At 41.3% G+C, this 72,089-nt stretch overlaps 2 protein-coding genes and 1 long non-coding RNA gene across 3 annotated transcripts; 1 reads left to right on the top strand and 2 right to left on the bottom strand.

Moving 5' to 3' along the window:
- Window positions 1–22,455: 22,455 nt before the first annotated feature.
- On the bottom strand, window positions 22,456–33,554 carry cox7a2l (cytochrome c oxidase subunit 7A2 like). Its single transcript, XM_078557153.1, has 3 exons — window positions 32,743–33,554; window positions 26,741–26,878; window positions 22,456–23,069 (listed from the first exon to the last, which is right to left on the bottom strand). Exons 1-3 carry the CDS (start codon window positions 32,905–32,907, stop codon window positions 22,926–22,928), a joined length of 447 nt encoding a protein of 148 aa, XP_078413279.1. The 5' UTR covers window positions 32,908–33,554; the 3' UTR covers window positions 22,456–22,925.
- On the top strand, window positions 32,959–59,661 carry LOC144689770 (uncharacterized). The gene is made up of 3 exons (XR_013578704.1): window positions 32,959–33,090; window positions 37,803–37,875; window positions 59,647–59,661. It is a non-coding gene; the product is annotated as an uncharacterized LOC144689770 (long non-coding RNA).
- On the bottom strand, window positions 49,332–56,793 carry kcng3 (potassium voltage-gated channel, subfamily G, member 3). Its single transcript, XM_078557152.1, has 2 exons — window positions 55,799–56,793; window positions 49,332–52,509 (listed from the first exon to the last, which is right to left on the bottom strand). The coding sequence occupies exons 1-2, from the start codon at window positions 56,404–56,406 to the stop codon at window positions 51,864–51,866; spliced, it is 1,254 nt and encodes a 417-aa protein (XP_078413278.1). The 5' UTR covers window positions 56,407–56,793; the 3' UTR covers window positions 49,332–51,863.
- Window positions 59,662–72,089: the final 12,428 nt, after the last annotated feature.

Genomic DNA, 72,089 nt, shown 5'->3' on the forward strand with positions numbered 1-72,089 from the left:
CTGACTGTGTAAAATACTTATATCACTGTCTTCTCCCATAAACAACAAACTTTTGTCTTCATATATAAAAAATCATAGATTGAGGATTTGTTGGATTGACCTATTGGTTTGGAAAATGTTGGCAACAACAAAATTTACGTGTGGCAATGAAGATCCAGAAATTAGAGGAATTCATACTTACACTGAGAAGGAAACTCCATGTATCAGCATCAGTCAACAATACAAGGAGCAAAATAAAACTACGGTTACAAAGAGTGAGGATATAAAAATTAGCATAATTGAAATATGACAATATAAAACGTAAAGGCTCCTTCCTGCATCATATATATAGATTTTTTTAATACACTTGATTGGCATCATTTACATGTAAATCCTGTCTTCATTATTCATTATTTCCCTTTTATTTTTGCCAGTTTTCTTCCTGTTTTTTCTATCCCAAAGGCTCGCCAGCACCTCACCCAAATGAACAGTCCCACGTGTGAACGGAGAAAACAAGCAGGAATGGCTCTTTTATTATAAGACTCATGAAGCCAAGCCTGATCCTCTCAACCCATGCCCACGTGCATTCACCTCAAGCATGTGTCAAAGGACAGCGATCGAGAGTAGGAATTCTTGCTGATTTCACTCTCCTTAATTCAGAGTCACTGAGGCCAATTGTAATATTTCTACTGCCACTCTCAGTAGCTGATGCAGAGACTATTGCACCCTTTAAGAATATTTAGGGTATTGCCTTTGGTTTGGCTATTAATTACTGAAGGATTATTTTTCTTCAATGACAATAATGAAATATTGAAAATGAATTAGGAATATTGCCGTCGGCAGGGGCAAACTATACTGTTCATTTTGGAGTCACACCCTTGCTCCAAGTGCCCTTTTTAGAAAAATCAATACAAAGAACTCAGGTTAACTTAGGGAAATTGAGTGAAACCATTGACTGCCTATTGATAAATGGATGAATAACAAATCAACAGCAAATCACAAGAAAATACAGATGATCAATATAATTTGGTATATCTCTATTACCTGTCTAGAAAGATCCATATAAGCTATAAAAGCTTGTTTGTGGATTATATAAGCTATAATTGCGTGCAATTCTGGTCGGCACATTACCAGAAGGATATGGAGGCGTTGGGGAGGGTGCAGAGGAGGTTTACCAGGATGCTGCCTGGTCTGGAGGTTATTAGTTAAGAGGAGAGGTTGGAGAAACTCGGATTGTTCCCACTAGAGCGACGGAGATTGAGGGGCGACTTGATAGAAGTTTACAAAATTATGAGTGGCATGAACAGAGTAGATAGTCAGAAGCTTTTTCCCAGGGTGGAAGAGTCAATTATTAGGGGACATAGATTTAAGGTGAGAGGAGAAAACTATAGAGGAGATGTGCGGGGCAAGTTTTTTATGCAGAGGGTAGTGATTGTCTGGAATTCGCTGCCAGAGGAGGTGGTGGAAGCAGGTACGATAGTAGTGTTTAAGAGGCAGCTTGACAAATACATGAATAGGATGGGAATAGAGGGATACGGACCCCAGAAATGTTTTAGTTTGACAGGCAATATGATCAGCGCAGGAGGACCGAAGGGCCTGTTCCTGTGCTGTACTTTTCTTTGTTCTTTGTTCTTTGTTATAATCCACAAACATCCTCAAGAATTTAACTAAGCAGAACTCTTCTGTCAGTCCATGTTGACTATTTATTAAGCTCTAGCTGCAGAGGTATAACTCTAACATGTCTCCTTTGTACTATTTCCATTATGTTCCTTGCTTAAATGTTATACTGGTTGACCTGTAGTTCCTTGGGTCATATTTGACCTCTTTTGATATTGCTGTTATATTCGTTTCTGATCTCAAGGATCATCTCCAGTGCCCAATAAGTCTTTCATGACTATAGCCAAACAAATTTCTTCCCTTGTCTTTCACAGCCCTATGGTATAATTTAGGTGATGAAGCTCATATTACAGTCATATTGTTCAGGATAGTGCACGTATAATTATTCTAATGCCCAATGTACACTAACAATATTAGCTTGTTTCACAAATGAACAGAGCAATGAACTAAGAACAGCAATCACTTGTTGAACTAGTGTTCCAGTTTAACATGATCAAGTAAATGGGCTGAAACAGTGATTTAGGAGGATGTTATGAAAATAATTGTCTTTAATCCGATAGCCTCCAATGACATTTCCTATCCCTGATTTTTGTTGATTTGGGAAAGGCAAGCTCACCTCTCATTCTTTCACATTACAAGTTGCCCTTCAGATTGAAGAAAATGTTCTTTTGCGGTAATATTTCAATTAATGTGTAACTATTTGGTGTCATTTTTGCCTCCAGAGCATTTCAGCTTTCTGTACAATGGGATGGCTGAGACCTTGATGGTTTCCATGGCAACTCTATTGTAGTCAAGTTTTAGTGCTCTGTATATAAATCCTGTCACATGTGAGGATTTACTTCCCGAAGTAAACACATGCTCCTTTGTAAAAGATTTAACGTTGACTTATGTAATAACAAAGTGCCCTCACATTCAAAGTAACTTCCTACATGCCTAATGCAAAGCTAACACAGCATCATAAGACAATAATCTCTGGAACAGAAAACATACTGGAGCTTCAATGCAATCCATCAGAGTCAGCATGGTTTTATGAAGAGTGAATCGTGTTTGACTAATTGCTAGAGTTCTTGAAAGAAGTGGCAAGCAAAGTGGGTAATGGGGATCCTGTAGATGTAGTATATCTGGACTTTGATAAGGTGCCGCACAAAAGATTACTATACAAGATAAGATCACACGGAGTTAGGGGTAATATATTAGCTTGAATAGAGGATTGGCTAACCAACAGAAAGCAGAGAGTCGGGATAAATGGGTCTTTTTCTGGCTGGCAAGCTGTAACTAGTGGGATGTCACAGGGCTCGGTCCTTGGGCTCCAAATATTTAAAATCTATATTAATGACTTGGATTCAGGGATTGAAGGTACTGTAGCTAAATTTGCAGATGACACCCAAATAGGTGGGAAAGTAAGTTGCAATGAAGAAATAAGAAATTTACAAATGGATATGGACAGGTTAGGTAAATAGGCCAAAATTTGGCAGATGGAGTTTAACTTCAGGATGCTTTAGTGCAGGGGGATCTGGGTGTCCTTGTGCATGAATCGCTGAAAGCTAGTATGCAGGTACAGCAGGTAATAAGGAAGGCAAATGAAATTTTGGCATTTATTGCTAAAGGAATAGAGTATAAAAATAGGAAAGTGTTGTTGCAGCTATACAAGGCATTGGTGAGACCGCACCTGGAGTACTGTGCACAGTTTTGGTCCCCTTACTTGAGGAAGGATGTAGTTGCATTGGAGGCAGTTCAGAGGAGGTTCACTAGATTGATTCCAGAGATGCGGGGCTTGTCTTATGAGGAGAGATTGAGCACTTTAGGCCTATACTCACTAGAGTTTAGAAGGATGAGAGGAGACCTAATTGATGCTAAAGATGCTTAGATGATGATAAGATGCTAAAGGGGATAGACAAAGTAGACGTGGAGCGGATGTTTCCTCTTGTGGGGCATTCTAGAATGAGAGGCCATAGTTTTAGGCTAAGGGGTGGTAGATTTAAATCAGAGATGAGGAGGAATTACTTTTCTCAAAGGGTCGTGAATCTGTGGAATTCACTACCTCAGATTGCAGTGGATGCCGGGACACTGAATAAATTTGAGGAGGAGATAGACAGATTTTTAATTAGTAACGGGTTGAAAGGTTATGGGGAGAGGGCGGGAAATTGGAGTTGAGGCCGAAATCAGATCAGCCATGATCGTAATGAATGGCGGGGCAGGCTCGAGGGGCTGAATTGCCTACTCCTGCTCCTAGTTCTTCTGTTCAATCCTACCAAATATATCAAAATGTAACTAAGGAGAAATATATGTGCATCAAGTATCAAACGACTTTTTAAGAATATGGTCGTCAATTTTCAACGAATTTTCAAGTATTGTTTTGCTTTTCAGATGGAGAGGAAGGAAAAAAGGTTTTGATGATCAAGGTGAGCAATGCCAACACGTGGGAGCAAAATGCTTGTTCATTATTAGCATCCAATGCCAGCATCGAAAAATCAAAAGGGATGAAAAACTAATTGCCAGAAGCAAAGCAAAGCTCCCCTTATTATTTGCTCCAAATAACATGCCTCTCGAAAGAGCACTAGCTACTGCATAAATATTTCTTTTCCCTACCAGATTACTGTTTAATGAAAAAGCTCCAATTTAACTAGGAACTCAGTGCAACCCCTCAATGATTCTTGTTCAGAATTTGGGGTATGCAGAAGCTGCATTGGTTACAGAATTTATAATCCAGCCAATGTTAGTTTTCACTATGGGAGGCTCTTGATAAGTGAGAAGGGCAACAAGCTACTGGGATGTCAAATGCAAGTAAATTATTATTTAATTTTCAGTTGAAGACACTGATTTGCCAGCTGGTGGGGAACAGTTCCAGGGACATACTCCACCTTATAATGAGTTCAGATAAGCAGACCCTGATATTTATGGGAAGGGACAAAGGGAGACTGCTTGTGGGTGAGGGGGGGTGGGAAGGAGGGAGGGGGATCCAAGAAAGGCAGAGGTCTTGCTGAAATTCACCGCAGGACCACATAATTTTTTTTTAAATATTCCATTTCCTGCCTAGTAGCCAGTCAAAATGACAGGCTGTCTGGCTGCTGGTCAGGAAAGTCTGTGGTTAAAGGCTACAGCCGGAGACCATTAGGAACAGTTCTGGGCAATTGGCAAAGATGGCGGGGCATCAAGGGCAGAGGTCAGAAAAAATTGCACAGCATCGGTGGCAGGGAAATAGCAAAGGGCTAAAGGAGCAGAGCGTCAGAAAAGATCACGGGCCATGGTGGGAGGTGGAAGTCATACTAACAATCAGGAGTGAGGGAAAGATTGCAGGGCATAAGCTTTGACATCACAGGTTTGAAGCAAGGGGTCAGCTAATATCTCCAAGTGCTGTGAGTGGGGAATGGAGGTGGAGCAGAGCTTTAAAGAGCACTTACCTCCTTCAGCCATCTGTTCCCGCCTCCCTTTAGCTGCCAGATTTCCTTGAGCCCTGGGAAACTTGGCCTGCCAGCATTAAATTTAAATCAGACTTCCAATTGCACTGTGAGAGCCTGATATGATTATTATAATTAGCTGCCCCACCGTTTAAGAGTAGCAGACATCGCACGCAACCTGGTGGTGAAAAATGGCAACAGGTGCGACATATTGGAGAGAGTTGTATCATGTGAATTTTAATTTTTACCCTCCCTAAATGGGGCATTTATAAATTCACCCCCTCAACCCCTTCCCCCATTCTACTATATGTTAGCCTGCTTTGAGTGAGGGATATAACAATCTAACCCAATCCAAAATCTATATGAGCACACAGTTCTTCAGGCATCACAGGCTTGTAATCAGGGGCAAGAATGTATTTTCTCCGCTATTCCAGGGCTCTGAAACTAACTGTAGCTGCCCCAGATAATGAAACACATACAAAAATAGAACAGAAGATTTTGATGTCCGTTTAACTTAGTACCAGAGCACACAATCATTTTGCCACTGGGGGAAACTCTTATGACAGTTATTCACAATTATTATGATGTAGTGTGTAGCAAAAAAGAAACATAACATCTTCTAAACAATCTAAACAATCAACAATATTCTAAATAAAACAATCCACTACATTCTTAAAAAAAAGTCAATTTTCCCTATCTCCCAATGTTAACAAATCCTTTAAAAAATTTCAGGATCCAGATCCTGATCTGCATATTCACCAAAAACTATTAAATTCTTCCTTGGGCCATACCCTTTCTGTATATCAAGTTTCATTGAAATCTGTTCATTACTTTTTGAGACATATCGTTTACAAACCAACAGACTAACAAACAAGGGCAAAAACATTACCTTCACCCACCTTCAGTAATAACCTTTTCCAGTGAAAGAGGGGCTGCTAAACTGATTGGATCTGGGTTAAAATCATTAAAGTAAAAATTTTAATTTTGGCATGTAGTCCTTCAATCAAACAATAGTCAGATTTTCAAACATAGTCACTCCCTTTAGAGAGAAAATTGATTTGAAAATGGTGTTCACTCTTTGGTAGGTGACTTGTTCTGAACTTAATTTGTCATGAATCCTGAAGTTTACCAGACAATTATGTTTTCAAATGTCCCTTTAACTCAAAGTAAAACAGAAAGTTTTGAAAAAGGGGGTGAGTTCTGTTCGGAGAAGTGCCTATGTGACTGCAGGTGGGAGCTGAGAAGGGGGAGAAACATAAACAGAAACCCGTTGAGTTGTCATATGGCAAATTATAACAAATAAGAACATAAGAAATAGGAGCAGAAGACAATACTGCCCATTGAGCCTGCTCTGCCATTCTATATGATCATGGCTGATCTTTGGTTTCAACTCCACTTTCCTGCCTGTTCTCCATATCCCTTGATTTCTTAGGAAACCAAAAAATCTATCACAGTATTAAATATATTCAGATATGGCACTTCCACAACCTTCTGGGGCAGAGAATTCCAAAGATTCACAAACTTTGAGTGAAGACATTTCTTCTTATCTCAGTCCTAAATGATCAGCTCCTTATCCTGAAACTGTGCCCCTTCTTCTAGATTTTCCAGGCAGGGGAAACGGTGTTTCAGTATCTACCTTGTCAAGTCTTTTCATCATCTTAAATGTTTCAATGGGACGACCTCTCATTCTTCTGAACTCCAGAGAATATACACCAGTTGAGTTAACTGAGAGAAGACTTAGAGTTTGGTGAGAGGGGGAGTTCGGTGAAGGGGGGAAGGGGGTGTTTGGTTATTTTTTCTATCTTTCTCGCCCCATAGGAATTGGTTCTTGCTCTACTACAGGGAAAGGAGCTAGCTGTTTGGTGAGTATCTGTTAAGTGGGTAAGTTCTATTTTATTTCCAAGATTTAAAATAGTACACAAATTGGTGGTAAAGTTAATAAAATAAATAAGAAAGCAACATAAATAGGTGATAAATGTAATTAAGTAGTCATTTAAAACACATTAAGGATGGCAAGACAGGTGATGTGTCAAGGGCACATCATCCTGTGATCCAGGGCAAACGTGTCTGCAGTAAGTGTTCGCGGCTTGAGGAACTTTGGCTCAGAGTCATTGGGCTGGAGGCTGAGCTGCAGACTCTGCGAGACATAGGGGAGGGGGAAAGTTACCTGGGTGCTTTATACCAAGAGGCAGTCACACCACCTAGGATAGGGTCTTCCGATTTGGTCAGTGGTCAGGGATAGAAGGGTGTGACTGCGAGTGGCACAGGTAAGGTAGCGATCATGATGATTGAATTTTATATTCATTTTGAGGAAGACACAAGCGCATCCAGGACAAGTATTTTAAACTTAAATAAGGGTAATTATGAGGGCATGAAAGCAGAGCTAGCTAAAGTGAACTGGCAAATGAGGTTAAGGGATAGGTCAATAGAAGTTCAATGGCAGACATTTAAAGGGATATTTCAGAATACACAGAATATATACATTCCAATGAGAAAGAAAAATTCCAACGGGAGGGCCCACCATCCGTGGTTAGCTAAGAGTTAAAGATAGTATCGAACTTGAAGAAAAAGCATATCATTATGCAATGGCCGGTGGCAGGCCAGAAGATTGGAAAGAATGTAAAGAAGAGCAAAGAATGACAAAAAGATAAATAAAAAGGGAAAATTAGAGCATGAGAGAAAGTAATTTAAAGACACATGGTAAGAGCTCCTATAGATATTTAAATAAGAGTTAACAAAGTGAATGCTGGTCCTAATTAAACTGCATCTAGGGAATTGATAATGGAAAGGCGGGAGATGGCAGATGAATTAAACAGGTATTTTGCCTCTGTCTTCACGATAGAAGACACAAGTAACATCCCAGAAATGGCTGTAAATCAGGAAATGGAAGGGAGGGAGGAGCTTGAGAAAATTATAATCACCAGGGAAGTGGTATTGAGCAAATTGTTGAAACTGCGGGCTGACTAATCCCCAGGTCCGGATGGACTTCACCCTAAGGTCTTGAAAAAAGTGGCTAGTGAGATAGTTGATGCATTGGTTTTAACTTTCCAAAATTCCCTAGATTCGGTGAAGGTTCCATTAGCTTGGAAAATGGTAAATGTAACTCCTTTATTCAAAAAGAGAGACAGAAAGCAGGAAACTACAGGTCAGTTAACCTAACATCTGTCATAGGGAAAATGTTAGAAGCTATTACTAAAGGTGTTATAACAGGGCACTTAGAAAATTTAAAGGCAATCAGGCAGAGTCAATATGGTTTTGTAAAAAGGAAATCATGTTTAACCAATTTATTGGAGTTCTTTGAAGGAGTCACATGTGCTGTCAACAAGGGGGAACCGGTGGATGTACTGTCCTTAGATTTCCAGAAGGCATTTGATAAAATGCCACATCGAAGATTATTGTGGAAAATAAAAGCTCATGATGTAGGGGCTAATATAGTGGCATGGACAGAAGATTGGCTAGCTAACAGGAAGCAGAGAGTTGCCATAAATGTTTTTTTTCTGCTTGGCAGGATGTGGCGAGTGATGTGCCATAGGGATCAGTGCTGGGGCCTCAACTTTTTACAATTTATATAAATGACTTGGATGAAGGGACTGAAGGTAATATGGTGGCTAAATCTGCTGATGATACAAAGATAGGTAGGAAAATAAATTGTGAAGAGGACATAAGGAGGCTACAAAGGGACATAGATAGATTAAGTGAGTAGGCAAAGATCTGGCAAATGGAATATAATGTGGGCAAGTGTGAAATCGTTCATTTTGGTAGGAAGAATATAAAGGATTATTATCTAAACGGTGAGAGATTGCAGGGCTCTGAGATTTGCATGTAACTCTCATCATAGGACAACCCCCTCACCCCAGGGGCCTATCTAATGAACCTTCGTTGTACTCCCTCCAATGCAAGTATATCCTTCCTTAAATATGGAAACCAAAACTGCACAAGAGTATTTTTTTTAATTCATTCATGGGATATGGGCTTCGCTGGCTGGGCCAGCGTTTGTTGCCCATCCCTAGTTGCCCTTGAGAAGATGGTGGTGAGCTGCCTTCTTGAACCACTGCAGTCCATGTGGTGCAGGTACACTCATAGTGCTGTTGGGGGGGTGGGGGAGTTCCAGGGTTTTGACCCAGTGACAGTGAAGGAACGGCAATATATTTCCAAGTCAGGATGGTGAGTGACTTGGAGGGAAACTTCCAGGTGGTGGAAGTATTCCAGGTGTGGTCTCAACAAAATCCCATACAATTATAGCAATACATCTTTATTCTTGTATTCCAATCCCCTTGCAATAAACACCAAAGTGCCATTTGTTTTCCTAATTTCTTGCTGTACCTGTACGCTAACTTTTTGTGGTCCTGGTATGCCTAATCTCCATCCATACTGATTCGACTTCCTGAAGTTCTCAGTCAAGATCCTTTCGCATTAATGTCCTTATTTCAGCCTTTGCTATCAGGGCTACCCCTGCTCCTTTTCCATCCTGCTTCTCACAGAACAAAGGAAAAGTTGCTGCTGCAAAGCAGGGAGAAAAGAAATGGAACTCTTCCAATGAAAAGGTCTTCTCTGTTCTGTAAAAACTGATGGGGAGCAGAAGTAAAGCTCTATATGAGGAAAACAGTTTTACCAGAGCCAACTTAACTATTTAAAGGGGTCATATACAGAGATCTCTGGCATTCTGAATGATCCAGGAGAGGTGGAAGTTGTTGAGACGTGCCTTGCTGGTGATACTCATACTGTACCTGGAAAACCTAAGCACCATAGAACAATTGCCAAAGGACACTGGAAGTTTCAACCTAGTGTGGGCGGAAGAGGTGAACCTTAGCTGGAGAGCTAGAAATGACATTGAGACTGTCCCTTTAATGCTGCATATCTGCCCGTAGCATGGCATAGAGTACAAGAGTTTTGTAAGGCATATTCAGGTTGTTAGTCAGTTAATGCAAGACATCTTTTTCTTTAGTTTGATGTACAAGTTCCCTTTAAATTAATATTTGTTGACTTTAGTTTGTAACAGTAAAAGTCTTAAAAAGTGAAATCTTGTCCTTGGGTTATTTTTGTTGGTGTTGTGGTGATTCCTTTCTTTTAAAAAGATATTGCTCTCTTTGGGGGTTACAACAGGTTAAATAACTTTCATTCATAAAACACACCACAGCACAATTGCTCTGCACCATGAAACATATTTCGAGTTTTCTATCATACTTCCCAATCAAGTAAAATATTAAGTTCTGATGCAAGGTCATTGACCTGAAATGTTGACACTGTTTCCTCTCTCCACAGATGCTGATGATTATTTCCAGCATCTTCTGGTATTTCAACTTTTCAGCATCTACAGTATTTAGTTCAGTAAAATAGTGGAACAAAACTGTAGGAAGTGGAGAGTGCCAGGGGTATATTCTAACTTTAAGATAAAAGCAAAATACTGCGGATGCTGGAAATCTGAAACAAAAACAAAAATTGCTGGAAAAGCTCAGCAGGTCTGACAGCATCTGTGGAGAGGAAGACAGAGTTAACGTTTCGAGTCCGTATGATGAAGAGTCATACGGACTCAAACCGTTAACTCTGTCTTCCTCTCCACAGATGCTGTCAGACCTGCTGAGCTTTTCCAGCATTTTTATATTCTAACTTTAATTGGGCTAGTATTGGCATTTAATCTTATTCCTAGTTAGAGCACTATGACCGTCCTATTTCCCGGAGTTATAGAATCATATGACAGGCAATGAAATGGAAAATACTGAATAATAAATATGGGAGAAAGTGTTACTGCTACCCAATGCCTAAGCCACAAGCCCGCATTAGGAGTCAGGTCATCTTTCTACACTTTGTGCATCAGCAGATCATCTTTGCATCACTGCTGTTACAATATTAATTGATTTGCTTTTTCAAATAAAAATTCCATCAGCCTCCAGTCAAGCAAACCATAATTTAATTTTTTTCCAGCCTGAAATGACGCCACTAGCCTCCCTATATATGTTAAAAACTGAAAGGTCACTTACAATTACTCAACATTAATAATGTAACATCTCAACGCACTTCAAAGGTGAAGTCCAACAAGGAACAGCAGTAAAAGAAAAATCAAGGGGCGAATGAAAGTTTGCTGTGAGAAATAAGTTTTAAAAGAAGAGAGTAGCAAAGGGGAAGGGTTGAGGGACGGCATTCCAAAGTGTGCTTTATTTTGGTTGTAGATCTTTCAGCCTTTGCCTCACAGAAAGAAGTGAGGCAAAGGAATTACAAATGAAGACAGAGTAAGAAAAACAGAAAAACACTTCTGCTGCGATGTAAATAGGCACTGGAGCTAGGATGGGGGGGATGGAATCAAGGACGAAGCTCTAGGTTTAAAGATTGTAAGGATATACAAATCCTAAATCAACTAAATGTATTGCCTGTACATGTAAGGTCACAATTTTGGTACAATTATGTTGAAATAAATAGTCGTTTGGTAGTATAGAACTTGAATATTGTTGAAAAAAAAGAGACATGTCAAAGCATTTCGTCTTGCACTCGTCAGCACACTCACAAGAATACCAATATAAGGGGGAAAAACAACACTTTATACTGTATATGAAGAGAGTGCTAATTGATTAGCAAGTGGCATTGCCATGGAGAATGCACCACTGATGGTGACTGACAGTTAACTGCCAAGCATGGTTTGAAATTTAAAACAGGCAGTTTAACCCTGATTGGTTAAGGCATTGCCCTGAGGAGTAAGTCAGCAAATGGCTATCAGTTATTTTGTTTAGCTGAAACAGGTACAATGTGGGTACATTATTTCTGTCTGCAAAGGACAGGGCCCTGACTTATAATATATGTAGCTTCCAGTACATGCAAATGCGCCACATTGTGAATCTAACTGACAATCTTAATTTGGTTCTCAGAGTAATTCTTAGCACATTGAGGATTATTTAGCAAAAGTTGTCCAACTGCGGAATCACATCTAATTTTGGTCACTGTGTTTTGAGTTTTGCAAGCACGGGCTGGTTGGGTACAGTCTGTACCCTGCCCGTTGCGAACAGCGGCGGACATGCCATTTGATATGATCCACCAGTCTTTGAGGTGTACAACCTACATACCTAGCATTGTACTGGCATTGAAATTCATATGCCATGTTACTCATCTGTGTGAAAGGCAGAATGTCTTTTTGCCTTGACAGCAGCATCCTGTTAGTGGCAAATGCCACTCGTGTTGCTATTGCATAGTAGCAGTGTGAAACAGCAAGCTTCACCTGCTGCTCAAATTTTTGAGATACCTTGCCCTTCCAGGGAGATCTTAGGCAGTCTGGGCACTTTTCAGGGCCGAAAGTGACTTAGGCCGGTTTATGAATTTGTGTGATATACGTTTTGAAATGATCTGATCAGGGTAGCCATTACCTTGCAAAATGCCTTTGATGCACCTTATTTCAGCATCAAGCTTGCATGGTGAGCAAATAGCTCGGGCCCTAGACTCAGATGTTTACAGCACAGGAGGAGGCCATTCAGCCCATCTGGTCCGCACTGGTCAACAAAGATGTGACTACACTAATCCCATTTTCCAGCGCTTGGCCCATAGCCCTGGAGGCTATGGCAACGCAAGTGAATATCTAAATACTTCTTAAATGTTATGAGTGTTTCTGACTCAACCACCCTTTCGGGCAGCGAGTTCCAGACTCCCACCGCCCTCTGGGTGGAAAATGTTTTTCTCAACTCCCCTCTTAGCCTTCTACCTCTTACCTTAAATCTATGCCCCCTGGGTTATTGACCCCTCTACTTATGGGAAAAGTGCCTTCCTATCCACCCTATCTATACCCCTCATAATCTTATACATCCCTATCTGGTCCCCTCTCAATCTTCGCTGCTCCAAGGAAAACAACCCCAGCTTATCCAATCTTTCCTCAAAGCTCAGACGCTCCAGCCCAGGCAGCATCCTGGTAAATCTCCTCTACACCCTGTCCAGAGCAATCACATCCTTCCTATAATGTGGTGACCAGAACTGCACGCAATACTCCAGTTGTGGTCTAACCAGCGTTTTATACAGTTCCAGCATAACCTCCCTGCTCTTGTATTCTATGCCTCGGCTAATAAAGGCAAGTGTCCCATATGCCTTAACCACCTTATCTACCTGCCCTACTACCTTTGGGGATCTATGAATATGCACACCAAGGTCCCTCTGATCTTCAGTCATTTCCAGGGTCCTACCATTCATAGCCCTCCCCAAGTGGATTACCTCACACTTTTCCGGGTTGAATTCCATTTGCCACTGCTCTGTCCACCTGACCAGTCCATTGATATCCTCCTGCAATTTATGGCTATCCTCCTCACTATTTACCACCCTACCAATTTTCGTGTCATCCACAAACTCCTTGATCATACCCCCTACATTTAAGTGCAAATCATTTATGTACACCACAAACAGCAAGGGCCTCAGCACTGAGCCCTGTGGAACCCCACTGGAAACCGACTTCCAGTCACAGAAACATCCGTGTACCAACACCCTATGCTTCCTGTCTCTCGGCCAATTTTGGATCCAACGTGCCACTTTAATTTGGATCCCGTAGGCTCTTACTTTCTTGGCCAGTCTGCCATGAGGGACCATATCAAAAACCTTGCTAAAGTCCATGTAGACCACATCAAATGCATTATCCGCATCAACATTCCTGGTTACCTCAAAAAATTCAATCAAATTTGTCAAACACGACCTTCCCTTAACACATCCATGCTGATTATCCCTGATTAATCTATGCCTCTGCAAATGCAGATATATTCTGCCTCTCAGAATTATTTCTAGTAACTTCCCCACCACTGAGGTTAGACTGACTGGCCTGTAATTTCCTGGTCTATCCCTTCCTCCCTTTTTTAATAATGGGATAATGTTAGCAGCCCGCCAGTCCTCTGACACCTCACCTGTGGCCAGAGAGGATTTCAAAATTACTGCCAGGGCCCGATATCTCTTCCCTTGCCTCCCTCAACAGCCTGGAATACACCTCATCCGGGCCTGCGGATTTATCCACTTTTAAGGCCGCTAAACCTACTAGTACCTCCTCTCGCTCTATGTTAATTTCCTCTAATATTTCACAGTCCTCCACTCTGATGTCTATACCTGCGTCAGCCTTTTCCCATTGTGAAGACCGACGCAAAATATTCATTGAGGACTGTACCCACGCCTTCCGGGTCCACACACAGATTACCTCTATGGTCCCTAATTGGCCCTATTCTTTCCCTAGTTAGCCATACTCTTTCCCTAGTTAGCCATACTCTTTCCCTAGTTATTCTTTTGCTCTTTATATATTTTTTAAAATCCCTTTGGGTTTTCCTTTATTCTACCCACCGATGCTTTTTCATGCACTCTCTTAACTTTCCTAATTTCCTTTTTACATTGGAACCATAGAAAAGTTACAGCACAGAGGGAAGCCATTCAGCCCATCTTGTCCATGCCAGCCCAAGGACACTCAGGTGCCCATTCTAATCCCACCTTCCTGTGCCCGGCCCATAGCCCTGCAGCTTACAGCACTTTAGGTGCAGATCCAGGTACTTTTTAAAAAAGTTTGGAGTTTTTGCCTCTACCACCAACTTGGGCAGCGATTTCCAGACACCCACTACCCTCTGCATAAAAAAGTTCTTCCTCATGTCCCCCTTACACCTTCTGTATCTTGAATCTATGTCCCCTGGTTCTAGAATTCTCCACCAAGGGAAACAATTTTATCCTGTCCACTCTATCTATTCCCCTCATAATTTTGTACAGCTCAACCAAGTCACCTCCCAGCCTTCTTTATTCTAAGGAAAATAACCCCAACCTATCCAATCTCTCCTCATAGCCACACTTTTCTAACCCTGGCAACATTCTGGTAAACTTCCTCTGCACTCTCTCCAGAGCTATTACGTCCTTCCTGTAATGTGGTGACCAGAACTGCACAGAATACTCCAGTTGTGGCCTCACCAGTGTTTTATACAATTCCAACATTATATCCTTACTTTTATATTCTATAGCTCTGCCAGTGAAGGAGAGCATTCCATATGCCTTCTTTACAACCTTGTCTACTTGAACTACTGCCTTTAGGGACCTGTGTACTTGTACACCAAGATCTCTCACTTCATCTACCCCTCTTAGTATATTCCCATTTATTGTGTAATCCCTGTAACTGTTTGACCTCCCTAAATGTATGACCTCACACTTCTCTATGTTAAAATCCATCTGCCACATTACCGCCCACTCCACCAACCCATCTATATCGTTTTGGAGATTATGGCTATCCTCTACACTATCCACTACCCTGCCAATCTTTGTGTCGTCTGTAAATTTCCCAATTGTGCCCCCCACGTTCACGTCCAAATCATTAATATATAACACAAACAGCAAGGGTCCCAACACCGAGCCCTGTGGAACACCACTTGAGACAACTTTCCATTCGCAAGGGCATTCCTTGACCATTACCCTTTGTTTCCTGTTACAAAGCCAACCTTTTATCCAGTTTGCCACATTACCCTGAATCCCATGGGCTTTTACTTTCCTGACCAATCTGCCATGTGGGACCTTGTCAAATGCCTTGCTAAAATTCATGTACATAACATCTACTGCACTACCTTCAACCCTTCTTGTCACTTCCTCAAAGAATTCAATCAAATTTGTGAGGCAAGACCTTCCTTTAACAAATCTATGCTGATCATCCTTGACTAGTCCATGCCTTTCCACATGGCAGTTAATCCTATCTCTGAGGATTGATTCTACTAATTTGCTCACCACCGATGTAAGACTAACTGGCCTATAATTGTTTGGCATTTCCTTTGATCCCTTTTTAAACAATGGAACTCCGTTTGCATTTCTCCAGTCCTCCGGTACCTCCCCTGTATCTAGTGAAGATTGGAAAATCATCCTCAGAGCGTCTGCTATCTCCTCCCTGACTTCCTTCAGCAGCCTCGGAAAGGACCCATCTGGCCCTGGTGACTTATCAACCTTCAAGGATTTCAACCCTTCGAGTATTTCCTCTCTCTTTATGACTATCCCATCCAATATCTCGCAGTGTTCCTCCTGGACTACTATATCTACATCCTACCTTTCCTTTGTAAACACGGAGACAAAATATTCATTCAAAAACCCTTCCCACAGCCTCTGCATTTACACGCAAGTTTCCATCTTCATCTCTGATAGGTGCCACTTTTTCCTTAACTAACCTTTTAGCATTAATGTATTGGTAAAACATCTTTGGGTTATCTTTAACTTTACTTGCTAATCTTTTTTCATGCCCTCTCTTTGATTTCCTTATTTCCTTTTTTACTTTGTCCCTGCACTTCCTATTTCGTCTAGGCTATCTGCAGTGCTTAGTTCTTTGTGCCTATCGTACGCTTTCTTTTTCTGTTTGATCTTCCCCTGTATTCCTCTAGACACCAGGGGGGTCTAAATTTGGCAGTACCACTCTTATTTTTGTAGGGGACATGTCTACTTTGTACAATCAGGATCTCGCTTTTTGGTGCTTCCCACTGTTTTATCCTCCAGTAGTGCTGTCCAGTCCACCTCAGCCAAGTCCCTTCCCATTTCTGCAAACTTTGCCTTCCCCCAGTTCAAGACTTTTACTCCTGCCTTATCTCTGTCCTTGTCCATGGTAATGCTAAATCTAACTGAATTGTGATCACTGTCCCCGATGTGGTCGACAACTGTCACTTCACCCACTTGCCCTTCTTCATTCCCCAAGACTAGGTCTAGAAATGCATCTCCTCTCGTTGGGTTTGTCACTAATTGGTTGAAAAAATTTTCCTGGACACACTGCATGAAATTTTCTCCCTCAGTGCCCCTTGTATTGCTTGAATCCCAGTTGATTTAGGATAGTTGAAATCTCCTACTATTGTTGCCCTCTTGTTCTTACAAGCAGAAATTTGCCTACATATTTGTTCTTCTATCTCCCTTTCACTATTTGGGGGTCTGTAGTATAATACCAGTAGTGTGACTGCCACTTTTTTATTTCTAAGCTCAATCCATAAAGCCTCCTTTGTTGGCCCATTTAGTATATCAATCCTTCTCACAACTGGAATTGATTCTTTAAACATTAGTGCTACCCCCCTCCTTTTTTATCTCCTACTCTATTGTGTCTGAAGACTCTATTACCAGGGATATTAAGCTGCCAGTTTGTCCCTCCTTTAGCCAGGTCTCCGTTATAGCATTGACATCCTGCTGCCATGTGTCTACCTTGTTTGTAACACTCCTTGCATTGAACTATAAACAGTTTAACCCCGTCAATTTCCCTTGCTGGACACTTTGTAAAATTTGCTTCTCCTGTAACTCCATGTCTATCACAACATCCCTAGCTAATGTTCTACCTCAATTTTTATGATCTGAATCTGACCTATGATCCTACTCCTGGAATCCCATCCCCCGCCACACTAGTTTAAATACTCCCCAACAGAACTAGCAAAAGCCCCCGCAAGGACACCGGTCCCAGCTCTGCCTGGGTGCAGCCCGTCCGGTTTGTACAGGTCCCACCTTCCCCAGAACCGGTCCCAGTGCCTAAAGAATCTGAATCCCTCCCGGCTACACCATCTCTCCAGCCACGTGTTCATTTGATCTATCCTCTTATTCCTGCTCTCGTTAGCACGTGGAACTGGGAGTAATCCTGAGATTACTACATTTGAGGTCCTGCATTTTAATTTATCTCCTAACTTCCTGTACTGAGCTTGCAGGTCCTCATCCCTTAGTTTACCTATGTCGTTGGTACCAATGTGTACTACGACCACTGGCTGCTTACCTTCCCTCCTCAGAATGTCCTGCAGCCGCTCCGAGACATCCTGGATCCTGGCACCAGGGAGGCAACATACCATCCTTGATTCACGTTTGTGGCCACAGAAGCGTCTGTCTGTGCCCCTAGCTAATGAATCCCCTATCACTATAGCCTTGCCACTTGCTTTCCTCCCGGCCCTCTGAGCAGCAGAGCCACCCACGGTGCCATGAACTTGGCTGTTGCTGCTTTGCCCTGAGAGGCCATCCCCCCCAACAGTATCCAAAGTGGTATATCTGTTAGAGGGATGACCACAGAGGACACCTGCACTGCCTTCCTGAGTCTTTTACTGTTCCTGATGGTCACCCATTCCCTTTATGCCTGTGTAATCTTCACCTGCAGTGTGACCTAGGTAGGTAGCTAAACGTGCTATCCACGACTTGCTCAGCCTTGTGAATGCTCCACAACGAGTCCACCCGCAGCTCCAGCTCCGAAATCCGGTTAGCTAGAAGCTGTATTTGGACACACCTTCCGCACACATGGTCAGCGTCCCTCATTTCCCACTTCCTGCAGGAGGAGGATATCATGGGTCTGAGTTCTCCTGCCATGACGTCCCACTCAATTAAGCTAGTTACTCCCTTAAAAAATACGCTAGCTCGGGGCCTTATTTATGTTAGCTAGGAACCTTGTTCCTTGACTAATTATACTTGTACAGTACTACTCTGTGCTTTTTTTTTAGCTCCTCAGGATTAAGCAATGAATTACTTTCATAGATTGAAAAAAAAAGCTCACCAAGATTTACTCACCAATCAGCTGCTTTTTTTTAAAATCCACTTTCAGAAGAGTGCCCCTCGCAGGTCTGGTGCACTCCTGAAGGTACTGCCTCTCCCTCTCTTTTTTTTGGTTTGAGGAGGGAGGGATGGATGGATGGAAACACTACAACAATGTAATGTTTGTGGCTATTCTGTTCTTTGACAGTGGGTCCTCCTCGATCCCCTTCTAAGTTGCGGTGACTGTGCTGACTTATCCCAAAATGCTTCTGTCACTTCTCACTACCGCACTTTTTATACTGCGCTAGGGACTCTGGCGTATTGGGCCCTTGATATCCGCCACAAGCTTCTCTTTTTTCTTAATCCTAACCTTGACATCCAGGATTCTCCGGACTTGGTCCCCCCCCTCCTCCCCCTTTGTCTTTATGGGAACATATTTGCTCCATACTCTATTTCCTCCTTGAATGCCTCCCACTTGACAGTTTTATCTGCAAGTAGCTGCTCCCAGTCCACTTGGGCCAAATCATATCGCATCTTAGTAAAATTAGCCTTTTCCCAGTTTAGAACTTTTTACAAAGTTGCCGTTAAGACCAATCTTATAGCGTGTGGAATTGTAAGAACGTGCCTTTGATGGAACTACGCCTAATCTCCTATCCCTCACATATTTCCGTTATGTGGATATGTTCGCTATATTTAAATCCACAGCTGCATGTAACAATTTCCTTACATGTCTTAATGAGCTCCATGCTGCACGCAAATTCATCTATGAAATGGAGCAGTCAAATGAACTCCCCTTCCTTGACGTAATTGTTGAGAAATCTGCCATGGGTTATCTACCACGGTCTACCGCAAGCCTACCTTCACTGGTCAATGGAATCAAGGTCAAATAGGCACATGGACACAGCATTGCTATCGATATGCAAGCCCTATACGGCCTTCACAAATGTAAAGGAGTCCTTCACTGTCGTCAAAACTTCACATTCGCAAAGGCCAAACAAGACCTGAACATCGATAGCAATGCTGTGCCCATGTGCTCATTTGACATTGGTGAATAGGTTAGCAATGCTCCACTTAAGGAAGCTACAGACATTTTCACTGCAGCACTATATCATGACAATCTAGGCCCACCACCATTGCATGAATCAATATTCATTAAACTTATAAACTTGGCAACTTGCACAGTTGAGTTCAATTTTAATGACACCACGTATGCCCAAATTGACGATGTTGCCATGGGGTCCCCTCTAGGTCCAGCTATCGCAAACATCTTTGTTGGGTTCTATGAGAAACATGTCTTTGATGGAATGACACCTAGCCACCTCAAGACGTTCTGCCTATCACACAAATGAGTAATGTGGTATATGAATTTCAGGGCCACTGTGATCCTAGGTATGTAGGCCATACGTTCCAAAGACTGGCAGATCATACCAAACAGCATGCCCCAGCCGCTGTTCAACACAGGCAAGGAACAGACCATACCCAACCAGCCCATACTTGCAAAACTCAAAAGTGTCCAACATTAGATGTGATTCTACGATTGGACAACATTTGCTAAATAATCTTCAATGTGCTAAGAATTACACTGAGAACCAATTTAAGATTGCCAGCTGGACTCACAATGTGGCACATTTGCATGTACTGGAAGCTACATATATTAATACACAGGGCTCTGTTCTTTGCAGACAGAAAGAACTTGTACATACATTGTGGCTGTTTCAGCTAAACAAAATAAGTGACAGCCATTTGCTGACTCATTCCCTTTGGCAATGCCTCAACCAGAGTCAAGCTGCCTGGTTTAAATTTCAAACAATTCTTGGCAGTTAACTGTCAGTCACCATCAGTGGTGCATTCTCCATGGCAATGCCACTGACCCAGCCAATCAGCACTCTTTTCACGCACTCGATACTGAAATAGAGTAAAAAGAGGCATGTATATGTTTAAATGCAGTACGTTTCAAGCTTCAATGAAGAGTCTGAGCTTTTTTTTGGAATGTTTTAATGCTACCACTTTAGGGTTCTATTCATCATTAAAAATTCCTAATTCCATCTCTACAATATTGCCACCTTCCAATTTAAATCACCCAGTGTTATGAAACCCATTAATACTGCCTTCAACTACAAACTTTCTGCAACACCGTCTTCATCAGCCTCTTAAACTGACTTCCTACCCTACACTATGTCCTACACATCTAATACCACAGATTCCAAACTCCCAAATTGATTTCAGATTTCTCATACATATTTACAAATTCCTCCATGGCAATACACCACCGTATCTCCACAATCTTCTGCAGCCCTACATCTACTTGCAATCTCTCCTCCTGCTGTTGCTATGATGTTTTCTCTAATTTGTGGTGCAATTTTTAGCCATCATGACCATAAGCCCTGGAATTATGTTCCCTGTCCCCTTGCTAACTCTCTCTACCTCCCCGAAAGACCATATCCTTAGGTATGCCAATGGCCACCACTCAAATCTTCTAGCGTTTATTCCAAACTGCATCCACCCCACTCTTTCTGAAGGGCATTCGAGCAAAACATTAAAAAACACTACATTAAAGATACATCATAAAGCTATGTTTGCTGTTTGAAAGTAGCATCACAAAATCCCTTTACGTGGAATTGAGCTCATACATACTGCTGAGCACGAGGCATAATCTGGAAATGAAGCTGAAAAATATTAATGTTATTAATAAGGAGTCTCATCTGAAACATTAAGATAACTTTTAAGCTTTCAGTAGTTGACCAAGCCATTGTGCAATAGCTGCATTTTTTCAGATTTTCAACATTCACAATATCCTCCATGCCTATTGCACGTGATGGAAATTGGAGTCTACATACAAAAGCAAAAGGAAAAAACTGTGAAAATATATTAAATCTGGTAGCAATACAAATACAAAGAAAGGTTGCCCAGCTCAGTGATAAAAAATAATTATTGCATTTAGATGCAGATGCTTGTAGGTTGTTATTCAATGGAACATTAAATGACAGTATGGATTTGTATACAGAACTCATCAATTTAAAGTCATCTGTTGCACTGATAATCACTGTTCCCAATTGGTCAAGAATATTGGTAGTTTATATGACATAAAAGAATTGATATATATGTATCAACAGATCTCAAGCTCCAAATCACTATCTTAGTCACCTTGCATTCTTGTTGTTAGCATTTAGACTGAAAAAGTCACAAGTTCTAATATGAAATGCACATTTATGTCAATGATTCAGAACAGGAATATTGAATGACATTTTTTGATTACCTTATACAATAATAAAACTGTTCTTTTTTAAAAAGGACATTATTCCCAATGCTGAGAAGGGGTGTTTATGCCCTGTTTGTGACAAAAAATAAAGAATATAGTGCACCACAAGGAATTTCTTGCCAATCGTGCTTTGTTTAATTTCAAATTTAAACAATTTGTATTAGACTTCATGATATTTTTGGAGGGGCAGAAAAATGAAAGTTATTTTAGTCTCCATTTTGTTCACCTTAGGTAAGTTCCCAAAGTTTGAATAAAACGTGAAACCTATTTTCTGAACGCAATCATCAATATTTCTGTCTAGAGTCAAAACTGCAAAGATTGTATTTTTTGTTGCATTTAAACATTTCATTTAGAGGCAATGACTTTGAGTAATGTTAATTATCACACCTTCAAGTAAATGCATGACTGACAAAAATTCAGCTACAAAAAACAAATACTAAAGAGGCACAGTTGTCACTCTGGTCAGACCAAGCAGAGAACTTGTAGGAAAACATTCTTAGCCACAAATTTTGCCATATTACTTTTGAAACTGACCAAAAATGTTGTGGCGCTCATTGAACCCCACAAACGAGATAGTAAAGAGAAAAGTTTACAACACTGACATTTAGGTAAGCGTAACCTTGCTACCAACAGTCATCTTAACATATTGAAACATAACAAGTTTCAAGAACATTATTTTTTAAAAGCTTGTGTAACTACCTGTGCACAATTATCACGAAAACAGCAACCTTTCCAAAGATTAAATGCAAATGATCCAAGGAAACATTACAAAAATCACTGTTGGAACTTTATTTTAGCAGCAGAGACATAATTGCAATTGTACAAAGATTTACACAAGATCTCATGATAATGGTGGTGATTGTGAGAATTCCTCATGGGTTCCTCACAGGTCCTGATGGTCTTTGGAGCAAGTGAAAGAACTTTCATATTCCACCATCTGCAGTGCTGTATTCTATTCATCCAGCTCATTTTTAAATACATTTTCTTGAACACTTTACATGATTCAATGTCAATTTCTAATTAATCTGATCATTATTTTTAGGCAGCATCCCGGGCTCTGGAATTCTCACCACCAGTCACAGAATAAAACTGACTGCAGCTTGTTTCAATCTCACGTACAAACATTAGAGAAACTGCTACACCAGAAAACAAAATCAGAGGCAGCAATGAGTTATAACTGTACGAAGGGTTGTATGCCTGTTCTTGAGTTGAGGATTTCAGAGGTGCCAGTCAATGGAGTTCTTTTAGTTCTGTTTTTTGGGCTGGGCTGCCAGAAAAAGTGCTACCAAGCAGTAAATGACTCCTCCAATCGTCAATGCCATTGTAGTCCTGTATAGCAGTCGATCAGGGACACCTCGCTTTAGATGCACAGGTAAACCATCTGGTTTCTGGAAAGCAAAGATGATAAAGACTTGAAATTAACAGATAACCCAACATGTACATAAATAAGCACCATAATCCCACTCGTACAAAAAATGTCTTTTTCCGTCCCTAAGTTGCCATTAATGTTGCCGCTAAGTTACATGGCTGCTCAGCAACCTGAAAGTTCCCACACAGGCCGAGTGCAAGTTAGTCCCTTTAAATTACCACACATGTGCAGCCAAGCAAAAATAAAGATCCCAGACCATTAAAAAAATAATTAGAGGGAACATTGATTACTACTCCCAAAGGATGTGTTCAATGTATTAGTCATGGTCCTACCAGCTTTTATAGTTAGACAAGCATGGGAATATTGTATTCCAGATAAATAATGGGGTTTTGGGGGCAGGGGGTGCAGAGTAGCCACCCAAAATATTAATATACTGATTAGAATTTTCAAATGAGCATTTTAGATGATATGATCAGTAAAATATTTAGAAACAGATGAACTGAATTTCTGGGTTTTGACTGAAGTGTACAATCTGGAGATACAAAGCAATCTCTTATCTCCTATAACCTCAGTAATTAAAGCTATAACTAAAACAATTTGCTGCTGAAGAATGTACAATTGCTTCTCTTTGCTATATGGCAATCCCATTTACTGGAGTAGGTGTACCTATAAAATGGTGCTTTTTGAGCAATGAATGGTCACGTATGCATAATTGTAGTCTCTTAAGCTCAAAATTTGCAACACCAACACATTGCAAGTGTAGTTAATACAGAGAACGACTGCACAAAATACAGGAAGACACTAATAAACTTGCAACATGGACCTGTAATTGGAAAATAAACTTCAATATAGACAAATATAGCATGGTATATTTTGTAGGAAGAATAAGGGTATAGGAATAAGTTACTATCCAAGGAAAACCTCCTATCAAAATGGGGTAGAGGAGCAGAGGGATCTGGGGTCCAGATACCGTTTAAAAATCACAAATGGTTTAGGTAGAGTAGATAAAGAAAAATTGAATCCAATGGCTGCACAATCGATAACCAGAAGACAGAGATTTAAAGTGACTGGCAAAAGGACCAGAGATGACATGAGGTAAAACCTTTTTATGCAACAAGTTGTTAGGATTTGGAATGCATTGGTTGATAGCAAAGTGCATACATATTCAAAGGGCAGTGGATAAATTGCAGGGATATGGAGAAAGAGCAGGGAAGTGGGAGTAATTGGATTGCTCTTTCAAAGAGCCAGAACAGGCTTGATGAGCTGAATGGCCTCCTTCTGTGCTATATGTTCCTAGGAGTCTTAAAAGCACAGGTAGGGCAGATTGATAAGGCGATAAAAAGCAAACAAGGCACTGGGGTTCATTGCTAGAGAAATAGAACTGAAAAGTAGAGGCATTACGTTAAACTTGCTTAAAACCTTAGTGATATCGTACAGAGCACTGTGAGCAGTTCAGGCCTCCACATTGTGGAAAGGATTTAGAAGCATTGAAGAAGGTACAGAAAAGGTTTACTAGAATGATACCAGAACTGAGAGGTTATACCAACTTCTAAAAATTAAATAGGCATGGGGCTCTTTTCTCTCGAAAAGAGAAGGCAAATGTCTTTATGATGATGAAAGCAGATGCTATGAGGGTAGATGTAATTTTATAGGTAGTTTTATATGAGAAAACTAGAACTAAAGGCCATAAATATAAGATTGTCACTAATACATCCAATAGGAAATTCAGGAAAAATTTCTTTATCCAGAGTGGTTAAAATATGGAACTCGCCACTAGAAGTAGTTGAGGTGACTAAAACACATTTACATGGAGGTTAGATAAACACATGAAGGAGAGAGGAATATTGAAATATGTTGATGGGGTTAGATGAAGAATGGTGGGATGAGGCCTATGTGGGGCATAAACACAAGGGTGGAACAATTAAGATGAACGGCCTGCTTCTTTGCTGTGAAGATTCTGCAAGATTGGTGCTGCACATTTCCTGGCTTTTCCCAATTGCCACCCTCTTTTACAATCTCTACATGATATTTCTAACAGTCTCAAAACAAACTTACTCAGCAGTTGATAAGAGTGCTTTGATTAAATCAGTACTGTGTGAAACCAGCTACACTGGGAGCACTGAGCAACAAATACTGAAATAAGCCTGGGCTCATACTGTAAAAAAAAGTGCACTTAACAAGCCAAGAAGCCAGTATTTCACAATGCTGTGGTGTCTACCATCTGAAAAGGCTAGTTATGGGGACATTTCCATTTCTAAAGAAAAATAAACCCAACATCAAGGGGTTTTAGAATCTCAATGTTGCAATATAGGTTACAGCTAAAACCTGAAATATAATTTGGACGAGAACTCCCATGCTACCAAGAGACCTGCTTTAGTTCTGTACACACCCAAATTCAATTTGTTGCCAATTATTTTATCTCCTACAATTCCTTCAATTATCGTCAACTTTCACAATTCCCTCTGTTCACTTGGAGGGCAACTTGAACCTACAAACTTCTGACTCAGAGCGACAAGATGCTCCCACTGAGCCATAACAAATACCTATAGTTTACAACTACAAAGTGGATTGTAGCAAAAGCTCCATAAAGATTTATTTTAAAATTATCAAACAGCTGAACCTAGTGGGATCAGACAGTAGTAACTGTTGACATGTATCCTCGTCACAAAATTGTAGCTTCTTAGTCAGCTCTATATTGTCCGGTTGCTGTGTAGCACTAATTACAAATCTGCAAAGCTCAAAAGGAAGTTCATTATCTATTATACATCAGCCACTTTTGACAGGATGCTGAATTTAAAGAAGAGAACATTTAAAGGGTTATTTCAGAATAATGACCATCTATCTGCAGCTTAAAAGAGTTAGAAAATCATATGCAGAATTTAGCCATGAAATTTCAGCCAATTAAAATGTCACCAAAGCAGACAACAAAAGAGAAACTCAGCTGTGGAGATTTCAGAGAATCCTGTAGAGTTGTTCTGAGAGCAGTCATTATAATTGCTAAGTGATAAAAAAAAACGTTTTTCAGAAAAACAACACTGCAAAATGCCACTAGTACACTGAAAAATGATTAAGAATCTTCAGCTTCCGCAGGCTATTGAAACATGCATCATGTACATTGTTAAGATGGCATCCAGCATGATGTAGCTCAGTGATCTGTAATATGTCTTACTGCTTGGTCTGTATTGAGTAATAAGAACAGTTTATATTAAATGTTGTCCTGCATTTGATCTGAACAAATGAAAAAAGAGGATAAGATAGTTGTGTGGATACAGTGCAGCCCTATTACAGTTAAAGTAAACACACACTGCAGGGGCATCCCAACTGATCTGGCTAAAGTTCAAACTCAAAATGTGAAGTTTAAAGAACTGTATTGTAACTTTAACCACTGCAGTTTCCTTTCAAGTGGAAAATCATTTCATCACATTCGTACAAAGAATTCTTACGAAAGGAGGACACATTTTCGTTCAATTTCTTTCAGAGCAACAAATGGACATTCTCAGTAACTGAACCACCACACAATTACAGCTAGAATTTCACAAACATATAAAATAAAATGAATATGGCTCCTGGGTAAAAGTCAGCCCATATCCAAGATCCTTTATAATTTACAAAACATTTTGAATTCCTTAAAAGGCGCAAGCAGATTGTTCTTATCCATCGTGAAAAATATTTCAAACTTTGGATTCATACCTGAAAAATTTGCTGGAAATCAGGCACCTTATTCCGTCCTAAGAAGTGGACTCCTCCTCCTTCCAATTCAGATACAGATTTTGTTGGAGTGTCAAAAATCATAGTGGGAGGTTCGGTGGAAACCAAAGGCTTCAACCCCTACATGAATGATTAAACACACAACCAATGAACAAAGTGGCCATATGTTAAGTATATTGTGCAATTTAAAGAAAAAGACAATCTGATTCACCAGAGCAGGGTTGTTCAAGATTCTGTCTTCATGGGTCACATTGGCACATACCATGGAACTTTGCGAGGAGGGGAGAGCAAATAAAAGTTTAAATCTATGTACTCATGAATTCATGTATATCCTGTTAGTATCGTCAACTTGAAATTTAAAGTTCTGATTTGGAGTTTATCCACCAACAGAGCCAAGAGGAGTCCTATCCAAACTCCTAAGCGCAACAAATAAGAGGACAAATATCAGCACAAATAGGACCAAGCAGCATGGGGCCTAAAGGCTAGATTGCCCTCAGGCAGTGTCATTCAATCAAAATTACTGGCTAGTCAAACATGGTTATGGTGACATCTTTTTCACAGCATCCATTAATTTTAAATAGAAAACTGCTTACATACACTTAAACAATACAGGTTACAATAGTTCACATGTGTATCTGTACTTAATAAAATCTACCGGTAGCAAAGTGAAGCTCTCACAGTGGTTAATTTTTGGTTGTGACTTTTTACCATCAAATGCACAAAAAGGGCTAAAATACAAAAATACAAATGCGAATGAATATTGAGGTCACATAGCCAATGATAGTCTAATACTCAATTTTATTTACTAATCAGAAATGTGGTCTGACATATATGGATTCCTAATTAGCAACTGTCCTAGGGCCATAGATTGGACATCCTTATCTTAAGGAACTCTATGAAGTAATGTTTAGCCTGAAATAAACCTCTACATATAGAAGATCCAATGGCTCATGAAGTCAATTCTGCTTTTGTTTTTTGTTAACTTTGGCTGCTTGCTCTTTTCAATCCCAACTCCTCCATTTTCCATATTCTGAATGCTCTTACTCCAAAAGTAATTATGTGTCTTTTAAACACTTTTCAACTTTGCATCTAGACTTGCAGCAGTGCATTCCAGGGTCTCAAACTTTGAGACTGAATTTGCCCTGGATTTACTTTTAACCAGCTGAGTTCCTATTTCAAGAACATCAATCCTTGTTCTGGATTCCTCAACTAAAGGGAAGGTTCAATACCTATCTCTGCAGTCAAAGAATAGTCTTCACAGAATCATGCTGGCTCTCAAATCATCTTACATATTTCTAAATTGGGATTCAAAAATGTGGGTAATTTTAGAAGAAAAAATGAGCCATTTATCCCAATGCATAATGAACAGTGGAGCATCCATCTTTAAAAGAAATGCTCCAAACAACATTTTCAAATTTAGCTGGAGAGACTCAATAATGAATTAAAGAATTTTCCTCTTTGTACATTTCATTTTGTTGTGAAACGCCTTTTTTTTTTTTAAGTTTAGTTAAACATTATTTGTGTGTGTATTCTGATCTGTCATGCATCTCCTCTCCTTGCATTTACTACTGTTTCATCGTCAAAGAAGTGAGATTGTAACATTCAACACGTGTAGATGGCAGGATTCCTCATATTAGTCCCTCAAAAGTGCCCAGATGATGCACCAGTTCTTTACAATCACCTCATAGGCTCATAACTGCTGGAAAGGGATTGAACGGTGCATGCAGATGACTGATAAGGTAGATGGATCAAGGAAGGCAGACTTGCATGTTGAGGTCTACTGTAGTCTCAATGGATGATGCATCTTAAACATTGGCCTGGATTTCGCAATAGTAGCAACAATGGAACTGTCAGCATTCGCCGTTAATATTCTTCTGAAGCTGGCAGCAACCTCTGGAGTCCCCACATGCACAGTTGAAGGTGGAAATCCAGAAATTGCAGTTAGTGATGTGGTGCTTCCCCTAAAGCTGCGGTGGTGGAGTCCCCACAGACTGCAATCAATTGGAAATCACTGAACACTATTAGTCCCACTGTAAAAACGCTTGAAAGTTTACATGTGGTTGAATGAGGTCTCCCTGGGTTTTTAAATGATATACTAAGTTCATGATTGCGGAACGGCCTCAAGCCCCGAAAAAACAGCTTCAAGCCCTGAAAAACTAATTTAACATTTGTTGAATGTCAATTTTTTTTCCATTACAATAAAAACACATTTTTGAAATGTTACTTTGAAAAGTTTTCGATATTTCAGCATCTATCTCAATCCCATGTGTATAGCTCAATCATTTATTTTGCTCTCTGTATTTTACTTTTTAATTTGCTGTCTTCAATGTGATTGACTCCTTACCCTGCTTGATTACATCACTGCTTGGACATCCCTTTGACATGGCCCCATATTTAAAATGACATCGAGCAGGAGGAAATCTACGCCACAGAGATCTTTGTGAGCAGCTTTCTTCGATGTCAGCAATGAGTGCCATCAATTCGCTGCTGACTGCAAGATGCAGGCCATAATTGCAGGATTATCAAAGAGACTTTACAGCCTCCTTATTAGATTAAATTCACAAGTGCAGCCCGAGACTTCCATAGGCAACTGTAACTTTAAATGCAATCATCTTTTGTTTAAAAAGCCCATAAATGATTGAGATTACAATTAACCATAAACTCCTGAAGAATAAAAGCTGAATACCAAACGCATCTTTGCCATCTCATTAAGTGCATCTTTTGGCGCCCAGAGTGACAAACAGCAGCACGAAAACCCTGAAATGGCAACAAAATGTGTCTTTTTGCTTGACGTAGTGCTTAGATGTGGAAAGAGGATGCAGGATGGAGTAACCATCAAAAAATACAACAGTTCTACTGTATTTGAATTTCACAGTCCATTTATAACTCAGGCATGTCAATCTCAATGGCAGTGCTTTTACAGTACATCAAGCCTCTTCAACATAAGTAAACAGCAAGGTGACTTCCCCCAACAGTAAATATTCTAATCTGTACTGGCAAACTCCAATCAAACTGTCTCATTTCCAATAAAACCATATTGGACATAATAAAACCATCATGTTAAAAACTTACAAAACATTTTTTTTACATAAACCAGGTTATATAGGGATCAAAAATATCATAGAAATTACAACATAGATCAAAGCCATTTGTCCTCATATCCCTTAATTCCCCAAGGATCCAAAAATCTAATCGATCTATCTCGAATGTACTCAACAATTGAGCATCCATGCATCTCTGGGCTAGGGAATTCTAAAGATTCACAACCCTTTGAGCGAAGAAATTTCTCTTCTTAGTCCTAAATGGTCAACCACTTATTCTAAGTTTGTGACCCCATGTTCTAGATTCATAACCAAAGGAAACATCTCAGCAGTTACTTATCAAATATAGGTTTCAAATTTTTTCTAAATTCTAGGAAATAGAGACCTAGTTCACTCAATCTCCTCTCACAGTATAATCCCTTCATCCCAAGAATCAATCCAGTGAACCTCCATTGCACTCCATCCCTCCAAAGTAAGTATATCCTTCCTTAGGTAAGGAGACAAAAACTATACACAGTACTCTAGTTGTGGTCTCACCAAGACCCTATATGATTGTAGGAAGGCTTATTCATTCTTATATTCCAATCCCTTTGCAATTAAGGTTGACAAACCATTTGCCTTCCTAATTGTTGTACCAGTACATTAACTTTCTGTGATTTGTGCACTCGAAAACCCAGGTCCCTCTGACTACCAACATTCCCCAGTTTCATCTCATTTAAAAAAACATAGAAACATAGAAAATAGGAGTAGGCCATTCGGCTCTTCGAGCCTGCTCCGCCATTCATTAACATGGCTGACCATCCAACTCAATAGCCTGCTCCCACTTTCTCCTCATATCCTTTGATCCCTTTCACCCCAAGAGCTATATCTAGCTCCTTCTTGAAAACATACAATGTTTTGGCCTCAACTACTTTCTGTGGTAGCGAATTCCACAGGCTCACCACTCTCTGGGTGAAGAAATTTCTCATCTCAGTCCTAAATGATCTACCCCGTATCCTCAGACTGTGACCCCTGATTCTGGACTCCCCCACCATCGGGAACAACCTTCATGCATCTACCCTGTCTAGTCCTGTTAGAATTTTATAGGTTTCTATGAGATTCCCCCCTCATTCTTCTGAACTCCAGCGAATATAATCCTAACCGACTCAATCTTTCCTCATATGTCAGTCCCGCCATCCTAGGAATCAGTCTGCACTCGCTGCACTCCCTCTATAGAAAGAACATCCTTCCTCAGATAAGGAGACCAAAACTGCACACAATATTCCAGGTATGGTCTCACCAAGGCCCTGTATAATTGCAGCAAGACATCCCTGCTCCTATATTCGAATCCTCTTGCTATGATAGAGATCTTGCTTTGCTGTTTTTCCCTCCTGAAGTGGATAACTTCACGCTTCTCCACATTATATTCCATGTGTCATGATTTTGCCCACTCACTCAACCTATTCATATCCCTTTGCAGCCTCTTTGCATCCACCTCTCAGGTTACTTCTCCACCTAACTTTGGATCATCAGCAAATGTGGATATGCTACACTCTATTCCTTCCTCTAAGTCACATGATCCTATCCAGCCACCTTCTAAGTGCATGGACATTAGGCAAGGACAAGACCTGGGTGGTCTCACCAACAACTGTCCCCACTGGTAAACAGCCTGTCACTCTTCCTACACATACACACACACAAAACCAACCACAATTAGGAACTTCACACCCTCAGGACATCCCAAAGCATTTCGCAATCTATTAAGTGCTTTTGAAGTGTAGTCACTGTTGTAAAGTTAGGAAATATGACAGCCAGGTTGTATGCAAAATCCCCAAAACAACAATGAAACAGATCGATCAGTTTGAGATTTTTTTTATTCCTTCAGAGAATGTGGGCTTCGCAGGCTAGGCCAGCATTTATTACCCAACGCTAGTTGCCCTTAAGAAGGTGGTGGTGAGCTGCCTTCTTGAACCACTGCAGTCCATGTTGTGTGGGTATACCCACAGTGCTGTTAGGAAAGGAATTCCAGGATTTTGACCCAGCGACAGTGAAGGAACGGCGATATGTTTCCAAGTCAGCGTGATGAATGACTTGGAGGGGAGCTTCTAGGTGGTGGTGTTCCCATCTCTCTGCTGCCCTTGTCCCTCTAGATGATAGTGATCGTAATGTTGATTGCAGGATAAATTTTAGTCAAGGCCAGAAGAATTCATTCACACTTCTGTGCACGATTTGTCACCTGAGAGGGCAGACAGCACCTTGGTTTAACCAAACGATGGCAACCTGACAGTGCAGGGCTGGAGGGTCAGCCTTGATTTTTATGCTCAAGTCTCTGCAGCTGGACTTGAAGCCTCAACCTTCTGAACCCGAGGTGAAAAGTGCTACCAACCAAGTTATAGATGACAGCAAGAATGGCAAGCCAAGCCAGGGTGCCCCAACTGGCTGGTCTTGCAGGGAAAAGAGCTGTCAGCAACTGAGTATTAGTGTGGCACATTCCAAGGTCGAGGACTACTTGCTGAGGAAAGCACTAAAGCTTGAGGTGGCAGACACCACAAAGGTTCAATAAGGAAAGGCCACAGTCTAAGGCTATCTGACCTTAATATAACAAGGGCCTTGAAGCCATGTTTGACATGAAATTAAGATTGTAAATGCAAGTGTAGTCAGGCACCTCAGAGTGCCACGTACTGTATTGAAAGAAACTGATGTGTTCGCATTTTATGTAAAGTCAACATTGAACTGTTATGTAATGTACTTTTATAAATTTTATGAATAAAGCATCTGGGGGGTGGGGGGGACGGGACGCCAGGCCAGGCCAAGGTGTCCTTGGTTATGACGCCCTCGTTTCCCGGTCACTCTGTCCCCAGTGAAGAGGCAGAGACTCCCCACAAGCAAGGTCAAGCCGGACGCCCCCACCGCGGCTTTTACAGGGCCGTCTTTCGTTACGCCCTTCGGCTCCCCTTCTCCTACCTGCGGGCAGTAGGCAGCAGGCCCGGCCCCGCCGCTCAGTCTCTGCGTGAATCCGTTAAATTTGTAGAACATGATTCTCCCCTCGTCCCTCTCCGGGCAACTGCTGCGACAGAAAAGACAGCCGCGGGGGTCCATCCAAGTCCTGTCGCCGCTTGCAGACGTCATCTCAGGTGTCTCTGCGCCGCCTGTATGTTTCTACTTTAATAAAGAAAATCTCTCTGGTCGAAATAGGAGTACTTCAGCAATTTAATTTCTAAACATTGAATATGACTTAAGGTATTTTTAGTGCCTTTATCCACTGGGGCATTGTGTTGAATCCAAAAAAATTGAAGGGGAGTTGACTGCAAGGTAAGTGGTTAATTGACAGGAGCAGGGGAGGTTGGAGCTGTTTGTGCGATAAGGGTGGGATATACACCACCTCACACTTATTTTTCAGTGTGAGTCTATAGGTTTACAGCCTGTGGTTTTTTCTTTGCCCATGAAAGCTCGCTATTCAAAAGAACTCAATCTCTTCCAAAAAATGTTTGCCAAAGAATCATAGAATGGGTTACAGCACATGTAGAAGGAGGCCATTTGGCCGGTCGTGTCTGTGCTGGCTCTCCATATGAGCAATCCACCTCATTCCACTGCCCTGCCTCTTCCCCACAGGTCTGCATTTTTTTTTTTCCTTTTCAGATATTGATCCAATTCTCTTTTGCGTGCGTCTATTGAACCTGCCTCCACCACACTCTCAAGCAGTGCATTCCAGATCCTAACTGTTCACTGTGTGATAAGGTTTTTCCTCATGTCACCATTGCTTCTTGTGCCAATTATCTTAAATCTGTGCCGGCTGGTCATTGATCCTTCCATCAATGGGAATAGTTTCTCTCTATCTGTCCAGATGACTCATGATTTTGTATACGCCTATCAAACCTCCTCCTCCCCAAGGAAAACAGAACCAACTATCCAATCTATCTACATAACTGAAGTTCCACATCCCTTGAACAATTATGGAGAATTGTTTCTGCAACCTTTTAAATGCTTTCACATATTTCCAAAAGTGTGGTGCCCAGAGCTGGACACAATGCTCATATTGAGGCCAAGTCAGTGTTTTATACAGGTTTAATATAACTCCCTTGCTTTTGTACTTTATGCCTCTATTGATAAAGTCCAGGATGCCGTATGCTTTATCAATTGCTCTCTGAACTGTCCTGCTACCTTCAGTGATTTATGCACCTACACATCTGGGTCCCTCTGCTCCTGCAACCCCTTTAGAATTGTACCCTTTATTTTTTTATTGTCTCCCTGCATTTTTCCTACCAAAATTAATCACTTCACACTCCTCTGGGTTAAATTTTATCTTTGACTTGTCCCCATTCCACCAGCTTGACTATGTCCTTTTGAAGTTCTACACCATCCTCTTCATGGTTCACAATACTTTCAAGTTTAGTATCATCTTACAAATTTTGAAATTGTGCCCTGTACACCAAGGTCTAGGTCATTAGTATATATCAGGAAGAGGAGGGCTCCTAACGCTGCTCCCTGGTGAGCTATACACCTTCTTCCAGTCTGAAAAACAACTGTTCACCAATAGTCTTTGTTTCCTGTCACTCAGCCAATTTCATATCCATGTTACAACTGTCCCTTTTATTCCATGAGCTCTAACTTTGTTCACAAGTGTGTTATGTGGCACTTTACCAAATGCATTTTGGAAGTCCATGAACACCACATCAACAGCACTACCCTCATCAGCCCTCCCTGTTACCTCATCAAAAAACTCCAGCAAGTTAATTAAACGCAATTTGCTCTTAACAAATACATGCTGACTTTCCTTAATTAACCTGCATTCGCCCAAATTCTGTATGAATTATCACTTCTAAAAGCTTCACCACCACAGATGTTAAACTGACTGGCCTGGAGTTGCTGGGCTTATCTTTACAACCTTTTTCGAACAAGGTCTCTGGCACCAGCCTTGACTCTAAGGAAGATTGGAAGATTATGGCCAGTGCCTCAGCAATTTCCATTCTCAGTTCCTTCAGTATCCTTGGATGTTCTCCTTAACCAATACTGCCACCACTCTTCCTTTCCTCTTTCCTGAACACTTTGTTTCCAGGAATATTTAATACCCAGTCCTGCCTTTCTTTTAAACAGGCGTCAGCTATCACCACAACATCATATTTACACGTGGCTATTACCTCTGCAACTCACCAATCTTATTAACCACGCTCTGTGCATTCACATACATGGACTGTAACCCTAATTTAAACTATTATTTTCCCTCTTATGCTGAACCCACCTAATACCTTACTAAAGCATTTTTATTGAAAAGTACATTTTCACGAGCAGATGGCAATACAATAGTTATTTCAGTTGAATTTATATACTTGCACTTTTCACAACTATGCCTTTGGGCTAATTATAAATAACCATATTTTCCAACACAATTTAATGAAAACTGGTGATTTCTATATGAATGAGTAATGTACTTGCCTAGAGCTTCTGAAGGGTACTTTTGAATTAAGGGGAGACAGTGGTGTTGTGGTAATGTCATGGGACTAATAATCCAGAGGACCAGGCTAATGCTCTGGGGACATGGGTTCAAACCCCACCATGATAGCTGGTGGAATTTAAATTCAATTAACAAACCTGGAATTGAAAGCTAGTCTCAGTCATGGTGACCATGAAACTATCATTGTTTGCTGTAAAAATCTATCAATGTCCCTTTAGGGAAGGAAATTTGCTGTTTTTTTCGGTCTAGTCTGGCCTACATGTGACTCCAGAACAATGTGGTTGACTGCCCTCTGAAATGGCCTAGCAAGCCACTCAGTTCAAGGGCAAATAGGGATGGACAACAAATGCTGGCCTTCTCAGTGATGCCACACCCCCTGAAGGAATAAATTTATCAAAATCATGTGCTTCTTACATACATGCAATGTATTCTAAGCCAAGACCCCAGCACGTAATCTAGGCTGACATTTAAGAGCAGTGTTCCATTGTTGGATATATAATCTTTTGGATGAGCGTTAAACCAACTGTCCACATAAATTTAGAAGATCTCAAGGCACTATTTGAAAAAGAGTAGGAGTTCTCTGAGTGTCCTGGATGACATTAATCCTTCAGTCAACACCAGGAAAGCAGGCTTGTGATAGATATGTTCTCGGGTTCAGTGGTGTCAGGCACTCCCATATGTGGTCGGACCAAGTTTTGTGTAACTTGACTGTTTAGACTGGTCAAGATTGGAACACCTAGGAGCATGAGCACCACCAGCCCTGCCCAAATCTGCCTTAATGTGGTATGTGGAATTCTGTAACTGGTATAGAACCATATTTAAGGAGTGTAACACCTGTTTCGGGCAGGCACCCTAGATGACTAAAATTCAACTGAGTCAATATAATTAAAAATAGCAATGCAGGTTAGCAAGGCCATTTAAAAAAAAAAGCACTAGTGTTCATTTAAAGAGGAATAGACTTTAAAAGGATGAGAGGATTTTAAACTTGCATGGAACTTTGTTAGACTGCATTAAGGACTGTCCGATCTCCAGATTACAAAAAGATATCAGGGCACTGGAAAAAGAGCAAAAAATATTAACGAGGACGATACCACAACTGACTAGTTTTAACCATCAGGAAAAACTGAGCAGGCTGGGGCTGTTTTTTTCCCTAGAAATGAGAAGGCTGAGGTGTGACCTAATAAATATCCTTAAAATTAAGAAGGGGTTTCATAGGGTATTCACTTAGCTTCATACTGCTTCACAAGTGAAAACAGGGGTCATAAATGCAAAATAATCACTACTAAATCGAATAAAGAGTCCAAGAGAAATTACCATATCCAGAGAGTAGTTAAAATGTGGGAGCCACTCCCATACGAAGTAGTTGAGTCAAATTACTTGGATAAATTTAAGAGGAAGCCAGATGAGCACATGAGAAGAAAACAGAAGAATATGCTGAGAGGATTAGATGAAAAAGGTGGAAGGAGACTTGTGTGGAGAGCATGGGCACCACCATAGACCAGTTAGGCCTGCTTCTGAGCTGTAAATCCAAATAATGACTCACAGGCCGGGATTTTCCGGCCCTGTTGTGGGCGGGACCTGCCACAGGTGAGGCGGCGCCCCAGCCAGAAGTCCATGGACTTGCGGCAAGACCGGAAGATCGCGGCAGTGGGCGGGTGCGGAAAATCCCGCCCACACTGTCCAAAATCTTTGTGTTGTCGTGTAACCTGATTATGTAATAATGCCTGAGTGTCTTCTGCATGTGCACTTCGTCAAGCTCTCCAAAGGCAGACTGAGCCAACTCTTGGTGATGTGAGGCTTGATATGAATCATTCAAGCAGCTTTATTTCAAAGCACAATGATAAAGAGCAACAGTTCTGATCAGATGCACTTATTTCAGTTAGTACACTGCCTTCTTTGCATATGATACAAAATAAAGAACACAACACGCTTCTCCACATCATCGGGTTCTATTTCTTGACTTTAAACACTTCCCAACAATCCTCCAGCATTTCTAACCTCATTAGCTCAGCAAAGGTCCTCACAGTCTCTATTTATAAAAACACAACTCCCCCCAAGCCTGATTCCAATGTCAGCTTTTAGTCAAAAGGACTACCCCGTACCCCAACAACTCAAAAGTAGAATCTACCAACCTAACTTGGCAAAGCCCCCTATTCTGTTTTCATAGCTGTTGTAAGTGAGAATAATTGCTAGAATGTTAAACTATCTTCCACTGTCTACAGCATGCTGTCTTAAACAGGACATCTGCATCTTAATCTAGGGTCTCTCTGCCTTGCTGTCCTCTGGATTTAGCCGCTTGTGCAATACATTTAGTTCAATAGTAGCATTTTGAACATAACTTACACCAAAGAAGCCCCACCCCAACCATGATAGTCAACTGGTCATTCATTTCATTGGTGTTTTTGGGACTTTGGGGTGTGGAAAATTGGCTGTCATATTTGCCGACACAACAGTGTCTAGATTTCAAGAGTGATTTATTGGTTGTGAAGTGCTGGTGATGTCTTAAGGATTTGAAAGGTACCAAAAATGTGCAAGTCTTTCTTTAGATTTTTAAAAATTTATTCATTCACAGAATGTGGATAGCACTGGCAAGGTTGTGAAGGTGGTGGTGAGCCGTCTTCTTGAACTGCTGCAGTATGATGAAGGTACTCCCACAGTGTTGTTAGGTAGTGAGTTCCAGGATTTTGACTCGGGGACAATGAAGGAACGGTGATAAATTTCCATGTCATAACTTGGATGCACTGTTGCACCTGCTGCCCTTGTCCTTTAAGATGGTAGAGGTTACAGACTTGAAAATGCTGTGAAGATGCCTTGGCACGTTGCTGCAGTGTATCTTTAGATGGTACACACTGCAGCCACACTGCATGATGGTGGAGGGAGTGAATGTTTAATGTGGTGGATGGTGTGCTGATCAAGCAGACTACTTTGTCCTGGATAGTGCCTAACTTCTTGAGTGTTCTTGGAGCTGCACTCATCCAGGGAAAGGGAGAGTATTCCATCACATTCCTGACTTGTGCCTTGTAGATGGAGGAAAGACTTTGGGGAGTCAGAAGGTGAGCCATTTGCCACCGAATACCAAGCCGCAATATTTATATCAAAAACAGAATTACCTGGAAAAACTCAGCAGGTCTGGCAGCATCGGTGGAGAAGAAAAGAGTCGACGTTTCGAGTCCACACGACCCTTCAACAGAACTGTTCTGTTGAAGGGTCATGTGGACTCGAAACGTCGACTCTTTTCTTCTCCACCGATGCTGCCAGACCTGCTGAGTTTTTTTAGGTAATTCTGTTTTTGTTTTGGATTTCCAGCATCCACAGTAGTTTTTTGTTTTTATCGCAATATTTATATGGTTGGCCCAGTTAAGTTTGGATTCATTGCTGACCGTTTCCCCCTCCACCCCACTTACCAGGATGTTGATTGTGGTGAATTTGATTATGCTAATGTTATTAAACCTCAGGGTGAGGTGGTTAAACTCTCCCTTGTTGGAAATGAGCATTGTGTGACACTTGTGTGGCATGAATGTTACTTGCCACTTTCCAGCCCAAGCCTGAATGTTGTCCACATTTTGCTACATGCAGGCACAGGCTGCTTCACTATCTGAGGAGCTGAGGATGGAACTGAACACTGTAATCTTCACTGAACATCTCCACTTCTGACCTTATGATGGAGGGAAGGTCATTGATGAAACAACTGAAAATGGTTAGGCCTAGGACACTACCCTGAGGAACTCCTTCCCTGATGTACTGAGGCTGAGGTGCTTGGTCTTTAACAACCACAACCATCTTCCTTGCGGCTAAGTATGACTCCAAGCAGTGGAGAGCTTTCCCCCCAGATTCCCATTGACTTCAACATTCCTAGGATCCTTGAGGCCACACTCAGTCAAATGGTGCCTTGATGTCAATGGCAGTCATTCTTACTGCACCTGTGGAATTCAGCTTTTTTGTCCATGTTGCAGCCAAGGCTGTAATGAAGTCAGGAGCTGAGTGGTCCTGGCAAAAGCCAAGTGGAGCATCGGTGAGCAGGCTATTGCTGTGTAAATGACATTTGATAGCACTGTTGACGACATCTTCCATTTCTTTGCTGATGATTGGGAGTTATCTGATGGAGAGGTAAATGGCCAGATTGGATTTGTCCTGGTTTTTGTTTTCATACCTGGGCAATTTTCCACATTGTTGTGTAGTCGCCGATATTGTAACTGTACTGCAACAGTTCGGTTAGAGGAGAGGCTATGTTCTGCTCTGCAAGACATCGGCACCACTGCCAACGTGCTGTTGGGGCCCATAGCTTTTGCTGTCTCCAGTGTGCTCAGTTGTTTCTTGGCATCACATAAGGTGAATCGAATTGGCTGAAGATGGCATCTGTGATGGTTGGGCCCTCAGGAGGCAGTTGAGATGAATCATCCACTCGGCAATTCTGACTGAAGACAATTGCAAATGCTTCAGCTTTGTCTTCTGTGGTCATGCCGGGCTCTGCCGTTGTTGAGGATGTGGATGTTCGTGAGCCTCCTCCTCGAGTTCATTATTTAATTGTCTGCCACTGTTCATATCTTAATGTGGCAGGACTGCAGAGCTTTAAGGTGCAATTATAAAGCTGCACTATTATCATACTGATTTGCACAGATGTATACGAATGTTTTGATACAAAATATGTCACTTCTCCCTGTACTTGGCAAACTGAAAATAGCAGATTCAGAATTACATCTGTTCTTATTTTATTTGATAATATGGATATTATCCTCTATCAACTAGATAGCACGATAAATGTGAATCAGGAAGTTTATTCATCCCATCTTAGCTGATCCACCTAGAAAAACTAAGATTCTGTTTCATAGAATTCAACAGTCCCTTAAACAAAGCCAAGATTTTAGCCTCCACTACCATACCAAGAGATCCCTTGCATGTTTTTATTCACTGTGTTTGAAGGAGAACTTACTGATCCAAAATTTGCTATTCTCTTATTTGAAAATGGGCTCCCTTGTCCCACTGATTGCATATTTTTGAAGTTGAATGGAAATCAATTTCCTTGTATTAATCTTTGGCCTGTATTATAATCTGCATTAATTAATTAAATAACTGCAGAAACATATGGAGAATACGCTTTGGAATGAGCCAGTTTCATAAAAAATATAACCGCCCTCCCTCCCCTGTGGCTGAGGGGCACGGTATTCTCTGAAGAAAACACTATTTAAATAGAGGCAGCTTGTAATTCTTGAACTGCTGAAGCATGTACAGATCAAAGAGAAAGAGGTGAGGCGTACTGCCAAAAACAAATGGCCCTGGGGTTTAAAGTTGGCGCATTGAAGGTAACTTTGAGAGACATTGATTAGTAGTTTTCTTTTCTGCTTGCTGCTTGGCAGTAGATACATTGCCTACTTGTTCAGTTGTGATTTGTTGCAGTTTATGAATATGAAATTGGAGCCCATCTGGAGGTGAGGTGCCTGAAGTGTCATATAGGAAGTGTGAAAGTGATGGATAGAAAAAGTGTACTACCATACCAATTTATTTTAATACCTAGCAGATCTGCTGTCGTATTGCAGTCAGGATAGGCTACTGCCTAGGGTTCTGAGATGTTGAAGCTGGGGGAGGGGCGCACATCTCCATTGAAAGAATTTGGAAAGAGGTGTCTTTAGAATTCTGCCAGTGGAGAAATGTTCTTTGATTTGTTCTGGGAAAACAGATAATTAGTGTTCCCTTGCCCACTGCAGCCGAATAGTATAGCTACATATTTAAACTTTAATTAAATAATCAAGTTTTTGAATTCTCAGTACAAATGAAATAACACTTGGCGTTCTCATCACCCTCTTTAACTCTGTCTGTGTTTGTGAGACACCCTCTTTAAATAAAAAGTACACCCTCAAGAATACTTCTTTCTCAAAAAGGCTGTCAAAAGTATCATTGGTAAAAACAAAGAACCATAAAAAATCTGTTACACCACTGGTTGCTGGGTCAAAATCCTGGAACTCCCTCCCTAACAGCACTGTGGCTGTACCTACACCAGAGGGAATGCAGCGGTTCAAGAAGGCAACTCACTACCGCCTTCTCAAGGGCACTTAGGGATGGGCAATAAATGCTGGCCTAGCCAGCGACACCCACATCCCATAAATAAATAATTTTTAAAAAATCACACTTCCATATTGAAACTCTTACTTTGAACCCTGAATATTTGAGTTAATTGCAAAGAAAAAAATTGGATGAACAAATTATGAAAAATATTTTGGTCTATTTGATTGCTTCACGTTTTGGTTTTCCTTCGGTATGATAGGCTTTCATCACTTCTGATAATTACAGAGTTTTGGTATGTTGCTTCTGAAAGAATTTTGATTTGTCTGAATGACTTTGATTCATTTTATTTTATTAGTAGATTTTTCTGAGTACAGTACTCTTGGTTACAGAGTACTGATCAATTCTCATTTTAGTGTAACATCAAAGTGCACTGCCAAAGTATGATATTTGAAATGTGAGATCAAACTGGAAACTGTAAGTGTGATTTGAAACCCATATGGCATAACTGTGAATATCCCTGAGAGATGCTACTAGTGGTGTGACAGACATCTGCAGGGAGAGCCAACTGCAGTACCATTTCTATGGTTGACTGCGCAGTATCTATACATTCACCAGAGCCACAGACAATTTGTCAGTAGACTTCTCCACAGTCTCAAACATTTTGTGTTAGCTCCCACACAAGGGGTCCAATGCATTCAGCAATTGCTGGTGGACAGAAAGCATTTTTCTTTAAAAGGTTTGATGCTAAAGTCTGCATCCCTGTCCTCCTCTTCAGCAGAGCTGGGTTCTGAGCTGAATCTCCAGTGAGGCATTTCCTAGGATGTCCATTCCACCCGCTCCTGCTCACTTTTGGCCAATGTCAGATTGATATGCTTTCTGAGATTAAAAAAATAAAGTTAATGGTGGTCGCTTAAGAGCTTAGTTGAAAGTCCATTTAAATTTATTCTGCAGTCCATACCAAATCATTTTCAAAAACACTAAAATTGAACTACTACAATATCTTGCACAAAGACACAAGTTCTCTTTTCAACTGAGAAAAATAGATAGATGCCTGGAATTCAAACTTAAACAAAAGCTGCAAAAATTGATATTGCATTTGAAGTCTCAATTGTTTTCCCTGTCACATATATGCTGATGGCCCTTGTGTTTTAAAAAATAATCAATATAAATTTAACTTGAATAAATGTTGAAATTTGTCTAGTAATTGGAAATGAAAATTGGGCAGATCCACAATATCAGTTTTATGTTGAGATTATCTTATTGACTTTCCCGCACACAGCCTGTTTCTTAAGTCTATGTGTGCGCGCACACATATTTTCTCATGAACAATTCTTCTATCTCCTACACACATACCTGCCCTTACTCTCACATGCACTTTCTCACTGACACACATAGAACATCTTTCCCACATATACAGAAAGAAAACACCCTTTGCATAAGAACCTAAGAAATCAGAACAGGAATAGGCCATTTTGCCCCTTGAGCCTGCTCCATCATTTAGTATGTTCATGGCTGAACTTCTATGTTAGCTCCACTCTCCCGCCCTATCCTCATATCCCTTGAGGCCATGCTGGCTTTCCCTAATCCTCACTTTCCAAGCGATCAGGTAATTTTTTCCTGAATTATTGTCTCTAAAAGTTTTTTAACCTTGGTAGCAGCAAAGCTTTTGGAGATGATAATCCAGGACAAAATTGACAGTCACTTGGACAAGTGTAGATTAATTAGGGAAAGACAGCTCAAATTTCTTAAAGGCAAATCATGTTTTGATGAGGTAACAGAGAGGGTTGATGAAGGTAATGTAGTTGGTGCGGAGTACGTGGACTTCCAAAAGGCATTTGATAAAGTGCCACATAATAGACTTACCAGCAAAATTAAAACCCATGGAATAAGGGAGAAAATGACAATGTGGATATGAAGTTAGCTGAGAGACAGGAAACAGAATAGTGTTGAATGACTGTTTTGTGGACTTGAGGAAGGTATACAGTGGGGTTCCCCAAGGGTCGGCAGTAGGGCCACTGTTTTTCTCGATTTCTATTAATGACATATACTTGGGTGTGCAGGGCACAATTTCAAAATTTGTGGATAACACAAAATTTTGAAGTATTGTGAAGTGTGAAGATGATAATGACCAACTTCACAGGACATAAAATAGGTTAATGGAATGAGTGTACATTTAATGCAGAGAAGTTTGAAGTGATATATTTGGTAGGAAGAACAAGAAGAGGCAATATAAAATAAAAGGGACAATTCTAAAGAGGGTGCAGGAACACAGAGACTTGGGACACAAATCATTGAAAGTGGCTGGGCAGGTTGAGAAGGTGGTTAAAAAAAGCATACAGGACTCTGGATTTATAAATTGACATAAGGGTACAAAAGCAAGGAAATTATGATGAACTTTTATAAAACTCTGTCTCGGCCTCAACTGGAATATTGTGTCCAGTTCTGGGCACTGCACTTTAGAAAGGATATGACGCCTTTAGAAAGGATGCAGAAAAGATTTGCGAGAATGACTCCAGGGCTGAGGGACTTCGGTTACATGGTAGATTGGAGCAGCATTAGGGGGGCATGTAATAAGGGTAATACAGTAATCATGGGGCACTTCAATCTACATATAGATTGGGCAAATCTAATTACCATTATGGCTGTGGAGGATGAATTCCTGGAATGTATAATAACATTTAAGTAATAAAAAGAGCAAAGGTAAATTATGAAAGAAAACGAGCATAAAATGTAAAAACTGATAGCAAAAGCTTCTACAAGTAGATAAAAGAAAGGAGAATAGCTAAAGTGAATGTTGGTCCCTTGGAGGATGAGACTGGGGAGTTAATTGTGGGGAACACAGAAATGGCAGAGACTCTTAATCAATATTTTGCCTCAGTTTTCACGGTGGAAGACACTGGTACCACCCTAGTAGTAACAGGTAGTGCAGAGGGTATAGAGAAGGAGGAACTTAGAACAATCACCATCACTATAGAAAAAGTACTGAGCAAACTATTGAGATTAAAGGGTGACAAGTCCCCAGGACCTGGTGGCCTACACCCCAGGGTCTTAAAGGAAGTGGCAGCAAAGATAGTGGATGCATTGGCTATAATGTTCCAAAATTCCCTGGATTCTGGAAAGGTTCCAGTGGATTGGAAAAATGCTTATTCAGAAAGGTGGGGAAGCAGAAAGTAGGAACCTATAGACCAGTTAGTTTAATGTCTGTCATTGGAAAATTGTTGGAATCCATTATTAAGGAAGTAGTAATGGGGCATTTGGAAAGTCAAAATGCAATCCATCAGAGTCAGCATGATTTTATGAAGAGTGAATCGTGTTTGACTAATTTGCTAGAGTTCTTTGAAGATGTGACAAGCAAATTGGATAATGGGGATCCTGTAGATGTAGTATATCTGGACTTCCAGAAGGCTTTTGATAAGGTGCCGCACAAAAGATTAATACACAAGATAAGATCACACGGAGTTAGGGGTAATATATTAGCTTGGATAGAGGATTGGCTAACCAACAGAAAGCAGAGAGTCAGGATAAATGGGTCTTCTTCTGGATGGCAAGCTGTAACTAGTGGGGTGCCACAGGGTTCAGTCCTTGGGCCCCAACTATTTACAATCTATATTAATGACTTGGATTCAGGGATTGAAGGTACTATAGCTAAATTTGCAGATGACACCAAAATAGGTGGGAAAGTAAGTTGCAATGAAGAAATAAGAAATTTACAAATGGATATGGACAGGTTAGGTGAATGGGCCAAAATTTGGCAGATGGAGTTTAACGTGGATAAGTGTGAGGTCATCCATTTTGGTCGGAAGAATAAAAAGGCGACTTATTATTTAAATGGAGAGAAACTTCAGAATGCTTCAATGCAGAGGGATCTGGGTGTCCTCATGTATGAATCGCTGAAAGCTAGTATGCAGGTAAAGCAGGTAATAAGGAAGGCAAATGGAATTTTGGCATTTATTGCTAAAGGAATAGAGTATAAAAATAGGGAAGTGTTATTGCAATTGTTCAAGGCATTGGTGAGACCGTACCTGGAGTACTGTGCACAGTTTTGGTCCCCTAACTTGAGGAAGGATGTAGTTTCATTGGAGGTGGTTCAGAGGAGGTTCACTAGATTGATTCCAGAGATGCGGGGCTTGTCTTATGAGGAGAGATTGAGCAGTTTAGGCCTATACTTGCTAGAGTTTAGAAGGATGAGAGGAGATCTAATTGAGGTATATAAGATGCTAAAGGGGATAGACAAAATAGGCGTGGAGCAGATGTTTCCCCTTGTGGGGCATTCTGGAACAAGAGGCCATAGTTTTAGGCTGAGGGGTGGTAGATTTAAATCAGAGATGAGGAGGAATTACTTTTCTCAAAGGGTCGTGAATCTGTGGAATTCACTACCTCAGAGTGCAGTGGATGCTGGGACACTGAATAAATTTAAGGAGGAGATAGACAGATTTTTAATTGATAACGGGTTGAAAGATTATGGGGTGAGGGTGGGAAATTGGAGCTGAGGCTGAAATGAGATCAGCCATGATTGTATTGAATGGTAGGGCAGGCTCAAGGAGCTGAATTGCCTACTCCTGCTCCTCGTTCTTATGTTCTTATATTAGACGATTTCCTAGAACAGCATGTTGAGGAACCAACCAAAGAACGGGCTATTTTGAATCTAGTACTGTGTAATGAGAAAGGGCTAATTAGTAATCTCATTGTAAAGGAACCTTTAGGGAAGAGTAACCATAATATGATAGAAGTTTACATAAAGTTTGAAAGTGATGTAGTTCAACCTGAAACTATGGTCTTAAATCTAAACAAAGGAACCTACAAAGGTATGAGAGGCAAGTTGGCTGTGATAGATTGGGAATCTACATTAAAAGTTGTGATGATAAACAAGCAACGGCTAGTATTTGAAGAATTTAACACAAATTTACATTCCTTTAAGGCACAAAATCCCAGCTGGAAAAGTAATCCAACCATGACTAACAAGAGACGTTAAGGATTGCATTAAATCAAAGGAAGAGGCTTATAAAGTTGCCAAAAAAATAGCAAGTCTGAGGATTGGGAACAATTTAAAATTAAGCAAAGGAGGACCAAGAAACTTATGAAAAAAAGAGAAAATAGAATATGAAAGTAAACTAGTCAGAAAAATAAAAAGGGACTATAAAAGCTTCTACATCATGTAAAATGATTAGTAAAGGCAAATTTGGGCCCATTACAGGCAGTGACAGGAGAATTTATAATGGGGAAATAAGGAAATGCTTTGTGTCTGTCTTCATGGAGGAAGACACAAAAAACGTGCCTGAAATACTAGAGAACCAAGGGATTAGCAAGATTGAGTACTTGAAAGAAATTGGTATGAGTAAAAGAGTAGTACTGCAGAAATTAATGGGAATGAAAGTTGATAAATCCCTTGAATCTGATGATCTACATCCCAGAGTATTGAAAAAGGTGGCTGTAGAGATAGTGGATGTATTGGTGGTCATTTTCCAAAATTCTATAAATTCTGGAACAGTTCCTGCAGATTGGAAGGGAGCAAATGTAACTCCATTATTTAAGAAAGCAGGGGGAGAGAAATTGAGGAACTACAGACCTGTTAGCCTGACATCTGTAGCAGGGAAAATGCTAGAATCTGTTCTAAAGGATGTGATAACTGCACACTTAGAAAATAATGATAGGATTGGCAGAGTCAACATGGATTTATGACAAACCTATTGGAGCTTTTTGAGGATGTAACTAGCAGAATAGATAATGGAGAACCAGTGGACGTGGTGTATTTGGATTTTCAGAAGGCTTTCAATAAGGTCCCAGACAGATTCCTGGGATGGTGGGATTGTCCTATGAGGAAACTGGGCCTGTATCCTCTATAGAGTTTGGAAGAATGAGAGGTGATCTCATGGAATTATACAAAATTTTTGCAGGGCTTGATAGGTTAGATGCAGGAAGGATGTTTCCCCTGGCTGGGGGCCTAGAACCAGGGGACATAGTCTCAGAATAAGAGGTTGGCCATTTAGGATTGAGATGAGTAGAAATTTCTTCACTCAGAAGGTGATGAATCTTTGGAATTCTCTACCCCAGAGGGTTGTGGAGGCTCAGTCATTGAGTATGTTCATGACAAAGACTGATAGATTTCTAAATATTAAACATATCAAATGACATGGGGATAGTGCGGGGAAAATGCCGTTGAGGTAGAAGATAAACCAGGATCTCGTTGAATGGTAGATCAGGCTCGAGGGGCCAAGTAACCCACTCCTGCTCCTATGTTCCTTCCTATATTCTTCCTGATTTATGGATATATAATTTCAGCCAGCCAGCTCAAAACGGAAAGGATTTTCCTTATGATTTTACTTAAATTTGCTAAGATAGTGTGATGAAGAAATAAATCAGAAGTTTGATGCCTGATGTGTGATGAACAGGATGTGCATGCAATCATTGAGGTGCATTTTAATGTGACCATATCCAAAGTGAGGGTGAGTGCATTGTTCAAAAGGAAAGAGTGGAGTGGTAATGGAGGTGAGGATATGGTATGCAGGAGAAGGAGTAGTGGGGAAGTGAGGGGTAGGGGTTGTGAACAGATGGAAAAAAGGATATGTGATTGGGGAAGAGATAGGAATGGGAAAGGAGTCACAGAGAGTTACGTTTTCCCCACAATTTCCATCTGAGATTAAACCACATCTTTGCCATGTCTCCTGACTGAAAGAAGTAAAAAAAAGAATGGGGCAGAAGAGAATGGAGAGAAGCAAAGTGAAAAGTTAAGGGAAGAGAAGCTAAATAAAAAGAGACAAGAGCGTGGGCAGAGAGAGAAAACCATAACATAAAAACAATTGAGACAGATGAGAGACCAAATTCTCTGACTTACCATACGCAATGCCACAGCAGATCAATCAATGATATGCTAAAAATCTTTGTCTGAAATTTCCATGCAGTTACTCCTGATTCCCACCAGAACATCGGTGGAAGATTGGCAGAAACCCTGATAAAATGGTTACAGCTCCCCACCCCAACCCCAGTCTTCCCCCAAAGTTATGGTGGGACTTCAGGGTGTGACCTGTGTCCTGTCAACTGTTTCCATTATAAATTCCAATGCTTCTGCTTATAATGGAAACTGCTTGAGTGGCGGTATATGTTACTGAACTAGTAATCCATAGGCCTGTCCTAATGCTGCAGAGACATTAGTTAAAATTCCGCCACAATAGCTGGGAGAAGTTAAATTCAATTAATTAATAAATCTGGAATAAAATGCCAGTCTCATTAATTATCATGAAACGACCAGATTGTCATAAAAACCCATCTCGTTCAATAATGCCCTTCATGAAAGGAAATATACCATCCTTACCTGGCCTGGCCTACAAATGACTCCAGATCCACAGCAACATGATTGTCTCTTAACTGCCCCCTGAAATGGCCGAGCAAGCCACTCAGTTGTACCAAGCCACTACAGAAGAAAGCACTGTGGGTGTACCTACATCATATGGACTGCAGCCATTCAAGAAGACAGCTCGCCATCACCTTGTCAAGAGCAATTGGGGTTGGGCAACAAACTTGTCAGCCATGCTCACATCCCAATAAAAAAAACTTGGCATACTGTAATTGTACCCATCTCCCCAGTGAGCCTGACAAGTTTATACAGTTCTCATTATAAATGTATAGATATGGGAATTTATAATAGGATTATAAAAACAAAATTAAGACTGAATTCTGCCTGCCTTATCTACCCTCTGCTTGCTAACTCTGATTCACCTGAAGAATAGACTTAACAGTCCTCCTGCCTCACCCTATCTATGGAAAGTGACAGAGACTCTTTGCAATTTTTGGTATTACAGTTGAAATAGCGCACTTAAAAGATAAGGTCCAAACTCCTAGAAGGAGCTTTAACCATCATACCAGACAGTGTTCAGGCACCCCCCCGCAAATACTCCGATATTAAGAAATACGTTTTAAGAACTGGCCATTCCTAAAGCTGTTAGATTTACAGCGTTTGGAGCCCTACTTTGGAACATTTTTTTATGTTGTTTATATCGTCCGCAATTGTCCCATATTTGATTTTTAGTCAAAAAACTGGGCATGTCCAGGTAATATAAAAATATATATCCTATAAAATTACAAACAAATCAATCAAAGCTGCAGGCACGTTATAGCAAATAATTTAATTCTTTAAAATAAATTTTCTGTATACATTGGAAAACAGAATATCAGGGACCAAAATAAGCAAATATCTTTCGCAAGAGTCTGAAACGGACTTGAATTTGCGACAGTAACTTGTCGCATTGTTAGTGGGACCGAAATCTGCCATAACTTTCTCACTGTTTCCTGAACCGAACCGAGCCGAGCTGACCCGCCGCTGCAGAGGCCAGTGTGGAGCTACTGGCCCAGGGCGGGGTCTGGTCAGCTTCCACCACAACCATCTAGCTCGATACTAACCAGGGCGATCGCAGGTCTTAATACCGTGCAGCAACGAGCTGCTGGTCCGAGGGAAGCATTCGAGTTGGTACTGTTTGAATTGCATTTTATATTCTGCAACTATTAGGATCAACCTAAAAGAATTTCCAAAAACCTATGTTAGATCTTCAAATATTCGTCCAAAATACTCTTTCTTTTTGTAGGACTTGTGGAAGTGCTGGTTGCAGGGCCGCGCTGAAAAGCCTGCATACTACCTGCAGGATCCTTTAGCACTGGATTCCCATCCAGCCTTTGTCTCAGATCAGGGAATCCGGACAGAGCTTTGTCGGAGCCAGTTGAAAGGATGATAATCCTCGAGCAGGTGGCCTTGGAGTATCAAAGCCTGTGCACCATCTGCGGTGTGTGTGACACATTCACTTTTCCACATTACCAGGCTGGCTCCTTTTTTTTATATATATATACCTCACTGGTGGCGTTTGCAGTTTGTGTTAAAAGATCTCGCCCAAAGATATGCCGAGAAGAGATTAACAATCCTCAAAAAGACTAAGAGACAACTCTATAACATAACATATAGAGTTGTTGTCATTCCAGATTTAATTAATCGCTTTCATTGTCTGTCGGATGGTGGTGCGCTCTGTCGTTGAGGTTCACCCTGTTCACTGAGGTTGCTTTGGAGATGCGGTGACACATCCTGACCGGATGCTGGGACAATCCCACTGGTTTTGAAATGTCCTGTTCCGGTTTTGAATCTGACTTCAGGGACAGCCCGAATGCATTTTCTCGGTTACCAATGGTACTTGGGGACAAGTTGGTTCCAGGTTGTCTTCCCGTTTCCACTCCCAATGTATGCGGCTCCTAAGCATGAGAATTTCAGCATAATTGGTGCCAATGGGCCAATCTTAAGAGAGGCCCCGCTTGACGGGCAGTTTCAGGAAGTAAGATAGGTTGAAGTAGTTGAATTGTACTTTTTCCTCGCTGATACTTAGGACGATGCTAGTAGTTTATGAAAGCCCTGCATGGCATGTAACTCATGCTACACCTAACCTATGAGGACTGGAAACATCGGGAAACAGTTCATCCCCAGCCTGCTAGTCGCATACTGAGTGCACACATTGCCAAAAAACATTTTTTTTGATTTTTGTTTTAAACCCCTAGGTATCCGTTTGTTGCATGTGAATCAGCTCTGGCCCAGCTCAAGCCTAGAAACTTCTCCCGCAGAGAAGAGTCGGAATTTGGCCCGGAGTATAGTGGAGGCATTTGTTAGAAATGCTTAATATAAACTATGAAAAGACTATTCCCGCTAAAGAATAAATACGTTCCCTTCTCCCTAACCTTTGAACTAGGCAGCTAATTCTGCTCGTACTAACCCTAAATGAAGCGTCGCTTTTGGTCAGCCTTTACCCTAAGACTGCAATTGACTGTTTGTCCTTCTCCACCACCAACCTTAAGGGCAAAGCCGCTTTCACGAATGGTAAAGGTGCCACTGAAATCAGCAGCCGTCCCATTATCCACATAAAGTATTTTTCCATCGAGTTTCGTGTGCTCCTCCTACATTCTACAGCTTAACCAGAGGCCTGAATGCGCTGTCTTAAGTAAGTTGTTTGGCTTCACGCTGGAAATGAGTTTTAGTATATCCATTGAAAAGGCGAAACTCCAAAGTAAGATAGCGAGCGTTCGATTGCCCCACTGGGGGCTGAAAGTGAAACCGTCGCATTTATGAGTCCACTCTCCTGATGGAAGCTTCATTTTGCATCAGATCATGTTCAGCACATTTGAAACGTGTTGCTTAGTTCCTTCGTATTCTCTTTCCCCCCTCAACAAGTTGGCTTTGTGTGTTTACAAGCCACGTGGGTTATCGTGTACATTAAAATGTTTACCAATCCCTCCGGTCTTAGAATGGTCTATCTAAATTTTTGTTGAACAGATGTGAACAGCTTCAGATCTTTGCTGAACTGACATTCGGTCGTGCCAACTTTATCATTTCTGCTGGAGTTAAAGTCATTTCATTGTTTTGCAGTAAAACCATGAATGTTGACCCCAGTGCATTCTGTGATTCAGTATATCCATTACGGAGATCTTCAAATCGGACCTTTCAGCCATAAATGTCTCAGCCTGAATGTCTCAGTGCACAGCCTCTGGATTCCCCATCACTTACACACGGTCACATAAAGTCTACAGCACAGAAACAGGCCATTCGGCCCCACTGGTCTGTGCTGCCGTTTCTCGTCCACACCAGCCTCTTCCCACTTAACTCGCTCCATTAGTTCAGATATTCCAGTGAAAAACTCCTGCCACAGCGAGCTGACCTGAATTTAAGCTCATGGTAACAATGCACGAAGCTGTGGTAGATGAAAGTGATGGGCAGCGCTAGCAGGACGATGCCGCTGACCACACACATCCCTCCTAGGATCCTGCCGGGGACGGTGAATGGGTACATGTCCCCGTACCCCACCGTAGTCATGGAGATGATCACCCACCAGCAGGATGCCGGAATGCTGGCATAGGCTGTATTTTTATCTTCCAGGTCGAGTCCGCTTTCCAACAATTGGGCGAGGGCACCAAATATCGCCATAGCGACGCAGATAAACACCAAGAGCATGACCATCTCCCGGTAGCAACGTTTCAGAGTCAAGCCCAGGGTCTGCAGGCCAATGAAGTGTCGAGCAAGTTTGATCACCCAGAAAATCCTCATCATCCTCAGGACCCTGAGGGTCACCCCAGCCCGCTGCAACTGCGAGTTCTCCCCGGTGAAGAAGGACATCAGCACCGAGATATAATACGGCGTGATGGCCAGCAAGTCAATAATGTTCAGGGGCTTCCTCACGAAATCACACTTGTTTTTCGAGACGAGAAACCTCACAATGCACTCGGCGGTGAACCAGCCCATGCAGATCGCCTCGATTATTCTGTAGAGCATCAAGAAAACAAAGTAAGACAAGCAAAGTGGATTGGAGTGAAAATAAGTAATATGTTTGGATGAAATGGCAAGGAACACAGAGGGCGATAATCTACAGGGAGTGTACTTCCATAACAATCACCCAAAACAACGCCACCACTGGCAGATTTTAACCACCAAAACCTGTGACATGTACAGAGGAAAAGAAGCCCAGTGTTTCCCAGTGCATTGAGGCTGGAATATCGAAAGCAGGGTGACCAAGTCTTATGAAATAAACTAAAGGGCACTTCGACCATGGGACTGGGAGCAGAGGGGTTGTGACCAACTGAGAGGTTTGGTGGGGGGGTTGGGGGATGCTGGTGACCCATTGAGAGGTTTGGGGGGGTACCAATTGAGGGGGCGGGGGTCGCAGCTGGTGACCATAAAGGGCGGGTGAACAGGGTTTACAACTTGTGGAGTCACAACATTATTATCTCTCTGCTGGCCGGCACACAGACTTGCAGTCCCCCTCAAGCACTCAACTGGGACTCCCAGACTATTATCTCCCACAGGCTGTCCTAGAACTACAGGGTAAAAGGCGTCCCTTAAAAACGTCGAACAAATAGTCAAAATAAGGGACAATCCTTTTATCCTTTGATCACCCTGATCAAAAATATTCTGCTATCGGTGCCGGAGTGCAAGTATTAGTGGAGTACATAATGTTTTGTGTCGAAGTTCCTGCCCAGCAACCCACCATACACTCGATCCTATATAAAGTCAATCTGATTTGGCCTGAAAGCGGGACAAAGTGCTTGGAGCAGGGTGACATTCCTGGTCGTAGGAATACAGCTAAGAATTGGTACCTGAGCCTCGATGTTTTAAGAGCTCCCTTCCTTCTTTTCTAACCTCTGATTTTTTGCATCTCACCCATCTCGCCCACAGTAACTTTTTTAAAAAGTGTGTTCCTTTCAAATGTGTCTTTTGGTCCTGGAAGAAAACTTGACTGAGTGCAATATGAAACAAGCCTGAACTTAATTGTAACATCTCGCACGTCAAACCACGCCTTTAAATTTGTGATAAACTGGTTAGGCACGCTTAAACTTTGATTCCATTCCCGTTCAACAATTGGATTTGTGTTTATAGGACGGATTCCAATGTGTATTCCAGGAGAGACGTCAAACTTATAAACTTAAGTCTTGGGCTATGTTAAAACTATAAAGTTACACAGAAAGTCAGTGGTGTTTTTTTTTTAACAATACCCGGACGTCACAGTGCACTTTACTGCCGGTTAAGTACTTTTGAATTGGGGCTTCCCTAATGTGGCAACCAGAATTCCCACACATAGACGACCGGTGGTTTGTTTTAAGCATTCGTTGAGGGATAAATATTGGTCAGAGTGAGAGAACTCCCCCACTCTTTCGGGAATACTGCCCGGGAAACGTTTAAATCTGTTGGAGGGGCGCCTTGGTTTAAGGTTTAAACGGAAAGGCGGCACCTCCAACAGTGCAGGAAACGCAATAGCCAAATTAGCACAGAGCCTGGTCCCACAAGGAGCTGAAGGATGAATACCGGGTAGAGCCCGGTTTTCTTCAAATGCCAAGGGATCATTTATATCCACATATCTCATCTCAAAGGTGGTAGCTCCAATGGTGTAGCACTCCTTCAGTGTTACCCTGAAATGTCAGATTATGTGCTCAAATCTCTCGGGTGGGACTTGAAGCCACAACATTCTGCCCAGAGGGGAGAGAGATACTACCGAGCGGTGAATGACACTATTAGCCCCACTTTACATTACTAAAGTGTTTTTCTCACCTACAGATTTTTACGTTAATTTGACATTGTGTTAGTGCAACCTGGTCAAATAGGAAAGGTGCACTGGGAAAGTGCCAATTATTTTGGAGACATTTGGAACATGTTTAATAACAGTGGGGGCATTAACGTCAGGCGCACCTGGCTTTTGTTTGGGAGTAATTTAAAGGGCGTAATAAGAAAATCTGTGAGCTGCAATTAAGCAGCCGAGAAGCTTTGAGTGTAGGCAGGTTTTTAAACGTGTCAATTATTATCTAATTTCGAGAGTTGTGTGCAGAGGAATATTTTACAGTACTTTGGGCCAGCGTGTCATTCATGCCTGCATGTTCAGAATGAAATAGGCTGCTGAGGTTCTGTACCTTATTGGCTTTCCAGGTGTTTATTTGTTAGTTAAGTGGAAGGACTCATTGTTGGTATTATATAAAATACAAACACTTTGTTCTGCTTTGAATTGTTCCTGTTAACAGCGAGTATATAACAAGGATTGGAAGAGAACAGTTGTATGAACGAGATTTGTATGAAGGGGTTCATTTTTCGGGGGGGGAGTATTTCTCTCCTGCATTCAGTTAGATTCCGAATTCCTAGTTGAAGTATATCAATTATGTAGAAAAATAGAATTGAATATTGATTACACAACCTTAATCCCATCCAATCCATATTAAACGTTGCACATTAAAAATGATTACAGATTTCGCTGATGTTTACAAGTTGCAGTATCCAGCGGAAACTTGCGTCGATTTTATATCCAGTCCCCTGACAGACACGCCAAAGGAAAACAATCTGCCTATGGTGAAAACGGGCTTCGATCCTGTGAAATCTGACACGATTTGGTCGAGGAGGGATCCTCTGCAAATGCAAGGCGCATCTGGCGGCTTCTGGCGTGATTTGCTTTAACACCTGTCATTGGGAAAGGTGTGCAAGGAAGGGGAGAGGTGAATAGTATAGCATTTTTCACGAACCCCAAGCGTTTTTAGGTCGATAAATTATTTTTGTAGCTGTTATAGGAAACGCAGTCCCCCAAACTTGCAGAGAGCATGGTCCCACAAACAGTAAGGAGCTAAGGGGTAAAATGGTAAAGTTGGCGCCTCCAACGCCGCAGCACTCGCTCAGCACGGCACTGAAGTGTCAGCCTGGATTAAGCGCTCGAGAATCTAGAGTGGGGTTTGTGCCCACCGCCTTCTGGTTTGGAAGCCAGTGAGCTAAGGCTGCCACCTTTAGAGATAATGCCTGAAAACAATCGACTCTTATTTGCATGTGAAACTGGCAATCTAAATCTGTATAGGAAAAGCCCGAGCTGTACAACGAGGGAGTTGTGTTTTGTGAAGTTTCGCTTTGTGGAGTCAAAACACTCTGAAATGAGACACAACAGAGTACAGATTTAAACATGACACAGAAATACTTTGAAACCGCATTCATGGACAAAGGACATTCACACCCATGGAGAAACTCAACACCATAAATTAAGAAGGAGTTATAGATACCCTGATGGTCCCATTAAATTTTCTGTGTACCTGTGCTCCTCCACACTGTTGTTCTCGGCTGTTTTCCAGTCTGGTAGTGTGCTGGCGCACAATACCACCATGGAAACGATAACAAATACCACCGACACGGTCGCCAGAATCTGGGCCGCTACAGACGAGGTGGGCTCCTCAAAAGTCCTCCTCATCCTATCCAGCCACTTCCTATTAGACGGCGAGGTCTTTTTTAACTCCTTTTGCTTCTGCTTTCTTAGCTCTTCTTCCTCCTCGGAGTAGAATGTGTAGGTGTCAGACATCCTGTCATCCAAGCGCCTCTGGCAGCAATATTCCAGGTGCGAGCGGTCCAGACCCCAGTAAATTAACTCGTTGTAAAAGGACAACTCGCACATGTGAGGGACAAATCGGAGCTTCCCGTACTTGACGTAAAGCATGATGAACCCGAAAGCCTCGGAGTGCCTGTCAAAAAAATACTCATTTCTTTCGTGGTCATAGTCATCACACACTTCCAGCACCTCTTTCACTGAGACACAGCTGTGAAGTCTGCTAACCCTTCTGAGGGGAAAGTCCTTGATCACATCCTTCGGGAACGAATATCGGGTCCCCCCGACGTTCAGGATCAGGGGTCCGCTTCCAAACTTCATCTTCGAGCAATCCCTGGAGCTGGATGGACTTTCGGCGAACTGTGCATGGGCGCAGTGTCGGGACTTCGCCCTGACTACTGGAACATTCACTTGTGCAGACCCTGCGACGCTTCTGTTCGAGTTTCCAACGCTGATGGTGTCGAAAAGTTGTCAGTCATGTGAACTGGAGCTCAGCATTTTCCTCGCGACTGTCCTCCAGCGCGGGGAGCGATGCGGAGAGGATCAGTTGCTCGCTTGGTGCTGAAGCTGTTATTGGTCCTCTCTCTCTCTCTCTCTCCCTCTCTCTCTTTCTCTGGCTCAGCCCCACAGGCGGGTTAGCGAGCAGGACTCCGGCACTGGAGTGACGCGAAAGGCTTCCACTAACCACAGCGCCCTCCAACCACAGCCTGCAATCGACAAACAAGACTCTGTGCAATCTCATATCCTCAGCACTGATCCGGGCTTACACGTAATAATACACCTACATTCTGACTTCCTTATTTGGACCAGGGAGTGTTTACAACTATATTGGAGCAAAGATGATTTTAATACTAGAATGGAACGCTTTCAATGCTTTAAGGGATACGTTATCACTTTCTGCTGAAGTTCTCTTTCAATGAAATGTCGTATCTTCGCGCTTCTCGTCTTAGCTAGAACTTTCTTTTGATTTTCAATTCAAATGTTATTAAAGTTGGAGCTTTAAAGAGGCACAACGAAAGTTAAAACGGTACTTTTACTCTCAAACCTGCCACCGTGCCACATCAGGCGCTTCCTTCCTACCATGTGCTTAGCTCAGAACAAGGAAGAGGGGACAAAACGTCGGGAGTTAATGTGTAAAACTGGGCATTGACACTGATTCAGGGTGTGATTTTTTTCGATGTCTCTGTCACATTGTAGATTTAAGAAGTAATAGTCCGGCGAAATTTCTCTTAAGTAATAAAATCGCAGTTGAACAGAAGTTCCTTTCCATGGTCAGTATATTATGGCACAAAACGAGATGTAAATTATGCATCAGAACAGTTGCTCTAGAATGGTTATTTGGGCCGGAATCTCCAGGGTCAAAGTAATATGACTTTGACCCCATTTTTAGTAAGAAATATTAAATTGACAATGTATTAAATGTGTGCAGTTAATTTGAGAAGGATGACTTGTCCGCAGGTCTCAAACCAGCAGCAGATACTTTCTCGGAACATAAACGTGCTGCTGATTGCTCTGGCCAATCAATATATGTTTTTTTTTCTCTAGGGAAAGTACACCGACCATAGTTCCGATGTAATTTCCCATTGCAAACAAAAAATAACTTGTAATAAAAGCAAAGAGTAGATAGCAGATAGTAATTGAAGGGATAGTCAGTGCAGCTGGAAATGAGCGACAACCCACCTTGTATTCGAAGCACTCAACGCACATCAGCTTCAGGGGTACTTAGAGTATCAGGAGGTGGGCGAAATGCCCGCGTTCATGCATTACCGCTATTGAAGGCGTTCATCTATTTTCAGGGAGTTAGAAAGTATCAGAAGATCAGGAAAAGGTGGCCAATAAATACGAAGAACGATCACTTCTTTCCAATGACAATGGTAAAGTTTTATTGCCCTTGACCCACCGGGTCATTTAGAAGACAAGTAGTTTTCGAGGCTTTAAGTCAGGCCTCAGAGCAATTTAAAATATTGTGATTATCATATTTTTCCCGTTAGAGCGGGCATGGATTTTAACAATGCAATAAAGAGTACATTATTAATAATTAAAAACCTATGTATTTTGCCTACCGCAATGCTAAGTTGAATCAGGAAAGGTCCAATTCCTGCCTTTAACACATTTGATACTTTCTGCGGATACGGTACAATGGGAACGCAGCGTGGACTACAGCAAAGGGTGAAAGCAGAGCAACACTTTATACCGGCCATCCACTGCAGCTGCCAAGCTACCCAGACGTTTGGGATCCTCCTTGCCTCTGGAACCATGGGAAAGCAGCAGAGAGAGAGAGAGAGAGAGGGGGGGCAGCAACACGCACCCTTCCTCCCCTATAAGCAAATTCCTTAGTGAACATTGAGCTGTAAAGTGTGACCTACAAATATACAATCAAATTCTACAGTGATGAGAAGTGGGCAATGCGACAGTGCAGTCACACTGGCAGTTGTGGTCCTCACCCTGCACGTTGGCGGTCCTTAGATGATGGTTCGTCATTAAATGTACCCTGAAGCAGCATCAGCAGCAGGCAACACTAGATGACAACCCAGCTGCTTTATTTAGGAGAGCACAGTTGGCCAGTTTTCACCCGAGGGACCAATAAAAGGAGACATAAACAAAGCCTGATTACCATGCTTCCCAACATACCACAGCTGCGAGAAACTTAATCCAGTGGCAAGAAACTACATAAATCCTAGAGTGCAAACAATCATTTTGTAGCTTTTAAAGGCTTGGTATCCACAACTTAAGAGGAGTAAAGATTTATTTTATTCAATGGATTAGGAGTCTTAAAATAAATTAAGGGGATTATCTCAAAGTGATAGATCTTTATAAAGCTCTTGTTTGTCCTCAACTGGAGTTTTGAGTTCAATTCTGGGCACCAAATTTTGGGAAAGATGTGAAGGCTTTAGAGAGGGTGCAGAAAGGTTTACGAGGATGGTTGCAGGGATGAGGAAGCTCAGTTATGTGGATGGCTTTGAGAAGCTGGGGATTTTCCTCTCTAGAGAAGAGAAGCTTAAGAGGAGATTTAATAGAGGTGTTCAAAATCATGAGGTGCCTAGACAGTGTAGATAGGGGGAACCTGTTCCCATTAGCAAATGGGTTGAGAACCAGAGGGTATTGATTTAAGGTGATTGGCAATATATCCAATGAGGACATAAGGGAAATCTTATTAATGCCACGAGTGGTTAGGATTTGTGCCATGACCCCGATCCTATTTCCAAATTACTTATGGACATTTTGAACTTTTAAATAAGACATTTGGTTTTTTTTTAAAGGCATACAAGCAAAAGCTGGCTGAGACTGTAAGGTAACCACTTGCTGGAAAATTCCTACTTTCAGAGAGAACTGAATGTCACACCTAAAAGGCATGATATGGCCTACTTCAGACAGAGGCATTTCAAATGAAAATATACAACAAAAACTGAACTGTAACCTCCTGGAGATAATAGATAATGGAAAATGATTACCATCTGAGATGTAACAACCTCCTTGAGTTATATCCCAGACTATGAACATGAACTGAGAATCTGAGAAAACAGATCTGGGTGAAAGACATGTTTGTTTTTTTCCTTCCAGGAATACATAAAGAAAGGGGTTTAAAAAGCCAACTGCAACCTTAGTTCTGTGTGATAGTCTGGTGTTCTGTTCTGGTGTGTGTGCGCTGTGAAGGTCACAGCTGAAGAATAACTGCCCTGCGCTTGCAGATAAAAAAATTATTTCTCTCTGATTGTTGGAAGCAAAGCACATGTCAGCAAAGCCACAGTCGAAAGGAAACAGGACAACACCTTTCAGCTAACCTGCAGAACCAAGAATCTCCAAATCCACTGCTCAACTGCCAAAGTCAGCCAGAATCACCCCAACTTAACAGCTGCAAGGTTTCACCATCTACTCCTCACAGGCAAGCCAAAGGACTGATTTGTATATCTTTTTAACTTTTATTTTTGGACTCAACTTCTCATTCCTAATCTGTGTAAGAGTGTTGCATTTTTATTTTTTTTTGCATTCAGTGACTAATAAACTCAATCTTTCTTTGACTCAAGACAGCCTGGTTAAATTGGCTCCTTTTTAAAAGCATGAACACATTTGGACTGGGAAATGTCATCCACGAGGGAAGAGGTCCTTTTAAAATTAACCTTGTTGCGACCAACCGAGTGGATTGAATAAAGAAGGGGAGCCAGTTCATCCCTCCTCAGCCAGGAGCATAACAATTTGGGGTACCTCATCCGGGATCATAACAAGTTGGGGGAACTTCGCCCAAGGACCGGTCGTAACATTTGGAATGTCCTACTTGAGAGCATGGTGGTGGTAGATTCAATCATGGCTTTCAAAAGGGAATTGGCTAAGCATGTGAAGAGAAAACAATTGCAGGTGGGGTGTGGGACCAGCTGAGTTGTTCTTGCAAAGAGCTGGCAGGAACTTGATAGGCTGAGTAGCCTCTCTTTCTCCCTCCCTCCCTCTCTCTCGCTCCCTCTCTGTGCCTCTGTGCTGTTATCATTCTATAATCCTATTGTGGAAGTTGTGACTCTATATTTTCCAAATCTAGCAATCTCAAGCAGAAGATAGAAGGGATATCTGAAAAATACTCTTATTTTCAATAATATAGCATTTTATTGAGATTAAAAAAATGCTTGATATGGAATCTTTGAAATAGAATATATGCAACAAAAATAAATACTTTAGATTGCCATTTTAAATATAATAAACCTTCTTATTATTACTCATCACTGATACCTAATGGTTCAGCCAAATCTCCCATTTTAATTGTGGGTTCTGTTAAAACAACTAAATGCTTTTGTAGACTACATTGCATGCTAGACCTCTTTTGCAATTTATACTGTTCTCAAGCCATCTTGTCCAAACTATCTGCCTCAGAGTGGCAGTCTACAGCTTACAATTGTTTCTTCTGAATCAACAGTCTGGGAAGTGACTATACATCACTGCATGACAAATTTTAAGGAAATAATTAATGATTTTGACCTAATAGCCAGTACAAAGATGTGGTTGCAGAGTAAACAAGGTCGAGAACTAAATTTTCCAGGATACATGTCTTTTCAAAGGCAAATTGGAAAAGATGGGTGGGGTCTTTAGCCCTGATAAAAAAGGATGGGTTAAGGACAGTAAAAAGAGGGGATTTTAGTTCAGAAAATCAAGATGTATAATCTATTTCAGCGGAGCTAAGAAACAACAAGGAGCAGAAAACACAGTTGGGAGTAGTTTATAGGTCCCCTGACAGCTGTTGCAGTGCGGAGCAGAGTTTAAATCAGGAAATTAGAGGTGCATGTCATAATGATAATGCAGTAATCATGGGGGACTTTAATCTTCATATAGATTGGCCAAACCAAATTTGCAGTAATCAAGTGGAGGACAAATTCATGGAATGCATTCAAGATAATTTCCTAGATCGGTATGTTGTAGTATCAACCATGGAACAGGCTACTTTAGGTCTTGTATGGTACATTGACAAAGGGTTAACTAATAAGCCTGTAGAAAAGGAACCTCTAAGGAAGAGTGATCATAATATGATGAATTTCTATGTTGAGTTTGAGATGATTTATTAAAGTCTGAAACTAGCATCTTAAATGTGAACAAAGCAAAATATATAGGTATGAGGGTGGGTAGGCTAGGGTAGATTGTGAAAGTAGATTAAAGATATCATGGTGGATAAGAAATGGAGCATATTTAAAGAATTAATTCATAATTTGCAACAAATATATATTCTCTTAAGGAATAAAAACCCTGTGACAAACAAGAGAAGCTAAAAATAGTATAAGGTAGAAAGGGAAAGGCTTATAATTTTGCCAAAAAGAAGAGTAAGCCTGAAGATTGGGAGGATTTGAGAATTCAGCGCAAATGATAACTTGATAAAGGAAGAGTAAAGATAATATGAAAGTAAGCTAGCAAAAGACATAGAAACAGATTGTAAAAGCATTTACAATATGTAAAATGAAGAGATTACTGAAAGGAGGTTCCTTAGAGGCAGAGACAGGAGAAATTATAATGGGGAGAAATTAAATGGCAGAGACATTGGCCAGGATTTTCTGGCCCCATTCTGGCCGAACGATCCCGCCCATTAAATGAGTACTTCGTCTCTGTCTTTCACAATAGAAAAAAACATTCTGGAAGTAGTAGAGAACCGAGAGCCTAGTGAGAATGAAGAATTTAGAGAAATTAATATTACTAAAGAAGTAGTACTAGAGAAGTTAATGGTCCTAAAAGCCAACTAATCCCCAGGACCTGATGTCCTCCATCCTAGGGTTTTAAAAGCAGTATCTACAGAGATACTACATGCGTCCATTTTGATTTTCCAGAATTCACTAGGTTGTGGAACAGTCATCATGGATTGGAAGGTAGCAAACATAGCCCCGTTAATTGAGAAAGCGGGAAGAGAAAATAACAGGGAACTGTAGGCCAGTTAGCCTGACACCAGTAGTAGGGAAATGTTAGAATTTATTATGGAGGCATGGTAACAGGGATCTCAGAAAATCATAATATTATTAAGTATAGTCAATACAGATTTATGAATGGGAAATCTTTGGGTTTGACAGACACAAGATTTTTTTTGAAATTGTAAGTAGCAGGAGAGATAAATGGGAACTAGTGAATATAGTATATTTGGATTTCCAAAAAGCATTCAATAAGGTGCCACAGAAGAGGTTATTACACTAAATTAGGGCCAATATATTAGCATGAATTGAGAATTGGCTAACGGACAGAAAACAAAAAGTAGGAATAAACAGGTAATTTTCCAATTTATCGGCTGTAACTAGTGGGGTACTGCAAGATCAGTGCTTGGGTTTCAGCTATTCATAATCTTCATCAATGACTTAGATGAGAAGACCAAGTGTAAAGTATCCAAATCTACTGATAATGCAAAGTTAAGTTGGAAAGTAAGCTGTGAGGAGGACACAAAGAGGCTGCAAAAGGATTTAGACAAGTTCAGTGAGTAAGCAAGAATATAGCAGATGAAATATAATGTAAGGAAGCGTGATGATATATACTTTAGAAGGAAAAATAGAAAAGCAGGTAATTTTTAAATTGTGAGAAACTGAGAAGTTGGTATTCAGAGGGATCGAGGTATCCTAGAAAGTTAGCATATAAGTACAGCAATTAGGAAAACAAATAGTATTTACATTTTATTACAAAGGGATTGGAGTATAAGTGTAAAGAGGTATTATTATAATTATATAGAGCCTTGGTGGGACCGTGTCTGGAGTGCTCTGTACAGTTTTGGTTTCCTTACCTAAGGAATGATGAAGATTGCCTTGAAGAGAGTGCAATGAAGGTTCACCAGACTGATTTCTAGGATGAGGGAATTATCTTGTGAGACAAGATAGAGGATAATGGGCCCTTTTCCCTAGAACTTAAATAGATGAAAGGCAATCACAATGAAACATAAAATTCTTAAGGGATTTGAGATGGTGAATCCTAGAGGGATATCTACCCTAGCTGTGGAGTTAAGAGCAAAAGGTCATACTCAAGAATAAAGATTCAGTTATTTAGAACAGAGATGAGGAGAAATTTCTTCACTCAAAGGGTTGTGTACCTCTGAAATTCTCTACACAGAGAGCAGTGGTTTCTGTCTTAATGAATACATTCAAGACAGAGATCGATAGATTTTTAGATACTCAGGGGATCATGGAATATGTGGACAGTGTGGGATGGTGAGTTGAGGTAAAGACCAGCCATGATCTTATTAAATGGCAGAGCAGGAACGATGGGTTGAATGGCCTGCTTGTGTCCCTATTTCATGTGTTCTTATGTTATTATAATTGCGGTAATGCGGACATAGCGCACTATACACTGGAAAGAGAATCTGTACTTAGTGCGCTTTACAAACAACTGTTAATAATTAAACATGGAGTTAAACAAATTTATTGTAAAAGTTGACATGCAAGTGATACCTAAATGGAGTTTGGTATTGCCTGATCACTATCCAAGTGATTTATGTGGCAGTGTACCTGACATTTTAGCATTCAATTCCAATTGCTTTCAAATGGTGTTGCACATGCACCAGATTTTATGGTAAAAATTCCATTAAGCATATTTAAGTAACTCAGATGACAGTCTTGAGCACCTCTTAAAAAACATAGATATCGGAATTTTATTTTGGGATTTTTTTATGCTTATCAAGGCAGAGGATGTAGATGCCAGGGAATAGAATGCTTTTAAACTTTGGCACTGACAGCCAACTTTGAGCACTCTCATGTGCTATGTAAAGTTCATTTTGCTACAGTCCAATAATATACTTAACACAGATCCTCAAAAGTACACAGCTGTCATGTCAGTAAGAATGTTTCATTACTCATCATTAATCTTAAATTGCCTGCTTTGGATTCATTTAGATTTTAAATTCAGCACCATTTATTCCTATATTTTATATCACTAGATCAACTAGCAAGCTAGTTAGTTTTTTTTTCAAAGCACTGCAAAGAATAAGATACAACAAGACAAGAAGAAAGCCCACCCTCATCTTCTCAGAGCAACTAGAGATGGGCAATAAAAGCTGGTTTTCCCAGCAATGCCCAAATACTCAGAATGTATTTTTAAAATTACTGAGTGATTCTGGTTGACCATTTTTGTTTTGTTAGACAGATTTGAAAGGTACAAATGTTTCAGAAATACAATCATGCACCTGCCATCTGATTGTTACATAGGGACATAGACAGTGGGAGCAGGAGTAGGTCATTCAGCCCTTTGGATCTGCTCCGCCATTCAATATGATCATAGTTGATCCTCTATCTCAACGCCATTCTCTCACTGTCTCTCCATACCCCTTGATGCCTTTAGAGTCTAGAAATCTATCTATTTCCTTCTTAAATATATTCAGTGACTTGGCCTCCACAGCCTTCTGTGGTGGAGACTCCACAGGCTCACCACCCTCTGAGTGAAGAAGCTTCTCCTCAGATCAGTCCTAAATGGTCTACCCCATACCCTGAGACTGTGACCTCTTGTTCCAGACCCCCTAGCCAGAGGAAACATCATCCCTGCATCCAGTCTGTCCATCCCTGTCAGAATTTTAAATGTTAAAATGAGATCCCCTCTCATTCTTCTAAACTCTAGTGAAACAGGCCTAGTCGACCCAATCTCTCCTTATTCAACAATCTTGCCATCCCAGGAATCAATCTGGTGAACCTTCGCTGCACTCCATCTAGGTAAGGAGACCAAAACTGCATGCAATACTTCAGGTCTTGTCTGACCAAGTAAGACATTGTCCTATTGCATTGAAGGCCAACATACCATTTGCTTTCTTAGTTGCATGCTGTACCTGAAGCTTGTGAACCAGATAGGTTTTTATAACAATTGACAATGGTTTCATGGCCATCATTAGACTTTTAATTCCAGATTGAATTCAAATGCCACCATGGCAGGATTTGAACCCAGGTCCTCAGAGCATTACCTTGGGTTGCTGGATTGCTAGTCCAGAGACTATACCACTATGCCATCACCTCCCCCCAATAAATACTACTCTACCATTCTATCTTTCCTACCGAAGTGGATAACTTCACATTTATTCACGTTATATTGCATCTGCTATGTATTTCCCCACTCACTCAACTTGTTTAAATAGCTTTGAAGCCTCTTAACATCCTCCTCACCACTCACATTCCCACCGAGTTTTGTGTCATCAGCAAACTTGAATATATTATATTTGGTTCCCTCATTCAAATCATTGATATATATTGTGAATAGCTGGGGCCCAAGCACTGATCCCTGCGGTACCCCACTCGTCACTGCCTGCAACTCCGAAAAAGACCCCATTTATTCTTACTCTCTGTTTCCTGTCTGCTAACCAATTCTCAATCCATGCCTATATATTACCCCCAATCTCATGTGCTTTAATTTTTCACACTAACTTCTTATGTGGGACTTCATCAAGAGCTTTCTGAAAGTTACGTCCTCAAAGAACTCCAGCAGGTTTGTGAAACATGATTTTCTTTTCATCAATCCATGCTGATAACCAGCCTGTAATTCACTGTTTTCTCCCTCCCTCCTTTTCTAAATAGTGGGGTTACATTTGGCACCCTCCAATCTGCTGGGACTGTTCCAGAGTCTACAGAATTTTGGAATATGACAACCAACACATCCATCATTTCCATAGCAACCTCCTTTAGTACACTGGGATGTAGATTATCAGGCCCTGGGGATTTATCGGCTTCCAGTCCCATTAATTTCTCCAGCACTATTTTTTTAGTAATACTAATTTCCTTCAATTCCTCCTCCTCACTAGACCCTTGGTTCCCTAACATTTCTGGAAAGTTATTTGTGACTTCCTCTGTGTTTTGCAATGTTCTGCGTTGCTTCTCTCTCTATATGGTTGGCAACCAGTGAACGCCATATTATTATTGGTTACAGAACCTATTCCCTGAGGTTACTGTATTTATTATAGCATCCAGTCATGTTCTTCTTTGCCTGCCTCTTGAATATTACCATCAACTTTCCCAGACAATAACAACATTCTGTTTCTTATGAATAATATGCCCACATGGTATGTTTTGTCTTGTCTTACAATCAACCTCATCGCTTCCTCTTTTTAGTCCTTATAGCCCACTAGTTCATGGGCCCCTCAGTCATAATTCTTCCCGTTCAGCCAATTTCCAACATATATCTGAAGCATTGTGATTCAAATGTACCCAATTATCATCTTACTTCAGCATTGACAGCCCAGTTTTCACATCTGTACACTATTGTTTACTGCATATATCACTTAAGATTTCTACACCTTGTCACCAGTTTTATTTTATAGTTGCACAGAAATTCATGCATTCTTTTAAATGTCCCTTCTGCAATTCTTACCCTCCATTTAGCTTCATTTATGCTTCAGCCGTCTGACGTTATTGGACCACGAAAATAAACAGTTTTATCCACTTGTTCCATTTTTCATATTGACCTAAAGAAGTTTACTGAACAGCAGGAAGCTATTCAGTTCATTGTATCCACTCAAGCACAGTTCCACAGTGTTGAACAATGGAGGACAAGCAATAGTAGAGATAATATGATCAATCAGGTTAAATTATATTCCCCGCATTATTTCCATTGTTGCCCATGTCAATCTTTTCCCTCTGTCCCACTTATTCTCTTTTCCCTCTCTCCCCTTTCTTCCCTAATTGTATTTAACTGTTCTCTGTATGTTATTATTTCGAAATAGATTCCACATTTCACTCTTAACAGTGGATTGTATCAAATGATCAATGTATTTGTTTTGTAATCATGAAGGAGGCTATAAACAGTCTCACCAGCCTGAAAGTTATATTTCTGGAAGGGAAACAGTTGGAAATTTAAAATTAGTCGCGGATAGTCTGAGGGGAAAAAAACAATATATTAGGCACAAAGATAAAAGCAAAAAACTGCGGATGCTGGAAATCCAAAACAAAAACAAAAATACCTGGAAAAACTCAGCAGGTCTGGCAGCATCTGCGGACAGGAACACAGTTAACGTTTCAAGTCCGAATGACCCTTCAACAGAACTAAGTAAAAATAGAAGTGAGGTGAAATATAAGCTGGTTTAAGGTGGGGAGGGAGTGGGGGGGGGTGGGACAAGTAGAGCTGGATAGAGGGCCAGTGATAGGTGGAGATAACCAAATGATGTCACAGACAAAAGGACAAAGAGGTGTTGAAGGTGGTGATATTATCTAAGGAATGTGCTAATTAAGGGTAGAAAGCAGGACAAGCAAGGTACAGATAGCCCTAGTGGGGGTGGGGTGGGGTGAAGGAATCAAAATAGGCTAAAAGGTAGAGATAAAACAATGGATGGAAATACATTTAAAAATAATGGAAATAGGTGGGAAAAGAAAAATCCATATAAATTATTGGAAAAAAAAAGGGGGGATCGGAAAGGGGAAGTCTGGCACACTGACCTCTACCTCGCAGAGGCTGAGCATCAACTCGCAGACACTTCCACCTACCTCCCCCTGGACCATGACCCCACCACTGAACATCAAGCCATTGTTTTCAGGACTGTTACTGACCTCATCTCCTCTGGAGATCTTCCTTCCACAGCTTCCAACCTCAGCCTTCCAACCTCTGACAGCCCGCTTCTACCTCCTACCCAAAATCCACAAACAGGACTGTCCTGGCAGACCGATCAAGTTAGCCTGTTCCTGCCCCACGGAACTCATTTCTTGCTATCTTGACTCCATTCTATCTCCCCTTGTCCAGTCTCTTCCCACCTACCTCCGTGATTCCTCTGACACCCGACATCATATCAACAATTTCCAGTTCCCTGGCCCCAACCACCTCCTCTTCACCATGGACGTCCAATCCCTCTACACCTCCATCCCCCACTGGGATGGTCTGAGGGCTCTCCGCTTCTTCCTCGAACAAAGACCCAAACAATCCCCATCTGCCAATGCTCTCCTCCGTCTGGCTGAACTTGTTCTCACACTGAACAATTTCTCCATAAACTCCTCTCACTTCCTCCAAATAAAAGGTGTGGCTATGGGTACCCGCATGGGCCCCTGCTATGCCTGTCTCTTTATGGGGTATGTGGAACATTCCTTGTTCCAGTCCTACTCCGGCCCCCTCCCACAACTTTTTCTCCGGTACATCGATGATTACTTCGATGCTGCTTCATGCTCTCGTCTGGACCTGGAAAAATTTATTAATTTTGCTTCCCATCTCCACCCCTCCATCATTTTCACATGGTCCATCTCTGACACTTCCCTTCCCTTCCTTGACCTCTCTGTCTCAATTTCTGGTGATAGACTGTCCACCAATATCCATTACATGCCTACCAACTCCCACAGCTACCTCGACTACAGCTCCTCGTACCCCGCTTCCTGTAAGGACTCCATCCCATTCTCTCAGTTTCTTCACCTCCGTCGCATCTGTTCTGATGATGCCACTTTGAAAAACAGTTCCTCTGACATGTCTTCCTTCTTCCTTAACCGAGGTTTTCCACCCACGGTGGTCGACAGGGCCCTCAACTGTGTCCGGCCCATCTCCCGTGCATCCGCCCTCACGCCTTCCTCTCCCTCCCAGAAACATGATAGGGTCCCCCTTGTCCTCACTTATCACCCCACCAGCCTCCGCATTCAAAGGATCATCCTCCGACATTTCTGCCAACTCCAGCATGATGCCACCACCAAACACATCTTCCCTTCACCCCCCCAGCGGCATTCTGCAGGGATCGTTCCCTCCGGGACACCCTGGTCCACTCCTCCATCACCCCCTACACCTCAACCCCCTCCCACGGCACCTTCCTATGCAACCGCAGAAGGTGCAACACCTGCCCCTTTACTTCCCCTCTCCTCACCATCCAAGGGCCTTTCAAGTGAAGCAGCCTTTCACTTGCACTTCCCTCAATTTAGTCTACTGCATTCGTTGCTCCCAATGCGGTTTCCTCCACATTGGAGAGACCAAACGCAGACTGAGTGACTGCTTTGCAGAACACCTTTGGTCTCTCCGCAAGCATTACCCAGACCTCCCTGTTGCTTGCCATTTCAACACTCCACCCTGATCTCATGCCCACATGTCTGTCCTTGGCTTGCTGCATTGTTCCAGTGAAGCTCAACGCAAACTGGAGGAACAGCACCTCATCTTCCAACTAGGCACTTTACAGCCTTCCGGACTCAATATTGAGTTCAACAATTTTAGATCATGAACTCTCTCCTCCAACCCCACCCCCTTTCCGATCCCCCTCCCCTTTTTTTTCCAATAATTTATATAGATTTTTCTTTTCCCACCTATTTCCATTATTTTTAAATGTATTTCCATCCATTGTTTTATCTCTACCTTTTAGCCTTTTTCGATTCCTTCACCCTACCCCCACTAGGGCTATCTGTACCTTGCTTGTCCTGCTTTCTACTGTTAATTAGCACATTCCTTAGATAATGTCACCACCTTCAACACCTCTTTGACCTTTTGTCTGTGACATCTTTTGGTTATCTCCACCTATCACTGGCCCTCTATCCAGCTCTACTTGTCCCACCCTCCCTTAACCCAGTTTATATTTCACCTCTCTTATATTTTTACTTAGTTCTGTTGAAGGGTCATTCGGACTCGAAACGTTAACTGTGTTCCTCTCCGCAGATGCTGCCAGACCTGCTGAGTTTTTCCAGGTATTTTTGTTTTTGTTTTATAGATTAGGCACAGATAGTCATGATACAAGAATGCTTGAAGAAATGGTTATCAAAACCAATCACTTCATTGCCACTATCTTTAGTGACACATTACAAATAGGACTGTGCCTAATTGATTAGTAGTTAATATAATACTAATCTTTAAGAAAGAGATCTGGGATGAGCCAGAGAATACAAGCCGGTGAGCCTAAAGGTAACATGAAAGAAAGGATTAGAAACACTGAGGTAGGTATGGTAAGAGGAAGTCACATGGATTTATGAGTCAGGGGTCTCACCTAACAAGTTTACTGGAGTTCTTAAGGAAAATATGTACCTTGTTGACAACAGAAATTCTGTAGATCTGATAAATTTTATGTTTCAGCAAGTTTTTTGATTCCATACTACACGGGTGATTAATCTAAATGTGGTAAGGCATGAAATACGATGCAGCCTTCTGAGGTGGACCAAAAATTGGTTAAACCAGAAAACACAAGAGGATGGTTGTGAATGGAGCTGTCAATATATCAAGTGATGACTAGTAGGTGCCACAGTGATCAATACTGGGACCATTGCTATTTACACGGTATAGAGATTAGTCAATGCTTCAAATGAAACAAATCTGTCAAAATTTGCAGATTAAACCAAATAGAGAAATGGCAAATTGAATACAAATGGATGTAGGTAGGTTGGGATGATTGGGACAGTGAGAAGAAAATGAGAATTTGGACAAGGGCAATGTAATTTGACGAGAGAAGGGAAATAACAAAGAGAATTTAAATGAAACAGCCTAGAAGTTCTAGCCTTTGGCCCATGGAATACAGGCAATGCTGTAGTAGCGTGAGATTGGAATTTGAGGTAGCACCCAGACCTGCCAAGTTTCTAACCCACTTCTAACTGTCCCTGAAAACTCAGGGTGGGGGCTTGTCAGGCTCCTTTACTGCCTACCCAGCTTATATCCTGTCACCATTTGGGGTCATATCTAGGGGTATTCTCCCATCAACTCAGCTCATTGCATTATTTTTCCACCTAGCAGTTCTTTCTCCTGTTGTGAGCATAAAATAGGCTCAAACATGTGATTGAGCAAAAATAATTGATCCCTCTGGAACTGATTACTCTGTCCTTTCACTCCTTGCAGGACATAATAGAATTTTTGAACATTTCCTTTTTGGTCCAATCAAGGCTTAAGACTCTCCCAGTTCCTTGGAATGGCTGAGATTCAATTGCATAATGAGATAGGTGCTTCTGTTATACTTCTTCAAGCATTGATAGTCTACCCCAATTATTCTAATGACCATGTTTATTCAATTTAGACAAGGTTTTTGTGAGTTCAAAGTGGCAGGAAGATGTTCTCTCCAGCCCCACTCTGCAATCTGGGCTTACAGCAGCTCTACATTATTGGCTGTAAGCCACAGAATGCAACACCAGAAAGGAATCTCGAGAGAACTTGATGGATCACTCACTGATCCTAACAGTTCGTGACAACAATAATAGAAACTAATTCGATCCTGGATTGTAGAGTGATAGAGTACAATCCCAGGGGGTGACAATGGATGGATTTTTTTAATGTTGCTGTCTGAGTGGCAACCTGATGAAGCAGACCATCATACAACACACCCTTTTTGCTCATTGAAATCGGTTCTGAATTTGCTTCATATTTCCAGTATCTGCAGTTGCATTTGTTTTTTGTCCAGCTTGACTGACATATTTAGTTAAGTTACATTAACCCTATGGGGCTTCAGCAGTTATATTTGTGTAGAAATATTACCATTTTGAATGCTATGAAAGTCTGACCACTTGGAGACATTTACGAGAATTACAATTTTAATACCCTTTGCTGTTGTCTATTTTCAGATGAACTGGGACTGTAGTTTGAGAATATGCTCCTGATCCTTCTAGCCCCAGAAAAATCTTTAAAAACAAAATGGAAAAGCATCTTCTGAGAGAGGCCTCCAGTGGTTGATA

Source organism: Cetorhinus maximus, chromosome 14 (assembly GCF_964194155.1).
Source record: "Cetorhinus maximus chromosome 14, sCetMax3.hap1.1, whole genome shotgun sequence".
Classification (NCBI taxonomy): domain Eukaryota; kingdom Metazoa; phylum Chordata; class Chondrichthyes; order Lamniformes; family Cetorhinidae; genus Cetorhinus; species Cetorhinus maximus.

Excerpts from the sequence above, each read along its gene's own strand:
- kcng3 (XM_078557152.1), bottom strand. The coding sequence starts at position 56,406 with ATGAAGTTTGGAAGCGGACCCCTGATCCTGAACGTCGGGGGGACCCGA. Across the intron at positions 52,510-55,798 it reads AACAGTGTGGAGGAGCACAG|AATAATCGAGGCGATCTGCA; the intron begins GTACACAGAAAA and ends GATGCTCTACAG.
- cox7a2l (XM_078557153.1), bottom strand. The coding sequence starts at position 32,907 with ATGACGTCTGCAAGCGGCGACAGGACTTGGATGGACCCCCGCGGCTGT. Across the intron at positions 26,879-32,742 it reads CTGCTGCCTACTGCCCGCAG|GGGTTGAAGCCTTTGGTTTC; the intron begins GTAGGAGAAGGG and ends TCATTCATGTAG. Across the intron at positions 23,070-26,740 it reads ATTTCCAGCAAATTTTTCAG|AAACCAGATGGTTTACCTGT; the intron begins GTATGAATCCAA and ends TTTGCTTTCCAG.